The sequence below is a fragment of the Zingiber officinale genome, chromosome 8B, assembly GCF_018446385.1.
Source record: "Zingiber officinale cultivar Zhangliang chromosome 8B, Zo_v1.1, whole genome shotgun sequence".
NCBI classification, from domain to species: domain Eukaryota; kingdom Viridiplantae; phylum Streptophyta; class Magnoliopsida; order Zingiberales; family Zingiberaceae; genus Zingiber; species Zingiber officinale.
In genome coordinates, this window is record NC_056001.1 from 61,204,047 (window position 1) to 61,275,778 (window position 71,732).

Sequence of the window (71,732 nt, forward strand, 5' to 3'; positions counted from 1 at the left end):
TATAACTATATGGGCTCCTTCTTATCATGAGTGTGTTAGTCTTTCTATGTTTAAGATATTGAATGCCCACTAATTAAATGAGTTACTGGCAACTCACTTAATTAATATCTAGCTCCAAGAGTAGTACCACTCAACCTTATCGTCATGTCGGACTAAGTCCACCTGTAGGGTTTACATGACAATCCTTATGAGCTCCTCAAGCGGGCATCATCAACCTAGATTACTAGGACACAGTTTCATTCTATAATCAACAACACACCATATAAATAATATCATTTCCCAACTTATCGGCCCTATTGATTTAACGAGCTAAATCACACCCTTTGATAAATTAAAGAAATAAGTATTAAGTATATGTGCTTGTTATTATATCATGATTAAGAATACACACTTCCATAATAACAGAGATATTGTTCTTTTATATAGTCAGTATAAAAAGGAACTACCTCAAATGGTCCTTCTCAATATACTCAGAGTGTATTAGTGCAATTTTATAGTCAAAATAAAATAATACCAAATTACACTACGACTATTGAAATGGTTTGTTCCTTTCCATCTTAGTCGTTGGCTACTTTTTATAACTTATAAGGAACTGATAACATGATCTTCTGTGTGTGACACCACACACCATGTTATCTATAATATAAATTAATTGAACAACTACACTTAGCATATAAATGTAGACATTTGACTAATGTGATTTTTTATTTCAAAATAAATGTTTACAAAAGCTAGGCTTTTAGTATACACTCTAACAATCTCCCACTTATACTAAAAGACTATGCTGCCATAAATGTTGTCATACATCTGATTCTCATTCCTTCAACATGCTGATTAAAAGCTTTCGCCGGAAGAGCCTTAGTAAAAGGATCTGCCAGGTGGTCTGCTGATGTAATCTTGGTGACAACAACTTTTTCTCGTTTTACGATGTCTCGTATTAGGTGGTACTTGTGCTCTATGTGTTTACTCGCCTTATGGGCTCGTGGTTCCTTCGAGTTTGCTACTGCACCTCTATTATCACAATAAATTGTGATGATTTTGAGCAAACCAAGAATCATATCTAAGTCCATTAGGAAGTTCCTAAGTTATACAGCTTCTTTGGATGTCTCAGAGGCTGCCACATACTCAGCTTTCATGGTTGAGTCTGAAACGCATTTATGCTTAACACTCCTCCATGCAATGGCTCTACCTCCTAAAGTAAACACATAGCCTGATGTAGACTTACTATTATCCCTATCTGATTGGAAGTCAGAATCCGTGTATCCCACAGGAAGCAAATAATCTGCTTGGTAAATTAGCATATAATCTCTAGTCCTTCTCAGGTACTTCAATATATGCTTTAAAACAGTCCAATGTCCTTGTCCAGGGTTACTTTGATATCTGCTAATCATGCCCACGGTAAAATAGATATCAGGTCTCGTGCACAACATAGCATACATTAGGCTTCCGATAGCCGAAGCATAAGGAACTGTCTTCATGTCCTCTATCTCCTTTGATGTCTTCGGAGACATCTCTTTAGATAAAGCTACTCCATGCCTAAAAGGTAGAAAACCTTTCTTGGAGTCTTGCATGCTAAAACGAGCAAGGATTGTATCGATATATGAAGCTTGGGACAAGCACAACATCCTTTTCTTACGATCCCTTATTACTTTCCGAGAATATGTGCACATTCTCCCAAGTCCTTCATATCAAATTGCTTGGACAACCATACTCTTACTTCCGACAACACTTTGATATTGTTTCCAACTAACAAAATGTCATCTATGTATAGTACAAGAAATACCACCACGTTTCCATCACACTTCTTGTATACACAAGACTCATCCGAACACTGAAAAAATCCATACGACTGGATTACTTCATTAAATCGGATGTTCCAAGATCTTGAAGCTTGCTTCAGTCCATAAATAGACCGATTTAGCTTGCACACTAGATGCTCTTTGCCTTTTTCAATATGTAAGATATCACAAAATTTAAATAATAAATATTATTGGATGAAAAATCTTATGAGATTTTTCCAGAATTTTTAGAATTTTTTCGGGATTTAAATGGAGTTTGTGTGACCCGTTTTGAGGGGATGGATTCGGGGTACAATGGAGGCATGTTTGGGATACCCATTTAAATTGGAGTTGATTTAGGATTTAAGTTAAGGTTTAATTAACTTAAACCTAGGTTTTAATTCTTCTTTTTATTTTCTTTATTTTCTCTTCCGATTCTTTCTCCCCTCCCGACAACCTCCCTGCCCGAAACCCCTCCCTCTCCGGCGATTTCTCTCCCCGTGACGCCGAGCGCGCCACCGTCCGTCGGTGTAACCCCGACCGAGACTCCTCTCCCTCCTTAGGCGTGGGATCTTTCTTCCTCTCCTCTCATATTCCTCTCTTCTGCCTTCTCTCTCGCGCAGACGACCCGACGCCGACGGAGAGGCTTTTTCCATCGCGATCTCGCCTTCACGCGTCGTTGGAGAGGAAGTGGCGTTGGATCTCGACAGTACCCGTTATCTCTGGTTGTGCGATTTCATCTTCAATGGTTTCTTGCTCACGATCGGCCGTTGCTCCGCGGCTAGGGCACGGTGAGGGAGGCGAGATTCGAGCCCTAATTTCCTCTTGTGGATGTCCAGCACCTCCTCGTCGTCGAAGCTTGGATGGGGAGGTCCACTTCATTGGATTTCGGTTCCTCTTTCTCGTCGACATTGATCCGCTACTAATCCTTGGTGTGGACAGACTGTCGATGTAGAAATTGGAGCAAGGTAAGGCTCGTGTCAGTTTTCTAGCAATCTAATCTCCATTTCCGACTTGGGATGTAGAGATTTGATTCTTGGTTGTTCTTGTAGCTTCGGTCAATTTGGTGATCCACAGTTTTGGTGATTCAGTCTCGGTAGTGAACCTCTCTGATTGTGTTTCACCAACAATTATTGCTGATGCAATATCCCTCAGGTCAAGGTTGACCTGGTTGACCAAGCTTGAGTCTTGGTTTGGGTTTCGATGTTTGACAATACAAGACTTCGATGATATGTACAAGTGCAAGTGCAGTTGTTCATTTGGGGAGATTATTTGGTGCAATTCCCCTCTGATCAGGGTCTGATCAGGTTGGTTGAAGAAGAGTCAAGTAGGTCAAGGTTGACCAGATACTTGACTGGGAAGTCCTAACTGGGATGTTAAGCAGAAGGAAAATCCTGGTGAGTGAAGCCAGGTGAAAGACCTAATGAGTGAAGCTAGGTGAAAGACTTGGTGAGTGAAGCCAGGTAGAAGAGAAGTCCTAGTGAGTGAAGCTAGGCAGAAGGAAAGTTCTGGTGAGTGAAGCCAGGCACGGGAGAAATCCAGATGGATCAAGGCTGATCAGACATCTGGTGTTGGAAAGTCCAAGTAGGTCAAAGGGATTGACCGGATACTTGGCACGAGGAGAAAAGTCCAAGTAGGTCAAAAGGGATTGACCGGATACTTGGCAAAAGGAGAAAAGTCCAAGTGGGTCAAAGGGATTGACCAGACACTTAGTGAGGGAGTCCTAGCAGGTCAAGGGTGACCGAATGCTAGACATGATGAACCAACAGGTCATGGATAGACCGGATGTTGGTTTGGGGGCTTGGGACTTGGTGTTGGGCAAAAACCAACCTCTGGATCGATCAGCCGATCGATTGGCTGATGCCCAATCGATCAGCCAATCGATTGGGAAGGTCCCCGCGACAAGCCTCGAGTGGGCAAGTCGCAGAGCGCACAGAACGCCTCTGGATCGATCGACCGATTGATCCAGGCAATTCATGAGAGCATAGAGGCGCTCTGGATCGATTAGTGGATCAATCCAAAGCCTCCCCGATCGATTGGGAGGAATCCAATCGATCAGGATCCGACCGTTGGCGTCGTATTTAGTTGTAGGTGTTTCGATTCCTTCAGTAGTGCTTCACTGATTCATCTCAGATCCTCGACAGCAACTCCACAACTCTCTCTAAGTCCAAATCGCCAGTTCTTGAAGGTTCTTGGAGCCTCTTCCAAGTCAAGAGGCAGATCAAAACCGAGAAGAAGAAAGCTAGGGTTAAGGTTCTTTGTATTCATTGTAAGCTTTGCTTATACTTTTGTTCCCTTTCCTTTCTTTCTGTATTGAGAGTCTTGTAGGGCTTCTCCGCCTTCGGTAGTTACCGACAAGGAGTGATTTATTAGTGGAGGTGTGTGTGTGTGTGTGTGCGTGGATCCTTGGACTAGTCACCTCTTGTGAGGTGGATACCAAGTAAAATCCATTTGTTAGCGTTGTTGTAGTTGTTTCTTGTATTTCCGCTGCACATCTTTGAAGAAACAAGCAACGCCGATCACGAGCACGCGATGAGCTATTCACCCTCCCCCCCCTCTAGCTACATTTCAGTCCCAACAAGTGGTATCAGAGCGAGGTTGCTCTTCACCAGAATCATCGCCGGAAGAGGCAAACATAACAAGAAGAGCTAGAGGGTGAAGAAGTTGGAGCAAAATTATCAAAGTCAAAGAATTCAAGAAGCTCAATTTCAAGATGCAATTCCAAGATGGACTTGGATTTGACACAAGGGTGGCTCCACCGTACACATCTACAAGCTTTGATCTTTGGAAATCAAGGATCGAAAACTTCTTAATGGTGGAGATAGAGCAATGGTTTGCTCTTATGGAAGGCTTCGAAGCTCCAACGAATTCAAAGGGCAAAGTTCTCAAGAGAAGCAAATGGATCCCGGAGCAAGTCCAAAGGTGCGAAGCAAATGACAAGGTAATCAAATTATTGGTTAATTTATTGCCTAGCACAATTCTATGCAAAATTGGACAATATGAAGATGCCAAAGAGCTTTGGAACAAGTTGGCTAAGCTCCATGAAGAACCCTACACTGTACCGAATCAAGAGGAATCCAAAGAGGGTGACTCATTGGAGCAAGACCAAGAGGAGGAGAATTCCAAAGTTGAGAAATGCTCAACTTTCGAAGAAGAGGAAGTCCAAGAAACTTCATCTTCAAAAGAATGCAAAGAAAAAGGCAAGGAGGGAGCATACTCCTTGTTTCATGTACAAGACGAGGATGAGGAAGCCTCCACCTCTAGGATTGAGGGGGAGCAATTTTCGATGACACCGGATCAAGAAGAAGGAGAAGTCCTCACATCCGGGTCAAGAGAAGAAGAGGATGAAGAAGCCTCCACCTCCACAAGTCAAGACAAATCTATTGGAGGAGTATCAAGTTCGGATCAAGAGGAAGCTTCTACCTCCGGATCAAAAGGAGAAGATGTCACCCCTACAAGCAAAGGTATAACAATTTCAATAGAAAATAACAAAAATCATATCATTTTCTTTGAGTGTAGGGAAAAAGGGCATTACAAAAGTAAATGCCCTAAATTGGCCAAGAAGAAGGGCCAAGTGGCACAAAAGGACAAGGAGAAGCCCAAGGAGACCGCTCCCGGAACAAAAAGGAGCAAGGAGCACATTGTGTGTTTTTTGTGCAATCAAAATGGACATTACCGGAGTCAATATCCTAAGGGGAAGAAAGCGGTCAAGGCTCAAGGAGGAAGCTCAACTCAAGGGGGAGCCTCCAAGGTAAAAAGAAAGGTAACTTTTATTGAGCCTACCCCTTTAAATTATGGTAAAAAGCATGCTAGTTCAAGTTTATATCATTTTAATGCTATTTACCATGAAAATAGGAGGCATGATAAAGTTAAGGAAAATCATGTAGCTTATCATGCTAAAACCTCTCAACCTAGGTTTAGAAAGGTAAATAGGAATTTAGGCAAGAACCCTAAGGATTCTAGGTATTTGCCTAAGAAGAAGAAAAATCAAGGTTTTAGTGAAAAACCTAAGGTTGAAGAATTATGAAAGAAAAATCAAGTCTTGAGGTCAAGACTTGACAAATTAGAGAGGACTCTTCAAAAAATAACAAATATGACACAAGGGTCCAAGAGTCAAAACCTAGGTCTAGAAGTATCAAAGTCATCCAATGGTCATAAGGGTTTGGGATACAAACCTAAAACCAAGAAGGATGTAATTTCTTACCATAGGGTTCCATATAGTTATGGAACCAACCCTAGGTCTAGTGATCAAGTCAAGAATACTAGGAAGGTTATTCCTAAGAGTATTTTTGCAACAAACGTGACTAAGACTTCTAAGAAGTCTAAGAAAGTCACTAACAATGTCACAAGGGAAGCAATCCCTAGAGTTGACCTAGAAAAGGTGACCAAGGCTTCTAAGAAGCCAAACAAGGTCACTAGGAAGGTATCTAGGGAAGTTATCCCTAGTGAGTACCTAGAGCATCCAAGGAGCACCAATATGTTTTGGGTTCCTAGGAGCATCTTCTCTACCCCATAGATGGGTTAGAGAATGTCAACTCTAAGTGAAAGGGTAGTTAACCTACTCATGAAGAAGTTGACACTCAAGGAGCATTTTCAAGGTTATTATTAACCTTTGGAAATGAAATGGATTTATGATTTACTCTTTGAAAGAGTAAAATGTGCCAAAATTTGAGAAGTATTGATTCTATTTTAAAAATGGCACATATTGGGAAAACATAAGGAAATACCAAGTTGGGATTTTGGTATTTTCTTAGTGCTACTCTTGTGGAAAAATGAAATATGCCAACACTTGAGGAATAAGCTTAATTTCAATTGGCATAAGTTAATCAAGAGAACTAGAAATGTCAATTCAGGTTTTGGCATTTTCTTGGAGCGTTTAGAGGGCAATGTAGGTTGAATTTTTAACTTAGCTAAGGTTTAAGGACACTTAGATAGGTAATCTAGGTATTTTATTTATGCTAAACCTTGCCATGATTGTTTGCCTATTATATGCCATGACATCATGTTTATTTTTGCATTCATATTTTATTATGAAAAACACAAAAATACCATGTCATGACATACATACATCATGTAGTTATAGGAAATTTTCTTTCGAAAATTATTTCTTTTTGATGTATGCCATAAAATTATCATGCATTATGTTTATTTCTTTAAAATTAAGGACAAATGGCATTTATCAACAGGTGATATCAACAAATGACATCCTAGGTGGATGTTCAATATCCATAAAATGTCTCGATAGATATGCATGATCCCTAGATTAGGGCAAAACCAAATTTTTACATCTCACAAAGACCCATAAGGTGACTTGTATGTGTTTTAGTGCACATTAGATACAAGTGAGATGTTAGGATGATGAACAAAACTCAAGATGTTGATTTAGTACATTCTTTTGAATTTTAAGTTCATCAAAACACATAGTTATATGTTTTCCCATCATTGGGAAAACTAATGTACAAGTCATGTATATTAAGCCCAAGGAACATGGTGGGATATTGGTTTTGAAAATGATTTTAAACATACTTTGAAAAACCTTGATGAAGGCTATTTTTTGATAGTAATCATCATTGAATGGTTAAACACAAACTTAAAAAAAAACACTAAAGTTTTTACAAGTTTTCAAGTTTGTGTCAATCTTTGAAAATATGATGTATTTTCTTAGAAAACTATTTTTTATTGATAGTATATACCCTAAGAAATATCTACACAAATTTTTATGATTTTTAGAATTTTGTAGAATTTTCTAGGGGTTTCTGAAGTTGACTGAAATGAAATTTCAGCAACTATCAGACCTCACCCGATCGATTGAAGGGTCTCAATCGATCAGGAGATCGATTGAGAGTAAGCTTCTTGTGAACAGAAGCTTCTTGGATCGATCCACTGATCGATCCAGCCCTCCTGAATCGATCAGTGGATCGATTCAGCATGATCCGATCGATTGGGACCCAACTCCAATCGATCGAAGCTGCTGATTTTGGCTGGGAAAGTCTGATTTCAGCATTTTTGAATCATGGTTAGTCTAGGTAACCATTCCAAACTCATCAAAATACATTTGTATACAGTTTTCATGTTGAAAACAAGGATGGATTGGTTGAGGAAGACTAAATTGAAGTTTAGGTTGAGGTTTGGTTTCAATATTGAATTTTTGAACCTTAAAACTTCTAAATTTGGATTTCCTAAAGGTTTAGGGATTCCAAATCATTGTTGGTGCAATGAGAGAAGGTACGACCATGTCTTTAGGGGGAGTTACTCTTTAAGGACATAAAAATTATTTTTCATACACCATGGAAGGTAGTTAACCTTCTGTCGTAGAAATGCTCAGGGTTGAGCATTTGTTTACAATGGAGAGTGGATATCTCCATTGTTTAAGTTAAAAATGCTCAAGGTTGGGCATTTGCCTACATTGGGGGAACAATGTAGGGTTAAATGAAAATGAAAGGTATAGGACTTTCATTATCGAGTTGATCACAACGAGTGAAGTTGTGAACAACGGTGAGTAACTCTTCAGGGGGAGAGTTTGTTTTGATGTGTGCCCAAAGATGGGAATGTTTGTGATGTGTGCCAATAGGGGGAGAATGTAGGGTTTAAGTTAGGCCTTCATTATCTAAGAGGGAGTTTGCCTTCTTAGTGGGAGAATGTAGGGTTTAACTTACGCTTTCATTACCTAGTGGCATGAAGGAAGTTGAGGCTATGGAAATTAGCCTAACTTAAATGAGGTATTATCAAACATCAAAAAGGGGGAGATTGTTGGTGCAATATCCCTTAGTCCAAGGTTGACCTGGTTGACCAAGCTTGAGTCTTGGTTTGGGTTTCGATGTTTGACAATACAAGACTTCGATAATATGGATAAGTGCAGGTGCAGTTGTTCATTTGGGGAGATTGTTTGGTGCAATTGCCCTCTGATCAGGGTCTGATCAGGTTGGTTGAAGAAGAGTCAAGTAGGTCAAGGTTGACCAGATACTTGACTGGGAAGTCCTAATTGGGATGTTAGGCAGAAGGAAAATCCTGGTGAGTGAAGCCATGTGAAAGACCTAGTGAGTGAAGCTAGGTGGAAGACCTGGTGAGTGAAGCCAGGCAGAAGAGAAGTCCTAGTGAGTGAAGCTAGGCAGAAGGGAAGTCCTGGTGAGTGAAGTCAGGCACGGGAGAAATCCAGATGGATCAAGACTGATCAGACATCTGGTGTTGGAAAGTCCAAGTAGGTCAAAGGGATTGACCGGATACTTGGCACGAGGAGAAAAGTCCAAGTAGGTCAAAAGGGATTGACCGGATACTTGGCAAAAGGAGAAAAGTCCAAGTGGGTCAAAGGGATTGACCAGACACTTAGTGAGGGAGTCCTAGCAGGTCAAGGGTGACCGAATGCTAGACATGATGAACCAACAGGTCATGGATAGACCGGATGTTGGTTTGGGGGCTTGGGACTTGGTGTTGGGCAAAAACCAACCTCTGGATCGATCAGCCGATCGATTGGCTGATGCCCAATCGATCGGTCGATCGATTGGGAAGGTCCCCGCGACAAGCCTCGAGTGGGCAAGTAGCAGAGTGCACAGAACGCCTCTAGATCGATCGGCCATGTTGGGACCGAAAAGTAGCTAGAGGGGGGGTGAATAGCTCGTCGCGCGCTTTGTGGTTGGCGTTGCTTGTTTCTTCAAAGATGTGCAGCGGAAATGTACAAGAAACAAAATACAACGCTAACGAATAGATTTTACTTGGTATCCACCTCACAAGAGGTGACTAATCCAAGGATCCACACACTCACGTACCCTCCACTATGAAACACACTCCTCTACGGTAACTACCGAAGGCGGAGAAGCCTTTACAAACTCTCAATACAAGAAGAAAGGAAAGGATATTAAATACAAGCAAAAGCTTACAATAAACCCTAACCTTAACTTCTCTTCTTGCTTTTGATCCGCCTCTTGACTTGGAAGAACCTCCAAGAATCTTCAAGAACTGGCGATCTGAACTTGAGAGAGAGCTGTGGAGTCGATGGTGAAGATCGGAGATGAATCGTGTAAGCACTGTTGAAGGAAACGCTCGCCTGCAGCTAAATACGATGCCAACGGTCGGATCCCGATCGATTGGATTGCTCCCAATCGATCAGGGAGGCTTTGGATCGATCAACCGATCGATCCAGAGTGCCTTTGTGCTCTCTGGAATAGCCTGGATCAATCGGCTGATCGATCTAGGGCTTATCGCGCACAAACAGCAGCTCCCAATCGATCCACTGATCAATTGGGACCTCTGGATCGATCCACGGATCGATCCAAAGGGGTTCTGTTCGTGGGGACTCACCCGATCGATCAGCTGATCGATTGGGCATGATCCAATCGATTGGCTGATCGATCCAGATCTGTTGGTTCGGTCGGCTGATCGATCCAGATCTGCTGGATCAATCGGCTGATCAATCCAGATCTTGGTTTTTGCCCAAAAGTAAGTCCAAAGCCCCCTAAACCAACATCCAGTCAACCATGACTTGTTGGTACATAAAACCTACCATCCGGTCACCCTTGACCAGCTAGGACTCTCTCACCAAGTGTCTGGTCAATCCCTTTGACCCACTTGGACTTTTCTCCTGTTGCTAAGTATCCGGTCAATCCCTTTGACCTACTTGGACTTTCACCAAATGTCTAGTCAACCTTGACCCATCTGGATTTTCCCGTGCCTGGCTTCACTCACCAAGACTTCCCTTCTGCCTAGCTTCACTCACTAGGATTTCTCTTCTGCCTGGCTTCACTCACTAGGACTTTCACTTGGCTTCACTCACCAGGATTTCCCTTCTGCCTAGCTTCACTCACTAGGTCTTCTCATCTGCCTGGCTTCACTCATCAGGACTTTCACCTAGCTTCACTCACTAGGGTTTCCTTCTGCCTGGCTTCACTCACCAATACTTTCACCTAGCTTCACTCACCAGTACTTTCACCTAGCTTCACTCACTAGGATTTTCAGTTAAGTATTCAGTCAACCTTGACCTACTTGACTCTCCTTCACAATCTCCCCACATGAACAATTGCACCTGCAATGTTCATGTGTTGTCTACAAGTATTGTCAAACATCGAAACCAAATCATCAAGACTCGAGCTTGACTCACTTCAAGCCCAGTCAAACAGGTCAACCTTGACCTAGGAAATATTGCACCAACAATCTCCCCCTTTTTGATGTTTGACAATACCACATGTTAAGTTAGGAAATTAGGCTAATCTCATAGCCTCAACTCCCTTCATGTCAATATCTGAATGTTGGTTCCCTCCATTCTTCTCCTTTTCTAGAGGGCAAACTCCCCCTTTAGGTACTGAAGGCCTAACTTAACCATGCATTCTCCCCCTATTGGCACACATCATAAACATGCCCTCATCTTTAGGCACACATCATAAACATGCCCCCATCTTTGGGCACACATCAACCACAACCTCTCCCCCTGAAGAGTTGCTTATCGTTGTTCACAACTTCACTCATTGTGATCAACACGATAATAAAGATCTCATACCCTTCATTATCATCAATGCTCACCCTTGAGCATTAACCACTTGAATAACCCAAATGAAGGTCCCATACCCTTTATTTTTTTTTTATCAAATGTTCATCCATGAGCAAACTCCACTTAAACAATGAGGATATCCACTCCCCATTAATCTCAATGCCCAACCTTGAGCATTTTCTCTAAAAGAAGGTTAACCACCTCCCAAGGTGTATGAAAAATAATTTTCATGTCCTTAAAGAGTAACTCCCCCTAAAGACATGGTCGTACCTTCTGTCATTGCACCAACAATGACTTGGACTCCCTAAACCTTTAGGAAACCTAAATTTAGAAGTTTTGAGGTTCAAACATTCAATATTGAAACCAAACCTCAACCTAAACTTCAATTTAGTCTTCCCCAACCAATCCATCTTTGTTTTCAACATGAAAACACCCTTTTTATGTATACAAATGTATTTTGATGGGTTTGGAATGGCTACCTCGACTAAACCTGGTTTGGAATGCTGAAATCAGGCTTTCCCAGCCAAAATCAGCTTCCTCAATCGATTGGAATTGGGTCCCAATCGATTGAACTGCTTTGAATCGATCCACTGATCGATTCAGCCAGTCTGGATCGATCGACTAATCGATCCAGCGAGCTTCTGCTCGCGAGAATAGCCTTCTCAATCGATCAACCGATCGATTGAGACACTCCAATCAATTGGGCGATCGATTGGAGTTCTGATAGTTGCTGAAATTCCATTTCAGTCAACTTCAGAAACCCCTAGAAAAATCTACAAAAATCCAAAAATTGTGAAAATTTGTGTAGACATTATTTAGGGCATATATTATCATGGAAAAATAATTTATAAGAAAATACTTCATATTTTCCAAGATTGACACAAACTAGAGAACTTGCAAAAACTTTAGTGTTTTCTTCTAGTTTGTGCTAAACTATTAAATGATGATTACTATCAAAAGATAATCTTCATCAAGGTTTGCCAAAAACATTTTAAAATAATTTTCAAAACCAATATCCCACCATGTTCCTTGGGCTTAATGCACATGACTTGTACATTAGCTTTCCCAATGATGGGAAAACACATACCTATGTGTTTTGATGAACTTAGAACTCAAAAGAATGCACTAAATCAACATCTTGAGTTTTGTTCATCATCCTAACATCTCACTTGTATCTAATGTGCACTAAACCACATACAAGTTACCTTATGGGTCATTGTGAAATGTAAAGTTTGGTTTTGCCCTAATCTAGGGATCATGCATATCTATCTAGGCATTTTTGAATACTAAACATCCATCAAGGATGTTACTTGTTAATTAATACCATTATTCCTTAATAAACAAGGAATTCAAATGATGCATGATGATGTTATGACATACATCAAAAAGAAATAATTTTCAAAAGAAAATTTCTTATAGCTATATGAAGTATGGATGACATGACATGATATTTTTGTGTTTTTCATAATAAGGCATGAGTGCAAACACAAATAAATAAATATGATGTCATGGCATTTGATGGGCAAACAAAGCATGGCAAGTTAGCATAGATAAAATACCTAGATTATCTACCTAAGTATTCTTAACCCCATAGCTAATTTTAAATCTAACCTAGATTGCCCAAAGTGCTTCAAGACAATGCCAAAGTCTAAATTGGCATTTCTAATTCTCTTGATTAATTTATTCCAATTGAAATTAAACATATTCCTCAAGTGTTGGCATATTTCATTTTTCCACAAGAGTAGCACTTTAAATTAAGGCCCGGATTGCCTTTAATCTCTTAAGAACATACCAAACTCCCAACTTGGTAGTTCTTATGATTTTCCTAAATTGTGTCAATTAAGATTAAAATCACTATTTCCAAAATTTGGCACATTTTACTCTTCCAAGGAGTAAATGATATATCTATTTCATTTTCAAAGGTTAATAATAACCTTGAAAATGCTCCTTGAGTGTTAACTTCAACATGATTAGGTTAACTACCCTTTCACTTAGAGTTGACACTCTCTAACCCATCTATGGGGTAGAGAAGATGCTCCTAGGAACCCAAAACCTATTGGTGCTCTTTGGATGCTCTAGGTACTCACTAGGCATAACCTCCCTAGATACCTTCCTAGTGACCTTGTTTGGCTTCTTAGAAGCCTTTGTCACATTTTCTAGGTCAACCCTAGGAATTGCTTCCCTTGTGACCTTCTTTATGACTTTCTTGGACTTCTTAGAAGTCTTAGTCACATTTGTTACAAAAATACTCTTAGGGATGACCTCCCTAGTATTCTTTACTTGACCACTAGACCTAGGGTTTGTTCCATAACTATATGGAACTCTATGATAAGTAGGTACATCCTTTTTGGTTTTAGGTTTGTATCCCAAACCTCTATGACCCTTGGATGACCCTTGTTGTCCTAAACCTAGATTTTGACTCTTAAACCCTTGTGTCATATTTGTTATTTTTCGAAGAGTCCTCTCTAATTTGTCAAGTCTTGACCTCAAGACTTGATTTTCCTTCCATAATTCTTCACCCTTAGGTTTTTCACTAAAACTTTGATTTTTCTTCTTCTTAGGCAAATACCTAGAATCCTTAGGGTTTTTGCCTAAATTCCTATCTACCTTTCTAGGCCTAGGTTGAGAGGTTTTAGCATGATAAACTACATGATTTTCCTTAATCTTATCATGCCTTCTATTTTCATGGTAAATAGCATTAAAATGATATAGATTAGAACTATCATGCTTTTTACCATTATTAAAGGGGGTAGGTTCAATGAACGATACCTTCCTTTTTACCTTGGAGGCTCCCCCTTGAATTGTGCTTCCTCCTTGAGCCTTGACCACCTTCTTCCCCTTAGGGCATTGACTTCGGTAATGCCCCTTTTGATTGCAAGAGAAGCACACAATGTGCTCCTTGCTCTTCTTTGTTCTGGGAGTGGTCTCCTTAGGCTTCTCCTTGCCCTTTTGTGCCACTTGACCCTTCTTCTTGACCAATTTAGGGCATTTGCTCTTGTAATGCCCATGTTCCCTACATTCAAAGCATATGATATGATTTTTATTATTAAATGAACTATTTATACCTTCTTGTGTAGGGGTGGCTTCTTCTCCTTTGGATGCGGATATGGAGGCTTCCTCTTGATCCGATGATGATTCTCCTCCAATAGATATGTCTTGATTTGTAGAGGTGGAAGCTTCTTCATCCTCTTCTCTTCTTGACCCGGATGTGGAGACTTCTCCTTCTACTTGATCCGGTGTCACCAAAAGTTGCTCCCCCTCAATCCTAGAGGTGGAGATTTCTTCATCTTCATCTTGTACATGGAACAAGGAGTATGCTCCCTCCTTGCCCTCTTCATTGCATCCCTTTGAAGATGAAGTTTCTTCTTGGACTTCTTCTTCGGAAGTTGAGCATCTCTCAACTTCGGAGTCCTCCTCTTGGTCTTGATCTAATGAGTCACCCTCTTTGGATTCCTCTTGATTCGGTACAGTGGAGGGGATCTCATGGATTGATACCAATTTGCTCTAAAGCTCCTTGGCATCCTTGAACTCTCCAATTTTTCCAAGAATGTGGCTAGGCAATAGATTGACCAAAAGCTTGGTCGCTTTATCATTGACCTCACATCTTTGGATTTGCTCTTGGCTCCAATTACTTTTCTTGAGGACTTTGCCCTTTGAATTTCTTGGAGCCTCGAAGCCTTCCATTAGAGCAAACCATTGCTCTATCTCCACCATTAAGAAGTTTTCGATCCTTGATTTCCAAAGATCAAAGCTAGTAGATGTGTACGGTGGAGCCACCCTTGTGTCAAATCCAAGTCCATCTTGTAATTGCATCTTGAAGTTGAGCTTCTTGAATTCTTTGACTTTGATGAATTTGCTCCAACTTCTTCACCCTCTAGCTTTGCTTGTTTTGTTTGCCCCTTCCGGCGATGATTCTGGTGAAGAGCGGCCTCGCTCTGATACCACTTGTTGGGATCGAAAAGTAGCTAGAGGGGGGGGGTGAATAGCTCGTCGCGCGCTTCGTGGCTGGCGTTGCTTGTTTCTTCAAAGATGTGCAGCGGAAATGTACAAGAAACAAAATACAACGCTAACGAATAGATTTTACTTGGTATCCACTTCACACGAGGTGACTAATCCAAGGATCCACACACTCACGCACCCTCCACTATGAAACACACTCCTCTACGGTAACTACCGAAGGCGGAGAAGCCTTTACAAACTCTCAATACAAGAAGAAAGGAAAGGATATGAAATACAAGCAAAAGCTTACAATAAACCCTAACCCTAACTTCTCTTCTTGCTTTTGATCCGCCTCTTGACTTGGAAGAACCTCCAAGAATCTTCAAGAACTGGCGATCTGAACTTGAGAGAGAGCTGTGGAATCGCTGGTGAAGATCGGAGATGAATCGTGTAAGCACTGTTGAAGGAAACGCTCGCCTGCAGCTAAATACGACGCCAACGGTCGGATCCCGATCGATTGGATTGCTCCCAATCGATCGGGGAGGCTTTGGATCGATCAACCGATCGATCCAGAGTGCCTCTGTGCTCTTTGGAATAGCCTGGATCGATCGGCTGATCGATACAGGGCTTATCGCGCACAAACAGCAGCTCCCAATCGATCCACTGATCGATTGGGACCTATGGATCGATCCACGGATCGATCCAAAGGGGTTCTGTTCGTGGGGACTCACCCGATCGATCAGCTGATCGATCCAGATCTGCTGGATCGATCGGCTGATCGATCCAGATCTACTGGATCAATCGGCTGATCAATCCAGATCTTGGTTTTTGCCCAAAAGCAAGTCCAAAGCCCCCTAAACCAACATCCAGTCAACATAACTTGTTGGTACATAAAACCTAGCATCCGGTCACCCTTGACCAGCTAGGACTCTCTCACCAAGTGTCTGGTCAATCCTTTTGATCCACTTGGACTTTTCTCCTCTTGCCAAGTATCCGATCAATTCTTTTGACCTATTTAGACTTTCACCAGATGTCTGGTCAACCTTGACCCATCTGGATTCCCCCGTGCTTGGCTTCACTCACCAGGACTTCCCTTCTTCCTAGCTTCACTTACTAGGATTTCTCTTCTGCCTGGCTTCACTCACTAGGACTTTCACCTGGCTTCACTTACCAGGATTTCCCTTCTGCCTAGCTTCACTCACTAGGTCTTCTCATCTGCCTGGCTTCACTCATCAGGACTTTCACCTAGCTTCACTCACTAGGGTTTCCTTCTGCCTGGCTTCACTCACCAGTACTTTCACCTAGCTTCACTCACTAGGATTTTCAGTCAAGTATCCAGTCAACCTTGGCCTACTTGACTCTCCTTCACAATCTCCCCACATGAACAATTGCACCTGCAATATTCATGTGTTTTCTACAAGTATTGTCAAACATCAAAACTAAATCATCAAGACTCGAGCTTGACTCACTTCAAGCCCAGTCAAATAGGTCAATCTTGACCTAGGGAATATTGCACCAACAGGTCGATCGATCCAGAGCTCCCAATCGATCAGTGGATCGATTGGGAGACAGCAATGTTGCGCGATAAGCCCTGGATCGATCAGCCGATTGATCCAGGCAATTCATGAGAGCACAGAGGCGCTCTGGATCGATCAGTGGATAGATCCAAAGCCTCCCCGATCGATTGGGAGCAATCTAATTGATCGGGATCCGACCATTAGCGTCGTATTTAGCTGCAGGGGTTTCGATTCCTTCAGTAGTGCTTCACCGATTCATCTCAGATCCTCAATAGCAACTCCACAGCTCTCTCTAAGCTCCATATCGCCAGTTCTTGAAGGTTCTTGGAGGCTCTTCCAAGTCAAGAGGTAGATCAAAAGTAAGAAGAAGAAAGCTAGGGTTAGAGTTCCTTGTATTCATTGTAAGCTTTGCTTATACTTTTGTTCCCTTTCCTTTCTTTCTATATTGAGAATCTTGTAGGGCTTCTCCGCCTTCGTAGTTACCGACAAGGAGTGATTTATTAGTGGAGGTGTGTGTGTGCGTGGATCCTTGGACTAGTCACCTCTTGTGAGGTGGATACCAAGTAAAATCTATTTGTTAGCGTTGTTGTAGTTGTTTCTTGTATTTCCGCTGCACATCTTTGAAGAAACAAGCAACACCGATCACGAGCACGCGACGAGCTATTCCCCCCCCCCCCCCCCTCTAGCTACATTTCGGTCCCAACAATTATCAGAGATTTGGGTAAGTTGTTAATTAAAGGAATGCAGAGTATGATTTAGGGTTTAATTCTTGATTTTGGATGTATGGAAGGTGAATGGAGGTGTTTGAATTGAAGGGGGAGATCCATTTCTACGTAGCAGCTGCTGGTTCTTTCATTGAGGGGTTGCAGATTCGGTTTGGGTAAGTTGTGCTATGGATTTATTATATTAAGTTGATTCATGGTTAAGGAATTGGAATTTAGCTTTGATATATTGATTTGGATTGAATCTTGGACTGATTAGTGGATTTAGAAGGATTTAAGGAATTAAGTAAACTATTTTGATTAGGGTTTTCCCTAATTAGATTGGAGAGTTTATTTAGCTATTTGCTACCTATGTAACTAGCTAAATATATATCATGTGATCATAGGACTTGGATTTGGGACAAGCGTCTCGACGCGGATTACTTGACACGGTCGACAGATAAAGGCGGGTATTTCTTCCTTGACCTCTATGTAGATTTTCTTGTACTTAGTACATGGTTATTATTGGATGAATTAGGCTGCTTTATCTTATATCATGATCGGTTGCTGTTTTTCCTGCATGATACTTATGCTTGACCCTTGTGATGATCTATTTAATTCATATACAGTCTCCACTCCTGATATCTACTCTGTTGTGATTACACGTGTAGAGTATGTCTTGTAGGGATTGTCGGGTTGTTGGTATTCCCATGCTGATTGGGTATATGATGTGAACTGTACATAGGTGGGTATGTGTTATAGGAGTCATCTTGTTGACCGTACATTTACATGTGGTGTGTACATACGTATTTGTCATGTACTTTTGGAGGAGTTGTGTTGATTGTATGTTTGGGGTATATACACATGTCTGTTCTGTTTTTTACTGGAGGATGCATGTTGATTGTACTTATATTTTGTGTACATGTGTCTGGTGGGATTATTAGAGATTTTTGGTTGATTATGCATGTGTAATGTGTACATATGTTTGGTGGGATACGTGGAGGTATCATGACGATTATACTCATGTTGGAGGTATTTATGTGGTTTGGATTGTTGCATAGATGATGACAGCGTCCGTATCATGATTATATATATATATATATATATATATCATGTTCATCATTCATTGCATCTGATGACCATTATCTCCCTTGTGGTGAGAGAGTCGTCAATTGGTTTGGGAATAGCGCCTCACACTCGACCACTCATGGGTAGTGGTAGCTGGAGTAGTTGCCGCTAGTCCTGTCTTGTCACCCGGTCACGAGGCTTTGTGAGATCCGCCGTTGTGAGCAGTCAGGGACCCTGATGCTATGTAGCTAGATAGCTACTAGCGGACTGTCCGCCTCGACCACTATATAGTGGGCTAGAGGGTAGTACAGTCGTCACAGACCCAAGCCTCTCGGTCATACAGGGGTCGTGGTATCTGGAGAGGTGGTGGGGGTGACCATGGAGCATGCATGCACTTTTGCATATGATGCGCGGTGTATCTAGGGGGATATATTTGCATACATGCCTAGTAGATACTAGTCGCATGTGATTGTGATTTGTTGCACTTGTTTGAGATATGATTGTTGCATATGGTTGTCATGCTGCATACATGTCATTTATTTTACATGTATATGCAGTTGTATTTATATTGCACAGGTGTCACGGGTATGTCTGTTGCAGGGCCGATGAGTTTACTGATCATTGTACCATGTGTCGATTCTAGATTGGGTATGTATCCATCATTATGTTAGTTGTGGTTTGTACAGTTTATATGTCAGGATATTATGTCAGATATGTTTAGGTGCATTGATTATGATAGTATGATCATGTTCTTTATTCCCTACTGAGACTGTATACTTGTGATCTCCATGTTTGTTTATGGACCATGCACTATCTTATCCATTACCCGCTAAGTTACCTATACTCACCACCGCATGTATACATTTATATTTTCAGGTAGCTTGTAGATGGTTGGTGTCGCTCGGAGTATCCTGTCTGCCGGGTCCTACGTCACATCTGAAGACCGTTTTGAGTTTTGTATATGTTTTACTTGTATTTGGTAATTGCTGTATTTGATGTGTTGTTGTATTTGTTGTTGTGGTTGTTGTATAAAGTCTAGCCAGCTAGCAGTGTGTTGATTATGTTGTATTGGGCTTTCCGTTATCGTTTGAGGTTGTGTTGGTTTTTAATGCAGCCGAGTGGGTTATTCGTTGTATATATATAACTGCGTGGTTGTTGTTATATTTGTCCAGCTGTGTAGGCTGAGATTATTAACTGCGCGGTTGTTGTTATATTTCAGCCGCATGTGGCTGATGTATATTTTGTATGTATATATGTTTTGGATTTTCTTCAAAACTTCCGTTAAGAAAAGCTGTCTTGACATCTATTTGCTAAACCTCATAATCCATATGAGCGACAATGGATAAGAGTATCCGGATAGACTTAAGCATGGCTACTGGTGAAAAAGTTTCCTCATAATTGACACTACAAGAAAATTAGGATTCTACAACACTTAAACGACAACGCTTTTTATAAAAAGAGTCGTCTATTTTTTTTAACAACGCTTTTAGTGAAAAGCGTTGTCTATTTCATTATTATGTGAGTTCTTTATGTTTTAGAATTCATACGGCTTAGGTTTTACGAAAACTATCATATGCTTGTATGCGTGTTTATGCATTTATCCGATCGCGAACCTATCTACCCATTAAATAGATCGTTCATATTAGTACTCAATTTTATTGGTTACAAAACTCAATCTTTTGAAAAACAGGCATTGAGTACTAATTTAAGTTACAACATTATGCTGCAACAATTGATTAATGTTCAAGAGATTGTGAGCTAACTAGCCTTCAAGTTGATATGCTAAGAACTCGAGGTCTGATATATCATCATAGTCGACTATAATTTTCTCGATCCATATATCATCAAAATCAAGTATTATCTCCTCGACCAATTCTTCCAATATCCAATCTTCCATGTCAAGACCCACAAACTCAGTATCATGTTTAAGGTCCATCCATCCATCATTCTTCATGAAGTCCCTGGCCACAGTGCTCTCCACAGTCTGGTCCAGCAGTAGTTGATGGCTGAGATGCTGGCTAATAACTGCCCACACCTCTTCCAGGACTCGGTGGCCTACTGGCACCGGTCGAATCCGACAGTCAGGGCAATAAGCAAACGAAGTGTCATATATCTGCAGCAACACTTCATTGATTAGATCAAACAGAAGCATGTGCTTCAGTGTTGTGTTAATTAGTTCATTTCCATGGAGCATAAGAGCTTGAGAGGAGCACTCTTCTTCTTCTTCGAATAGGGACGGATCGACTGGTTGATCAGGCAAATACCATTCTCCAAGGGTCACTTCACTGCCAATTCTCGATTTCAGGAGTATGTTCCTCACATATTGGAACTCGGTCTCGTTCATTTCATCTACTTGTATGTGGAAGGAGCCATGCTTTTTCGCTCTCAAACTTGGTGCCTCATCGAAGAGATCGTCTACATTTTCATCTCTAGGAGTTGCTTCAATGTCAGAATCAATCTGTGGCTCAACCATATCGGTATGACTTTTCCAAGTGCTCAATTCTGAATCAAGAAATATAACACTTTGTATGAAGGAAATGGATTGAAATAATGTGAAAATTGCTAAAGGTAGTTTTTATGCTGAATCTAACTAGTTTACCTCTAAAAAAATTCCCTGTTTCTGAACTTTGACGAGAGTCTGCGACCAAGATCTCGGTTGGTGTCCTCAGAACATCATTGCTATAATCATCCTCAAAGCAATAGCTTCTATCTTTTATTATGGACAACTCTAATGCTTCATATGCTACTAACTTCTGCTCATTAATTGGCAACACTTGTTCTTTGGTTGCCGCGATTTTCAAACTTCCATCCTTTTTCATTGGCTGCTCTTCCAGTCTCTCCGGTTTCAATGGTAACTGAGAGTGATTTTTGCTTAGAGAATATGAATGCAAGTCTTGAAGAGAGAACATTCTTCCCAAAGCTCTTGGTGCCTTCTTTGTTGGTGCATCTTTACTCTCTTTGATCAGGTTTGAAGTTCTTTTAGCTTCGATGCTCGAAATGGACTCTACTGAATTCTCTACTACTCTCGATCTTTTCGCGTCTGTGCTCGAAACGGATTCCAGCAATTGTGAGTACCTTCCTAAAGATTCGGTTAGAGAAGTCGACTTCCTCATCCTTTTGAGTTTATTGTTGCTGCTAGAAGTAGAAGCAAGTCCAGTTTCTTTCATCTTAATTTTCGATGCCTTTTCTCCATAAGGAATTTTGTGAAAGATACTGTCCATAGATATCCTTGCTTGTTCCTTGTTGTTTTCCTTTATGATATCTTTTATCTTCTTCTTAAGAACCTTAAAATGTCTTGAAACAGTTGTAACATTCTTCTGATCTTTATTATCCTTGTCGGAATCTCGATCTTGGATGGACTTCTGTTTCTTGCCTATCGATCCATTTTCGGTTTCTTTATGATCAAAGGTTGAGAGACTATTTATGTGGAACCATCCTGGTCCAGGAAAAGAACCAGATTTCCTAAGTTCCTTTTCTGAAACCGAATGATCCTGCAGGAACATCAAGAACAAGTCCTTGTTCTTCATGAGCTTCTGCATTATGTCCATGAACATTGACTGATAGAGTTCAGTGCCAGCATTTGCATCATTTTCTGTCTGTCCCTCTGCTATTAGATTCAAGAGCTCATGCAGCTGGTCACGACTCAATCCATCTATGCTGCTCCTGCTCCTGCAAAATCGATACGACGAAACCGGTGTAGCCTTTTTCGGAGAACTGTTGTCTCTAAACTCCACATCACCTACACTAGTATCACTTGTGCATTGCAAAATTGGCAACACTCTGTGTGCAGAAGAAGAACCAGGACCAATTGCTTGTTCAGAATCCACCTCCACATTATCAGCTCTCTCAGTTGTTATTTGCTTTATTGATTCAGGATCTTGAGCAACATAATCGTTAGAATCCATATGATGAATCGAAAAGGTCCGCTTCATTTGCGACGCCGAGGGAGTGGTGCTCTGCTTCTTATCCTTGTCTCCTGATCTCCTCCTGGCTATTAGATTCTTCACTAGAACACGAGTGTAGCTTCTGCCATGCTTGGCCTGAGCATTCGGTCAATTAGCATGAGAAGAAAACAAAAAAATACACCACGTCCAAAATCTTAGCTCTACACTTACGGAGCGGACGGACGAGGTTGCATCCTTTTCCGTATCATTCCGGTCATCCTCGAAAGCAGCAGCATTTTGTTTCTTCTTTGGAGATCTGACCCCTGCAGAAAGAATGCACTTAGCCAAACAAGTTTATGAATTGATTGATGTGTTTGTTCATTGGAGGTAAAAGAACTACTTATTCGTGGGATCTGTCTTGGATAGGTAAGAGTTTTGGGCAAGCGAAGGCGCTGGTGAAGGTCGAGGAAATGAAGAAACCTCTGCATGCATCCTCGGGTTCTGTCATTCTCATGCAAGATTTTGGAGGAGCCATCGGCCATTAAATTCTTCCTCAATTCTCCGTCAAGGTTAACAGAATGGAATGGATCACAAGATCCACAGTGGGTGATCGATTGAAGAAGAACAAGAAGAAGAGAAATGGTTTGGAGATGAGATTGCAAATGTTTTGGTGTGTTGCCAATTAGGTAGATGAGATTGGAGGGAGGGAGAAGCATGCGCTCATCCTCTCTCTTTTCTTGTTCTTTTTGTTTGTTTTTTTTTTCTAATCTCAATTTATGATCAAAGCTAATAATAGTTATTAGGATTTTCATACTACTGTTCGTATTGGTTCTAAGTGGTAGGCTAGAAGAGAAGCTGTGGGCTATAATTAGAGCTAAGTGAATTATTGGGGCAAACGATTATGGGTATTCACCATCGGGAACTTGCCTAAATTGATTTGAGGTTCAAAAATTTATTCTATGAATCTTAGTGTTACTATCATATAATCTTAAGGTCAGATATTCGAGTTATGAAGATAAACATTTGTAACATATAAGATAAGACAGAGTACAATAAATTTTTATGTAAACAGGAGCTTCATACATCGAATTCTTCTTTTTTTTTATTGAGGGTATCGACATGTTAAAAATATGAACTTTATGTGTGGAATCATTAGATTTGTATAAATATCCACAATATACTATTAGCATGCCTAACTAAATAATTTGAGACTCCGGGCACAATGCAATAGTAGTAAGATATTTAATGGATTCACAAAGTAACACGATTCAAAATTCAGCTAGAACAAGAGGAGACTTTACATTAAATTATCATGGGCACTTACGAATTTATTCGATGGACAAATTCATAGAGGACCGTCTATTTTCAAAATTAGTCAGATTTGTATGACTAAATATCTAGATTAATAGAAATAATAAAAAATAAATGCATCACCTCCTCTAACTGAGGTGTCAGATTCTCTTCTTAAACAAACAATTGCTGATGATATGGACAACTTAGTTTATCAATTAGGTTACCTTCTACAAACAATAAAATTCAAACACAAACAAGAAAGATTGAAAGCTAAAAAAACAAAGGAAAACCCTCAACTAGAAGTCTGCATGAGAGGACATGTGTTGTTAGTCCCTACCCAAAATCTTTCTTCTAATTACATATTCAGTTAGTTGATCACGGATGAACAAAGAAGTGAAGGCAAAATCTTCTTCTTTTTGTTTGTGCTTTTTAATTTTTATCAAAGCTTCAGCTTCTGACCTTTGTCCTGACCTGACCTCCCTTGTGACTCCACACATGGACAAGAAGTGAAGTTGAGCAAATGGACACATAGGACCACTACTTCATAATTGGCTTAAATATAGAATGAAAGAAGAGAATGAATCATGTGGTGTGTCATGCCACCGTTATCCAACTTGAGAGGTGTACAGTGGATACAACATCAGAAGTTGAGATTGGGTGTTGGAAAAACTAAGCAAACATGGATGGCATCACTACTTGAGAACTTGAGAGGTGGACACTTTGCCCCCAACATCTAATGTAGATGATGGACGTATGATATCTTTAATATAATGATCAAGGGTCAAGTTTACCTTACAATATACCTAACATATGTATATCTATATTTACCTCTCTCTATATTAATGGGACAAATACTAGGGAATCGTTAATATAATGAATCTTTATTTTCTAAAAGAGGTGCACATTTTTACACGTGCAGGCTACGATTGAATCCTGTAGCATTGATGGTTTTGCACGAAGGGGGCTACCTATCAGACTTTTGAATTTGATACTAACTTCAAGTTATTACGATTCCTGAGAGCATTTCTTTCGTGTTGGCCCTTCCTCATGTCTTGGTTATTTATACTAATAGTTAGTAGTCATTCATAATTTACCTTATCCGTATTGATTTAAGGACAGATTGATGAAAATACTTGAGACAAGCGAATCATCTTTTATCATATAAAAGCATTTCTTTTAGTATTTAAAGTCGGGGAATTTTTAAAAAATTTTAAAACAAGCAACTAATTTTTAATTTTTTTAAAAGACTATTTTATTTTTCATCTTATCCCTTCCGTAACCATTATGGTGCATACAAAAAAAAAAATACAACTACTGTAGTATTGTATTCAAATAAAAATGTGAATTTCAAAATATAGCAACAGTCGATTTTAGAGTTTATGTAACACTAAAAATGATATTGTTATTTGAATGGAGCACCATGATAAAATAGGAAACAAGTATATCCTCTAAGAAATCTAAAGATTAAGTGCATCGTTTAGGAATTTTGTAACTTTAATGCTCTTTAGTCTAAAAATTGCCGCATTTCTTTTCCATTGTAAAGCAAGAGGAGATTATTCCAAATGAAGAGATAGTTCAACTAAATATTATCGTGTAAATATACGTGAGTATGAGTTAGTTTGGCCAACCGAGCGGACTCAACTTGAGCTAGGACGACTTGAACTCAAACACAAGCATTGGCCAGGGGACGATGTCCATAATATATGTATGTGATCATATATAAAATCGGGAAAGATAGTGCACTAGGCAAATGACTTTGATATTGACTAGGCACTTAGCTGAAAAAAATATCTCCAAGCGGTCTTGCATGTTAAAAGGAACGTCAACAACCAAGCCAAGGATAGATCCCCGACGTAGACACTCTGACGCTCAATTCAGTGATCTAGTTGAAGACAATGAACAGTAGAACGAATAATAATTATGGATGCGTAAAGTTGTGTAGCATCGCGTACCTACGCCTGTAGATGGAGACCCCTTTTTATAGTATTATGTTTGACTGTGCACAAATCTCAAAGTATTTCCAAAAAAGGATAAACCATAAAAATATTCTGACACTTTTTTCAAAATGAACCCACAATCTCGGTATAGAAGCTTCTACCGTATAGCTAGCACAGAGATTATTCCCTTAATTCTCTGACAACTATTACACAAGACGACAAAAAGGAATATGGGGTCATCGAATTGAGGGGCCTTAGTATACTTAGTTGACAAACCGACTAGGTTCCCTTCGATAGTTCGATCAGCTGTTGTATGTAAGAGCAGTTAGATCATATTTAAGGAAAGTCATCAAGGACTCAGTCTTCCCCCGACCTCCTAATTTGGTCAATGAATCTGGTAAGACGTGTCTAGTGTGTCCAATCGGGCATATGATCCTATTCGCTAAATCACCCAGCCAGAACAATAGCTCGCACTATCTTGAGTGACGAAGAGGACTGCTCTAAATGGCATGGCTTAGCTCGGAGTTTCTTCTATATTGAGGGATTCGGGCTATGACCGGACCAAGAGTCTGATCAGATGACCACTCAGCCAAGATGATAGACCATGTTGGCCCCGAGTGTTGACCCCTCCTTGACTTTGACTGTCATATCATCCGATTTCCTTGACTTCAACCCGCCCCAGGGGGCCCTACCTTATTCGTCATATCACAAGCATCCCTTTTCAAGTATACTCGAATGAGGCTGGAAGATCAACTAACTAGACCTTCATGTCTTTTTGCGCTATTCTGCCTGAGTGTATTCATGCAATGCTTGACTCGACAATCTCCGATTTGGGTAATATTGGTCAAGTGACCGTACAACTAGATGGTCAAAATGGACGTGGAAACTCGCTTATAACTCGACCAATCGGCATGAGAGTTTGGGACTTAGGCGCAAGAACATGCTCGCTTATAACTTGATCAGTCAGCACAACGGTCTAGAACTTGGACGCGAGAACATGCTCACTTATAACTCGACCGGTCGACACGAGAGTTTGGGACTTAGATGCGAGACCAAACTCACTTATAACTTGGTCGGTCAACACGAGAGTCTGGGACATAGGCGTGAGAGTAACCTCGCGTATAACTCAGCCAGACGACACGAGAGTCCGGACAGATGCAAGGGTAGGTCCGCTTATAACTCGATCAAATGGCACAAGAGTCTGGGACTTGGGTGTGAGGGTAGGTTTGCTTATAACTCGGTCGAGTGACACGAGAGTCTAGGATAAGTGAGAGGGCCGACTTGCTTATAACTCGGCCAAGCGGAACAAGAATCTAAGACAAGCGTGAGGGCAAGCTCACTTATAACTCAGTCGAATGACATGAGAGTTTGGGACAAGTTCGAGGGCAAGCTCGCTTATAACTCGGTCGAGTGGCATGAGAGTTTGGGACTTAGGTGCGAGGGCAGACTCGTTTATAACTCTGCCAAGTGGCACGAGAGTCTGAGACTTGGGCGCAAGGGCAGACTCACTTATAACTTGCCCGAAAAGTTTGAGAGTCTCGGACAAGCGTAAGGCCAAGCACGCTTATTACTTGGTCAAGTTGCACCATAGTCTAGGACTTAGGCGTAAGGGCAGGCTCACATACAACTCGGTTGAACGACATGAGAGTCTGGGACTTGGGCGCGAGGGAGGGCTTGCTTATAACTCTGTCGAGCGACACAAGATTCTAGGACTTGGGCACGAGAGTAAGCTCACTTATAACTTGACCGAGCGACACGGGAATCTGAGAAAGGCGCGAGGGCAAGCTCATTTATAACACGGTCGGGTAGCACGAGAGTTTATGATAACCATGATGGTAAGCTCGCTTATAATTTGGCCGAGTGGCACAAGAGTCTGGGACTTGGGCGCAAGGGTAGACTTGCTTATAACTCGGTCGAGCGGTATGAGAGTCTGGGACTTGGATACGAGGGCAGACTCACTTATAACTCGGTCAAGCAGCACGAGAGTCTGGGATAGGCACGAGGCTAAGCTCGCTTATAACTCGGCTGAGCGACACGAGAGTCTAGGACTTAGGCGCGAGGGCAGACTTGTTTATAACTCGGCCGAGCGATACAAAAGTCTGGGACTTGGGCACGAGGGCATGCTTGCTTATAACTCGGCTGGGCGACGCAAGAGTTTGGAACAGGTGTGAAGGCTGACTCACTTATAACTCGGTCAAGCAACACGAGATTCTGGGATAGGCGTAAGGGCAAGCTCGCTTATAACTCGGCCGAATAGCACGAGAGTCTAGGACAGGCACAAGGGCAAGCTCTCTTATAACTCGGTCGAGCGGCATGAGAGTTCGGGACATAGGCACGGTGTATGACTCGAATGTGTTAGAGAGTAGAGGCATAGTATATGACATGAATGTCTGGGAGCTTGGAGGCACGGTATATGACCCGAATGCCTTTGATAGATGGAGGCACAGTGTATGACCCGAATGCCTTGGAGTTTAGAGGCATGGTAGATGACCTGAATGCCTTAAAGAACTAGAGGCACAGTGTATGACCCGAATGCCTTGGAGTTCGGGGGCACAGTGTATGACCCGAATGCCTTGGAGAGCTGGAGATACAATGTATGACCCGAATGCCTTAGAGTTTAGAGGCGTGGTATATGACCTGAATGCCTAAAGAACTAGAGGCACAGTGTATGACCCGAATGCCTTGGAGTTCGGAGGCACGGTGTATGATCTGAATGCCTTGGAGTTCGGAGGCACGGTGTATGACCCGAATGCCTTGGAGAGCTGGAGGCACAATATATGACCCAAATGCCTTAGGACTTGGAGGCACGGTGTTTGACCAGAATGCCTTGGAGATTGGAGGCGCGGTGTATGACCCGAATGCCTTGGCTTTTGGACTTTCTACATTGCTAAAAATAGAGATATATTTTGAATTTTAAATTATAAAATTTAAATTTTAGACTTATGTGTTGAGTTGTTCTGAGAGGATAATCTCATGATGTTAAATAGGGATGGAAGAACCGCTTGGTATGGCTGAGCTGCCGATTGGGGTTGCCAAGTGGATGACAGATTGAAATTTATCTCGAATGGAGATGTCAGTCAGATATTTGGTCTGAACATCAACCAAGATTTTCCCACTATGTTCTTAAGAGTGATCCTTGAGAAGGGAGCGAGGATGATCCCTTAATTGCTTCTCTTAACTCCGTCATTCGACGGAACCTCTTGCCATGTTGATGGTATTCAATGGTAGCATGGTGAGCGGATTGATGGTAATCACAAAAATACCTACGCCTTCAAGTGGTGATTGATCTGCTTCCCCCACTACTCTCTCTTCCCGGACTAGCGGGAGATTCGAGCGAGGGTCTCTGGCGCATTTCGAAGATGATGGTGGTCTCCGATCGATTTGGTCGATTGGAGCTAAGACTCACGTCCTTTTTCTGGGTGGCTTGAGCTTCCTCTACATTAATGTATTTGACAACTTTCTCCAGTAGGTCGTCAAAGTCCTTTACGAGCTTTCTGATAAGGGCTTGAAAGAACTCTCCTTCTAAAAGGTCTTGGGAGAAGGTGCTTATTAATATCTCAGAAGTGGTAGACGGAACATCTAGCGTCACTTGGTTGAATCGCTTGATGTATGCTCATAGGGATTCCTTGGCCCCTTACTTAAGCGTGAACAGACTTAGGCTGATCTTTTGATGCCTCATGCAGCTGGCAAAATGGTGCAGGAAGGCTTTGTGAAAAATCTTTGAAGCATCAAATGGACTCGGCTAGAAGTCGATTGAACTATCTTTGTGTCGAGCCGGAAATAGTGGTGAAAAAGACTTGGCACTTAACGTCATCTGTGTATTGATGAAGGTCTGAAGTATTTTCAAATTTAAGCAGATGTTCCTCTCGGTTGATCGCTCCTCCGTATTCTTCGATCATCAAAGGTCAAAAGTGGCTCAGCAGTCTGTCGTCCAAAATTTCTTGAGAGAATGACATGTTTATCCTCTCGAAAGAACCACTAGGGACATGAGCCTTTCCCTTTTGCGGCTCTCGAATGGGTGCATCCCTAGAAGATGATTCTGAGGGCCTTTCTGCTCGACCCATATCGTCAAATGGTGTGCAAGATAATGTCCGATGATATGCGACCAGGGATGGGGGCACGAGCGACTAACTAATTGGCTGTGCACAAAGCTAGCCGAAAGAGGATGAACTGGTTGGCACCCGATCGGTCCCCCCACTTTGGTCTCTTGCTTAGTGTGAGGGTCCGCTATTGACACAGTTGAGTTGCTCTACGAAGGGAACCCAGCTACTGCTTGTTGCCGTTGTACCAATCTTTGAGCTCGGGCAGCTATTAGTAGCTCCAAGTTTTCTTGTGATAAGGTAATGATAGTGAGTCATCCAACCTCTTCCATCTCCGGATTTTAGATTTAGGCGAAGTTCCCACGGAGACAGTGTCAAATTTGATCATGTCTAAAATCAGGGAAGATTGCGCACTGGGCAAATGACTCTGATATTGACTTGGAGAAGACTCCTAGCTGGAAAAAATGACTCTAAGTGGTCCTACGTGACAAAAGGAACGTTTGTAACTAGCATAGGGATGGGTCCTCGGTGCAAGCACTCTGACGCTCAAGTCAGTGACAGTGATCTAGTTGAAGATGATGAACGGTAGAATGAACAGTGATTATGGATGTGTAAAGTTGTGTAGCATTGTGCAATTACGCCTGTAGATGGAGATCCCTTTTTATAGTGTTGCTATTTGTCCATGTACATATCTCAAAACATTTTTAAAAAAGGATAGACCATAAAGATGTTCTGACACCTTTCCCAAAATTGACCTGCATTCTCTGCATAGAAACTTCTACCATACAACTGTCACAAAGAATATTTCTTTGATTCTCTGATAGTTGTTACACAAAACGACAAGAAAGAATATGGGATTGTTGGATTGAGGGGTCCTTAGTATGCTTAGTTGACAAACCGACCGGGTTCCCTTCGACAATCTAATTGATTGTCGTATGTAAGAGCATTCAGATCATATCTAAGGAAAGTCATCAAAGACTCGGTCTTTGCTCGGTCTCCCAGTTTGGTCAATGAATCTCGTAAGATTAAGTATCCAGTGTGTCCGATCGGCCGTATGATCCGATCGGCTAAATCATCCATTCGGAATAGTAGCTCATGCTATCTGGAGTGACGAAGAGGACTCTGCTCTGAATGATACTGACTTAGCTCGAGGGTTTCATTTATATTGAGGGACTTGAGCTCCGATCAAACCAAGAATCCGATTGGATGACCACTCGACCAAGTCGACCAACCTTATTGGTCCTGAATATTAACCCCTTCTTTACTTCGATTATCATATCAGCTGATTTTTTTAATTTCGACCCGTCGATCTCATCTTATTCACCGTATCAGTATGCATGAACTCCGAATACTTATTTTTGTAATTTTTTTTATTCTAGTTTCAATCAAATAATTAATGAGTTTCTAACTCTCTTAATTTTTTCATAAAAAACACTTCTGTTAAATCTTTTAACCAAACTGTTCTTAATTAGCATTCTTTCTCTTCAACGTTTGAACACTTTTTTCTTCACCTTTATTATCGAACCAGAGCAATTTCCAGCCAATTGAGAATCGTCAACGTTGATGTCCCTTCTCAACTTTCACAACCCTTCAATCATTAGATTCCATGAAGATACCTAATTCGCCATTTTTTTATAGCTTAGGAACTAAGAAAAAACTCCGAGATTTTAAGCTGAGGAAAGAAGGAACGCAAATGAGATGAAGTTGCATTGATTAAACTGGCCTTAATTGTGCTGAAAAGAAGCAGCAAATATGCATCTTTTCCAGTGCTTTGTACAATGTTAGACCAGATCTATCTGATCGAAAAGCATTACAGAAAACGAAAAAGAATTGTGTTTTTTCAGCAATTGCACGTACCAGATTCGCCACCTGAAGCGGAGAAGACCCGAACAATCGAACTGCAAGAGACATGCAAAGGAAAAACAGCTTAATTTATGTTCATCTTCACCTGTGAACTCTGTTGCCCTCTGTCTCTGTTCTCCATCTGCCTGCAGCTTATTTGGACCTTCAGTGCTTCTTCCACCAGAGTTTTCCTGTACAGCTTCTCCTCCGCGTCCCTGAGGAACTTGAAGGTTGGCGGTGGAGATGAAGAAGCCTCAGGCTGCGAGTGGAGCATGGTTTTCTTTTGACAAGCCATTGGAGTCAGAGCAGGGGAGGAAAGAGGAGTCGCGGTGGGAGTTTCATTAGACTGGAGCAAGTCCCTCAAGCTCTTCCTGATGGGACCTTTCTTGCTCCCACAAGACTCCAAGTCATCCTGCGTCTCCTCTTCGATGGTGAAGAGAGACCTCTGGTAACCTGCAAGGCACATCAGCTCTGCGTCGTCTTCTAATGGCTTCGGCTGGCCATGGCCGTCGTCGGAATGGTCTGCTCCAGTGCAGATTCCGTCAGAATTGAGAGCTGCGGGGATTAGAAAACTAGGCTTCTTCCAGCAGAAGAGGTAGGGGAGCTCCTTCCCAGGGATGGAGAAGCTCCGCTCGATGTCTACGTTACTTCTTCTCTTCTTCCACCAGAAGAAATAGTACAACTCCGCAACAAGGGCCAACAAAAGGCAACCCGAGACGATGCTCAGGCCAATCCCCAAACATCCCAATGGTTTCATCTCTCCGCAAGCATCGCCCGGTGAAACTGAGCGAGATTACAACTTTACCATCGAGATGGCATTTTGGAATCAGGAAACCGAGAATCCTACATCAAGCTGGAAGCTTTGCCAGCAAGATCGCATTTTGAGGACTCCGAGCTCGCCCGTGAGAGGAGAACATGCGGCTCTTTGGCAGCTTTTTGGGAGGAGAAAAGTGGCAAAAAAGGTGAAACCCTCGCCCTCAGGGCCCCCGACGCACCCTGCCCAGGGTCATCATGAGGGAGGTAAATCACGGTAGCTCGGTGGCAAGTACGCAGTGGGCCGAGACTTTTTTGCACAGGGATAGGGAATAAATCCCCGTTACCCTGCGGACTCGAACCTATGTTCTCAGTGGTAAACTTCCATGCCTTTACCAGCCGAGATAACCCCGTGGGGCAGCTTTTTAGGAGGAGAAAAGTGGAGAGAGAGAGAGAGAGAGAGAGAGAGAGAGAGAGAGAGAGTATTAGCGAGGGCGGTCAAGGTTTAGAGATGGCGAGTGGCGATGGCGTGGTGGTGGTGGTGGCTGGACGGTGGATTTGGATGGTGGGTGAGGGTGCGTTGTTTCCGAGAGCGGGTCACATGGGAGAGGAGAAGTGGGCGTGGTGTCGTTTATGTAAAGCTGTCACTGTGTGCGGCCATGAATGAATACGATGATATGGGTTCGGAGAGCGTTCCTCCAATTACAAGATTAGCAGCGTCTGTGTTTCGCTATTTATATCTAGTTATGACAACAATGTTATTACAATATCATTTGAGTACCTCATGATCGTCTTTGCAGATGTAACCCAGTTGATACTCAAATAAAATTTATCATCAGTAATTTATCGCTTTGTGTAATTTGAATGACACTTTTGCCTTTATGTTTTCAGCTCGAACTTCGAGTCCACCAAACTTTTCATTGAGCTGCAGAAGAACAACTAGATCTAAGCAACACTTTGATTCGAACTGAAAGTTTTCAGCTCTTTGTGTCTTTCCTTAATTCATTTATTAAGTAAAATAAAGTATAATTTATATACATTTAAAAATTAATTTTTAAAATATTTAACTCAACTAAGATTTAATGAGGGAAAAGATGGAGTCCTTCCCTGCAACTGAGCGTTTTCTCACCTTATCTTCATCCTCGTTTCCTATCCTTTCCTTGGGCGATTTCTTGGAAATCGCCTTGCCATTACACAGCAACGCCCCCAATCAGCCAAGTCCATGATGTGAACGCGATGATCAATCTACTTCATATATTTTGCCATTTGAGGAGCAAACCGAGGAAGTGCCGATCCTCGTCCGCGACGCCGAATGTCTAAGCCGCAGGCGGTCGAGATCGGGATACCGATGAATGGGATCGGCAACGGCGCACCGGCGCCGGAACCTCCCAACGAGCCACCACAACGACGGCAACACGCGGGCTGGGAGCGAAACGATCGCAACGTCGTCCTCCTCGTCGCCACGCTCATCACCACGCTCACCTACCAGCTAGGCACCAACCTTCCCAGCGGCTACTACCAAGAAGACGGCGCCGGGTACCAGGCCGGCGACTCCATTCTCCGCCACAAGCACCACCACCGCTATTGGCTTTTCATGACCGGCAGCTGGACCGGGTTCGGTAGCTCCATGCTCATGACGCTCGCGCTGCTCACCGGCGCCTCCACCGGCTCGCGCCTCATCCGGTGGCCCTTCGCCGTCGCCTACTCCTCCCTCGTCCTTACCTTCATCTCGTCGCAGCCCAAGACGAAGCTCTCATTAGACATCCTCCTCTGGATTTTCGTCCTCTTCATCCTTTGGGCCGCGGTCAGTTTCAAACAGCGGGAGATGAGCATTCCGGAGGCGCTTGGCGCCCTCAAAGGCTTCGTCCGCCGGCGTTTCTGCCGTTAATTTGTTCGATTTTCCATTCATCGATCGCAAGCTTGCTCTGTACTGTGAGAAAATAGCGTGTTTTTACTTTTTATTACATTATTATCTTTGTCCGTTCTATGCGTACAAAGTAAGCGTCAATTAGCAAGGAGACAAATTCCGAAATTCGACACGGTCATGAGTCGACGGAATCTTCCTCGTACTCCCACAGCCCCACGGCCCGGACGAAGCAGGTGGAGCCGCCGACGACCAAGGCGGCGAAGAGAGGCGGCACCACCATGTCCATCGCCGACCGCCGGAAGAGCCCCGCCGGGACGCACACCACCTCTCGAGGCCCCTCCGTAGGGACCCGCACCATCGGGGCGGACCCCCCGGCGCACGCGCGGGAGAAGGAGGAGCTCGGCATGGCGGCCCACACGAAGGCCAGCTCCGGGGAGAAGGACGCGACGGCGACAGTGGCGGTGAGGAGGGCCGACCACGCGACCGCGTAGAGGAGAAGCGGGCGACGACGGAGGAGAAGCACCGCCCGTAGAGCCGCCGGGAGGAAGGCGAGCGCCATGTCGATCGAGTTGGGAAAGAAGAAGCGGAAATGGAATTTGTATAAAGGAAGAGAGTAGAATGGAGATGCGTGTGAGTGCCCGAGAGGGTAGGTTAGTTTGGAGTAGGTAAGCGGGCGAAAAGGAGATGGTGGTGATTCAGAGAGAGTGGGGTCCAACCTACTTCGCCCGCTTCTTTCCAATTCTTTGACGCACAGAAAAATATAATAAATAAATAAAACTTAACCAGGAAGGAATACTTCTAAACCAAAAATATATAAAATTAAGAAAGAAGCCGGAAATAACTTATTTATTAAATAGTATAAAATTTAATTCTAGAAATTTATAAATTAAATATCAAATAAATAATTACCTTACAAGTATAATAATATTATTAGTTGAACTTAATATATTGATCTGTTTAGTATTATAAGATTTTTTTATTAATAAAATTATTAAAAAAAATATAATACAATTAACAAAGAGCTAAATTTATCCAAAAGAAAAAATTTTAGAATGATATATTTTGAAATTATCATGATAAATAAAATTTATTATTATAATTAGTTTAAATAAAAAAATAATTCTTAAAAATAAATAAATAATATCATATTTGTAGTTATTGACAAAAAAAAAAAAACTTTAATCCTTTATATAAAAAAATTTTTAGTTCTTTTTATTAATAAATTTATCAAAAATATATAATAAAGGGATATTAAGTTTATAAAAATTCATGGAAGATAAAATAAAAATTTATAAAATTACATAAGAATATTTTTAAAAAAACTTAATAAAATAAAATTTCTTAAAAAAAAAGTAGGGTCTTCTACTTCCATATTTTTAAAAAAATAATTTATAAACTTAAAAATAATTTATTTTGATAACTTATAATGAAAAAAATTTTACCAACTAAATTTGAAAAACTTATAATTCAACCAAACACCCTCTATCAAGAGAGCACATTACTATTCTCATAATTAATATTAATTTTTTATTTATTCATAAAAATTATATTATTTTAAACATATTATAAATATTAAATTTGAAAAAAAAAAATATATATATATATATAACATTAATAAAAAAACATGCTATTTTTTATAATTAAATTTCATATAAATAAATTTATTCATGACCACGAACCTTAACAAATTGAGCTAAGCAATGTTTAAACTTATTTATTTTATATATCAAAACATCTTCATAGAAAACCTGCATACATCTTCTATGAAAGTAAACCTGAAAAAATCTTCATAGAGATAAATTATAAATTTGCTAACAAAATTAACAGCAATCACAAGTTCAACTTGCAGACACCAACATGAAAAAAAGATGTAATTGAGTTCATCATTCCTTCAGCAAAAGTATCACAAAGATCTTAAACACTTAATACAACTATCAAGATGGAAAAGTTCAGATGTTTTTAGCAAAAATAGTCCAAAGGCATCGAAGGAAATCAATCAAACCTATCTTAAACGTATGAGTAGGGGAGCTGAAAAGGATCTAGTAGAAAAAGCCAAGAACTTTGCCACCGGCGTTCTTTCGTCTTGCCTCTTCATGATCCATGATTCCGGCAGATGTTGTCAGCACAATGTAACCAAACTGTATGATAGTATAGTTAGATGTAATCTACCATTAACAGGGAGAAATGAAATGGAATAACTATTCAGGAACTGGAGACGAAAACAAAGGAATCAAGCAAATTTACCTGGCGAGATGGAAGCAGCCTGGCTGTCCAAGATTCGATCTCTTTGACACCCACGTCGAAGCGGGGACTAATAACACCACATTTGTTCAACCTGCCATTCAACTCGACAACAATTTTACCAGAGCGGTGGTCATCCACATATTCAAACTCACCAATGTAGCCTGCAAAACCATTAACATAAAAAATTTACCAAACTGAAATGGTTGAAGCATCAGAACAATGATGTTGGCCAAGCACAAACCATGTTTCTGCATAACAAGAAGAAACTTGATTATCACTTTCGAGGAAGGTCTAATCATGACCTGCCTCTTTCCGCGCTTCTCGGCATTGTACATGCTCTTGAGAGCATCATTCAGGACACTGACTCTCACCATCCTGATTAATTCTGCAGAGATGAGAATAATCATCTTTATATGCAGATTTAGTCTAAAAAATTTCACCACTAATCAATACCTCAAAAAAAAAAAAAAAAAAGGATTCCTCATGCTATAACCTAATAACATCTTAACAGTTAGCTAAGCAATGTACTCAGTAATCTAAGTTTAACTCAACAAGCTAGATTAAAAGGAAGCATAAAGCATATAAACGGTAAGTTCTTCCTAATGTAAAAGGCAACATAGCAGATCCTACATATATTGATAATCAAAATAACTTCACGAAAAGAGGCTGTCATGGTTGGATCTTCACCCATGAAGGCTTGGAGAAGTAACCATATAGGTTATAATCAACTAAATTTAGGTTATTTTTATGATTTTCATCAATTAAATGAAAAAAAAACTTTCATCCAAGAGAGTGTTTTAAAGGGACAAAATACTTGCAATTTGTAGATTGAAAGAATTGTGACAATAATTACAACCATAAAATTCTTAATCGCCGGTAAATAATAGCGCAGGAAATATTGAAGAGATCAAAGACACGTCAAACGATTTAGTTATCAACATACAAAAGAAATTGAAGGCCTTCATTATACAGATCGAAAAATTATTCTCAGCAAGACAAAAGAAAACCTTTGTTAATATTCAAAGGAAAATATAAAGAATACGCACACGTATGAAGAAGAAACACCAACAACCCATACCACAAATGCTGAAAAACCAGAACGATCTATGAGAAGAAGATCCTTCACCTAGACAGAAAAGAGATTCCGGAATAAAAAGTAGATAAAGAACACACCTTGCTAAATGAACTGCGATGTCTGCAACGAGAACACCACGCAAAACCCTAACCGGAAAGAGAATCAAAGGAAAGCGGCGTTTTCTCCCTGTTAGACTATAAAAAAGAGTTGGATCCGTTGTGTCCTCATCCATGCCCTAAATTTCTGGCCCAATCTTGTTCAAGTTCTCAAAACGGACCGGCCCAAAGTAGCTATATGGTACACCGTCTTTAGTTGCAGGTGTGATGCACGTGACCATCAAACCTTAAAATACATGGGGTTCTTGCCCATGAAATGATTTTTTAACATTTGCAGAGATCGACTTTTTGAATATGTATAAATTATATTTTAAATTTATCTAATAAATGAACTAAAATAATTTAGCTATCGAATATTAAAAAAAAATTACTCTAATAACATTGTATTTGTTCGGGCTGTTTTTACTAAGGTGCTCCTGTAGTGTCCAAAGATACCCTCATATAATGGAAATAAAGAGATGTTCCTATCAAATTAGAGTGTCTATAAATATTACAGTTTGATGATAACGACGACGAAAGATTTATAGTATCTCGATAAAAAAAATATATATACAGAATCATAATTTCACTTAACCTTATTAACTATCCCGAGATGACCAATCCGACTCTATAGAAATTTTTTACCGGTCACAAGGATAAATCGAGAAGCGCAAGCGGTGGCCAGCCCAGAAGCTCGGCATCCTTTAGTTACGCTCCTCATTTGGAGGAAAAATTCTTACAAATACAGCATAGTTGAGATTCGAACTGCGGGTGCCAGGGTGACAACCTAGATGTCCTACCGCGACACCATGACCCCGGGGACACCGACTGTCGTCTGCTCGTCGGCCTTCCGCTGGACACCCGACCGCCGCCCACCCACCGTCGGCGACCGCCCACTGACGATGGCCTCCGGCTGTCGACCCAAACCAAAACTACAACCTATGGGAAATCTGAGCCCCGAGGGTTCCGGTGCGATTCTGACTGCGATCCAGCCGGAATCCGATCGCGACCGGATTCCAGCTGATCCCATCCAGATTCCGACTGGATTGTTGCCAGAATCCGACCGGATCATGGCCAGAATCAGCAGTGCTGCGTCTGCTAGCGTCGCAACTAATTCTGGCCACGAAACAACTGAATTCTAATCGGATCGCGGCCAAAATCAACCGCGCAACTAATTCTAGCCATGAAATGGCCTGATTCTGGTCACCATCTAGCCAGAATCCGACCGCGATCCGACCTAGACATGATTCTAGCATCTAGCCGTGCCATTTGGCATGGCCAGAGCCAATCAATCTCAACCACAAGTGGTTGGTTGTGCCAAATGGCACGGCCCCTTCTCTGCTGCTAGCTTCTTGGCCATATCATAAGGCACGACCAGAGTTAGTTTGGCTCTGTCCACATGGCCAAGTCGTGTGGTTTGACATGGCTAAAGCAGAGCAACTCTGCTTTGCCTCTTCTTGGCTATGCCAATTGGCACGGCCCCTCCTTCAAAACTACACTTTGAAGTTTACGATTGTGCCTCAAGGCACGACCAAGTCTAATTTGGCTCTGGAAAATGGCATGGAAAGCTTTTGGCTGTGCTCTGGGTCTCTGGTCGTGCTACATGGCCACCATCTAAATCTTCTTCTCGTCATGCCTCAAGGCATGACCATGCCCAGTTTGGTTATGAAATAATATGGGACTCCAATCCTTACTTCATTTGATCTTCATTTGCGTCTTTAACGTTCTTTTCCGTTATAAACTATTCCTAGATTTAAAATAAGCAACCGAGCATATCTCTGGATGCAAAGTAGTAATTATGCTGAAATATGATAAAAAATGGTGCAAAAGCATAGATTATAACCAAATGAATACAAAAAGATGTGCGTTAAATGATATAAAATAATATATATAATCTACGTACATCAAAGCATCAGCTAAACGATGGCTATAAACACAAATATCGATGAAAACATCAGCTGAGCGACGGCTATAAACCTGAGCATAAGGTAATTTGGGAGTCGAACGGTGACTATAAATCCTTGAGCCTCGATAATCAACTAGTCAAGCGATGACTATAAACTCTGGATAGTCAATACTCAACAGTCGAGCGACGACTATAAACCCCGTTCAACAGTCGAACGGTGGCTATAAAATCTAGCTGGTGTCATCGAGACTTTTGAATAAAAACGTAAGTGTCAAACACTCCTAATCTGACTGGGAGAATCATAAGTAGGCGGAGAGGAATCTTATCATGAAAGAAAGAGGGATACTCGCCCTGATCGAGCCAAGCACTCGTTCTTATTTTATATAACGGAGTGTCGCTCGACTATGGCTCATGGGATCCAAATTACTACATGTGGTAACTAAGTTAAATGGAATTCTCTGAATCGTCAAGCGAGGACACATGAATTAGTGCTTGATAGATTCGAGGATGAAACACTATACGTAACCGAACAGGAGGACATTGACTCACACGTGGAAGACTTCGAGAGTGAGGCACTCTATGTGCAGGACGGAGAAGCATTGATTCATATTTGGAAATTTTTACAAAATGCTTAAGGAAATAAAAGTAGCTGACAAGAAACTTAAATGGAAATCTACTCCAAATCGACAACAGCTTCCTCGGGGAGCGAGGCCACGAGCTCATCCTTCCAAACGAAATCAACTAAGAAATCAATAGGCAAATTTTCGCCATCCTTCAGTTGTTGGACGGTGTCAACTATGCCAAGATCGAAAAGTCATAGAATCCGATAGGAGAAGAGCTGGTTGAAGCCCTCCGAGAGGAGATACTTAACTCAGAAGTCCTTGAGCCAAGCGGGCTCGTCTTCTTGAAGCTTAGCCATCTAGGGCTTGGACGCTTCCAGCTCGACCTTCAGAGACTTCATCTTGGCATCTTGATCAAGGATTTTCTATTGCTCTACTGATCGGCTCGATTGCTCTTACGCCAGAGTTGTCTTTGTTTCTTAAGTTTCTTTTCCAAGGCCCGAGCCTCTAGATTTTTCTTCTCCAGGTCCTCTATTGCGCGGAGTTTCCGGGTGTTTGCTAATTTGACCTTGGAGTCAAAGTCCTTGGCTTGCTTGTTGAGCCGCTCGAGCTGCTGAGCCTACTCTTAGCTCTTTATTCTCTCTATTAATAACGCTCGCTCGGAGTGTTAGAGTGTATACTAAAAGCCTAGCTTTTTGTAAACATTTATATTTGAAATAAAAAGAATCACATTGGTCAATATCTATATTTATATGTTAAGTGTAGTTGTTCAATTGATTTATATTGTAGATAACATGGTGTGTGGTGTCACACACAGAAGATCGTGTTATCAGTTCTTTATAAATTATAAATAGTTGCTCACGACTACGATGGAAAGCAACAAACCATTGGAATAGTCGTAGTGTAATTAGGTATTAGTTTATCTTGACTGATAAATTGCACTAATACACTCTAAGTGTATTGAGTATGACCATTTAAGGTAAGTTCTTTTTATACTGACTTAATAAAATAACAAGACCTTAGTTATTATGAAAGTGTGTGCTCTTAATCCTAATATAATAGCAAGCACATATATTTAGTATTTATTTCTTTGACTTATCAAAGGGTGAGATTTAGCTCGATAAATCAATAGGCCCGATAAGTTGTGAAATGATATTACTTATAGTGTGTGTTGTTGATTATAGAAGGAAACTGTGTCCTAGCCATCTAGGTTGAGAATGTCCCCAAGAGGAGCTCATAAAGATTGTCATGTTAAACCCTACATGTGGACTTAGTCCGACATGACAATGAGGTTGAGTGGTACAACTCTTGGACTAAGACATTAATTAAAATGAGTTGTCAGTAACTCAATTAATTAGTGGGCATTCGATATCTTAAACACAGAGAGACTAACATACTCATGATAAGAAGGAGCCCATAATGTAATTTGGGATTGATGCGGTTGTGCAATAATAACTCTCTAGTGAAATGAGTTATTATTGATGAACTTGAGTTGTGTGTTCGGGGCGAACACGGGATACTTAAGCTCGTCGGAAGGTCAAAGCCAATTTCTCCTCTAGGTCTCTGTCGTAGCCTCATTAAAACCTCAAGTCCATCCAAATAAAAGTGCATCTTCGTGTCCAAGAAGGGGTCCGGCCCAAGGCTTGGTGACCAAGCCAAGGGTCGGCCACCACATCCTCCTCAAAGAGGGCCGGCTCTTTTGGTTGGTGACCAAGCAAGAGGGGGTCGGCCATAATAAATTCAAATAGGAGGGTTGTTTTGAATTTTTAAAATCTTCTCTTTGTAGACATCTACAAGTTTTAAAAGAGATATTTTAAAATATAAAACTTTCCTTATTTGAATTAGGCCACATGGTTTAAAAGAAAGTTTAAAAGTTCTAAAACTTTCCTTTTTTAACCATCCTCATGGTTTTAAAAAAAAAAAGAGAAGTTTTAAATTTAAAACTTTCTATTTTTGTAACCATGTTAAAAAAAGAAAATTTTAGAAGAGAAGTTTTAAATTTTAAAACTTGGTTTTAATTTTTAAAACTTTCCTTTTTAACATCCACATTAGGAAATTAAAAGAGAGCTTGTAAAATTTTATAAGAGTATTCCTTCTTTACTTATAAATTTTTTACAAAAGTATTTCATTCCTTTTAAGAGGTCGGTCACCCTTGCTTGGTGCCCAAGCAAGGGGTCGCCCAATCAAACAATCAATCATTGATTGGATGATTGAATCAATCAAGAGAAAGGAAAAGGAAAAATAAAAGGGGAAAAGGAAAAATAATAGGAAGATTTTATTTTTTGTAAAAAGTCTTTTCTTATTTACCTTGGACAAGTAATATAAAAGAAGGGGAGAGGAGACCTCATGTATTATCAATTCCTATTCTCTTGTTGGAGCTCTTTATTGTGGCTGGCCCCTCTCTTCTTTCTTTTCCCCTTGCTCTCTTTTCCTTGGTGGTGGTGGTGGCCGGATTTTATAGAAGGAGGAAGAAGGCTTTGGGTGGTGTTCATCTTGGAGGATCGTCACCCACACGATGTCCAAGGCGAGGCGAGGAATACGGCAGAAGATCAAGAGATTATTTGCTTACAAACAAAGGTATAACCAGTAATTGTTTTCCACATCATACTAGTTTTTCTTTGTATGAATTCCAAACACAAGAAGCATATGATTCTAGAGTTTTGGATTTGTTTCAAAGTTGTGTTTCTTTTGTTTTATTTTTCAGATTTGTGATTCGATTGTTCTTTTCGGTTAAACATAATGTTATTTTAGGAAATTAAATATTGAATTTCTATTAAAGGCTTTGTCGAGGCAGTGGTGGATGATCTTATACCCAAGAAGGCCTAGTGCCTCGTCATGTTTGACCTGGGAGTCGATTTTAGAAATAAATATTTAATCAACTTTATAACATAGGTGGATTTTGATCAATAGTGTTAAGTTTCGCTTGCGATCCAAGTCTAAACCATTAAGAACAGATAAGTTAAATTTGGAATCAATAATGTTAAGTTCCATTTGCGATTCCTAATTTAATTTCTAAAGAACACAATAGGTTGTTTAGGAAAGGTTCGACACTTGTACAAAATTTTGTACAGTGGAACCGGTACAATCTTCCTAGGACCAACCAACAATTGGTATCAGAGCTTGGGTTTGCCTCTGTGTGTTTGGTTTTCAATTTAGTTATGCACATATTATACATAATTTAGGCAGGATAATAGTAGGATGCGCTAACTTTGTGGTTGCAGGTTCCAACTATTATGGCTTATAGATTTTGTGTATGATTGGACCCTTGGACATGTCAAGGGCATTATTTTGTGTGTGCATGATAGTATGTATCAAATACAGCAGGAGCTGTATTAGTTTTAGAATTTTATTTTTTGTTCGATCTAGAATACATGTACATTCCTTTGTGGAATATAGGATCGATATATGTAAAATTTTATTTTTGTCACGGATCGTATCCTTGCGAAGTGTGGTGCTATTGGAGGACCAGAGGCGCAGCAGAAAAGGAAGCTCGTTGGACCTGATGACATGGACCCGATGGTGGTGGCTAAAGATGGCAGCAGCCAGGGTTGGAGTACATGAAGAACAGTGATGGAAGAAGCCATAATAGTTGGAAAATTAATTTCCATATTTATTTCTCTTATATACTGTGATGTGTGTGTGCATGTGATATATGCTTGATAGGTTAAAATTCCTCACCTTAAATAACTAAGTGGGAGAGGGATTTTTAAAAAAATTCCACGGTCTCCATTACTGGTTTGTAAGTGATGCAACAAGCTTGCGTGTTAGCTCTGAGTGCCTCCCTCCACAACGGATGGGTTTGTTGCGGATCACTAGATCAAACTTCCATTTTGGATGGTTATAGGAAAATAATTAAGAGCGTGTGATCTTTCCCATCGGAAGGGACATAATCTTATTTAATGGACTAAGTATCAAGTAATGGTATACACTTAGGCACATTTAATAGTATCATTCCCATCGGAATCACTGCTAATATTTGTGTGATTGAAGGAAAAACTAACTATTAATTTGTCACAAAGATAGGTTTACAAGATAATAAAATTAAAACCCCCTCTTACAAATGTTGAGATTTTGTATACGTCCACACTATCGTGACATACAAAATTCACGGTGTTTGAGGTAATTTTATTTGTCAGGTTGACAAGATAATAAAATTAATGGGTAAAACCCCTCTTACAAATGTTTGAATTTGTATACGTCCACACTATCGTGGCATACAATATTCACGGTGTTTGAGATAATTTTATTTGTCATAAAGATAGGTTGACAAGGCTATTAATGGGTATAACCCTCCTCTTACAAATGTTCAATTTTGTATACGTCCACACTATCGTGGCATGCAAAATTCACGGTGTTTGAGGTGTTGGTGAATTTAAATGATATTATTTTGAGGAATCAATATTATTTTAAATTCAAAGTTTTGACCAAATATTTAATCAAAGATAGACCAACTATTAATTTTATTTGTCATAAAGTTAGGTTGACAAGATAATAAAATTAATGGATAAAATCTTTGAATTTGTATACGTCCACACTATCGTGGCATACAAAATTCACAGGGATTTTAAGGTGTTGGTCTTGACCAAATATTTTTTGTGATTTTTAGGATTTCAAATGTTTGTCAATCCCCTAGTTGTTATACTATAGAATAGACTTAGTAGTCTCAATTAGGATTGGAAACAAAACTTGAACTCTAAGGTGGACTGTTCTCTCAGAAATGAGAACAATAAAAGTGTATTTTATTCATTAGTTGTTGAAACATGTTTAGTGGTATAATCTACCGGTACCTGATGTGTAGATACGAGAGCCACTAATCATGTCTGTAATTTATTGCAGGGGTTCTAGGAAACCTGACAACTATATGAAAGGGAAAATACCGTCTACATGGGCACCGCTGCAAAAGTAGCAGCTATTGCATTGAGAGATGTTTATCCTTTGAAAGGAATAAAACATTGATTGTCTTGACGTACTAAGTTTTAGAAAGAATTTAATTTCAGTTTCTAAAACTATTTAAGGATTGATATACTATCTCTTTTGATAACAAAGTTGTTATCAAGAAAAAGAGAAAAGTTATTTATTCTGGTACGTTGGTTGTGTAACGACCCGCCTCCTACTGACTAGGCTGCGAGGCCGGTCGCTACAGTTATGCTGTGCTGGACTATTAATGCGGAATGAAAACTGGCTAATTTAAAATTTTACTGAACTAAATGCTGTAAAGTTTAACTTAGTGTTCTGGGTGTACCTAGGAGTTGTACACATGCTAGGGGAGGTGTTTACAACTGGTAATAAACTTCGGATCGATCCACAGGCCAATCTACTGATACTGGCACGGTAGGAAACTCCGGATCGTTCAACCGACCGATCCATAAACTACACCGCAATCCTGTACGCTTTGGATCGGTCTGCCGACCAGTGACGATCGCTCGACCCCGAATGGGGGAGATCGGAGATCTAATATGATGGTTTGTGACCAGTGACAATCTCTTGACCCCGAATCGGGGAGATAGGAGATCTGATATGCTGGTTCGCGACCAGTCACGATCGGTCTCGACCTCGATCGGGGACGATCAGAGATCTGATTTGCTTTCGTATCAGGCCCCTGATATCAGCACTGATGTGTGCCAAAGTCATTACACAACACTATAAAAGCTAAGAGAAACATTCTGCTAGGTAATGGCTAACATACTAAACATGATTAAGGCATAGAATACTAATTCATGGCATGTAAACATATGGAAACCAAAACTAACAAGGTTTTAAACTGTTTTCTTGCTAACTAACAGAAACATAAGGTAACGCTTGCTATAAGTACTAATGCATACTGAACACGTTCTAATGCATAATAAAATAAAACTAGATCCCTAAGATCTTTATTCCAGTTCCTTCCACACACATCTTGATCTGCATTGACCTCCAGCCTCCACTGCTAGTCCATTTTCCTTTTACCTCTATCTGCAGTATAAGGAAAATAGTATCTGTAAGCTAAAAAGTTTAGTAAGAAACCATCTACCTCACTAAAACATGCATACGATGCAAATATGAATTTAAATCATGCTGTTTGAAAGGATATGCTAAGTATACTGAATAAACTAAACATGGAATGACATATAAGCATACAATCATGGCATATCTAAAACTGAACATGATATCAATCACATGGTATCAATGAAGAACTAAGCTGATACTAAAAACTGAGCTACTGCTAGGACTGTATTGAATTCACGAACTAATTTGTGAAAGGTTGAAAACCATATATATATAGTAAGTGAAAATACTAAACATGCTGCTGATGGGCCCTGGCAACTGTACTTGCTGTGCGCGCATCCCTAACTAGACCCGGGATTGCAAGTTCCGAATCTAGTAGGGTTTACTAGGTTAGCTAAACCTAGGGATGACTATGGGAGCCCAACCCAATGGATATCTAATCCAGTACAGTGCCACTAAAAAGTAAAATACTGAAATAGCTAATACTATTTTGCTGAATCTAGGTTATCTGAACCTAGAACTAGGTTGTCTGAACCTAGAGGCGACTATGGGAGCCCACCCATTTGGACATCTAGTCTCGTAAAAGCTGAAATAAAAACTGATCATGCTAACTAACATGTTCTATGGCATTTAACTAAATGTCCACTGTATCATAAGGCTGTGCTAGGCATTTTGTCGAGCATTTGGCGCTTTCTAACTCTCCTCTCGATCAGGGAGACCACCTCTAGGCACCCAGCAGCGTCTAAACCCCTATCTACAGAGGATACACGTGCTCGGCCCATCTAGAGATGCTCACTAATCCCTAAATCTGTGAGAAGAGTTAAAATACACCCTATATGCTGACAAAATTCAATAAACTAATCTACTGCATAAAAGAAAACACGCGAGAGCTACTTATACTGCAGGTGAGGGGTTTCTTACCTTGTGTGCTAGATTTCTTACAAATCTAATCGCTAGAAATTCCGGTGGAGATGACTTCTCGACGATTCGCTCGCGTCCACGTGCTCTACTCGCGGAGGGGAACGTCCTTGTGCTGAAATCATCGCCGGAAAGTGACCTTGGGACCCTAGGGATGGAACCTAGTTCTTCCCTTGTTGTGGCGCCGAGAGAAGGAGAGGAGAAGAGGGGGTCGGCGTGAGTTAGGGTGAGGAGAAGAAAGTTGCCGAACCAAACTCTAAAATATACCAAACCCAACCTAACTCTTCTATTTATATTAAGTGGATAATTGAACCCAACTCTAATATAAATATAATTGATTCCTCTTTCTTTCAGCACGGCCCTGCTGGGTTCACTGGTTACTAAGGCTAACTAAAGGTTTAGCGGACCCGAGAGGTCCCGGGTTCGATTCCCGCTTAAGCCATTTTACTTTTCTAATAATTTTTGCTACTTCCGCTACTCAGAAAATTCCGGAAAAATATCTAATAATTCCATAAAAATTATAGAATATTCCTAAAATAGTTTTGAGAATTTTCGGGCGTTACAATCTCCCATACCTTATAAAAAGTTTATCCTCGAACTTAGAATAATTCTGGGTACTTCTCTAGCTTCCGTCTCCCAAGTTGCCTCTTCTGTGGTATGCCAAATGACTTTGACTAATGGTACTTCCTTGTTCATAATTTCTTAACCGCTCGGTCTATTATCCGAATAGGCCGACTATCATAGCCGAGGTCTTCGCGGACTGGGCTCAATCACCTGGGAGGCATCTGGGGTATGCTTCTTCAGCATAGAGACATGAAATACGTTGTGGACAGCTGACATTTCCTGGGGTAGCTCTAGCTCATATGCTACCTTGCCCACTCTTCTGCTGATAAGGTATGGTCCCACATATTTGGGACTAAGTTTGCCCTTCTTCCCAAAACGCATCACTCCCTTCATGGGAGCTACTCTGAGGAACACTGTATCCCCAACTGAAAACTCTAAGGGTCTGCGCCGTGTATCAGCATAGCTTTTCTGGCGGCTCTGAGCTGACTCTATCCTCTGGCGGATCTGCTGTATAGCTGCTGTGGTATCTGCCACTAGATCTGTCTGAAGTTCTAGCTCTTTCTGTTCACCACTGTTATACTAGCAGATTGGGGATCTACATCTCCGCCCATAGAGAGCCTCGTAAGGTGCCATGCCGATAGTGGCCTGATAGCTGTTGTTGTATGCAAATTCTGCTAAGCTCAAATATTTGCACCAACTTCCCTTGAAGTCTAGGGCACACGCTCGGAGCATATCTTCGAGTACCTGATTTACTCGCTCCGTCTGACCATCTGTCTGAGGATGGAATGCTGTGCTGAACTTTAACTTAGTGCCCAACGATGACTGTACACACTCCCAGAAGTGTGATGTGAATCTGCTGTCTCTGTCTGAAATGATGGTTCGTGGGACTCCATGTAGTCTGACGATCTCCTGGAGATACAACTGAGCTAGCTTCTCCATGGAGTAGGATATCTTGATAGCTAAGAAGTGGGTTGATTTAGTCAACCTGTCGACTATTACCCAGATGGCGTCAAAACCATTCGTGGTTCTGGGCAGTCCCACTATGAAATCCATAGAGATATCCTCCCACTTCCATTTTGGAATCTGTATAGGCTCCTCCTAGTCGCTGATGTTCGCCTTGACCCTCTGCCGGTGAGGCAGATGCTAACATATCTGGCGATGTCTCGCTTCATCCCGCCACCAAAGCTGGTTCTTGGTCTTGATACATTTGGTGGAACACGGATGCATCGCATAAAGTCTTGTGAGCCTCATCTAAAATCATCTCGTAGCTCCTCCTTCTGGAACACGAGTCCATCACCAAAATACAACACCCCACTATCGGACACTCTGAATTCTCTACTTTACGATTCGCTAGCCCTTGCTTGATTTTTCGAATTTCGGGTCCTGAGTTGACTGAATATCACCAAGCAAGGTAGACTCTAAGGTCATAGTAGAGAGCTGTCCAACGATGAGTTCGAGACCGAAATCTACGATCTCCTTCTGTAAGGGCGGTGACATGGCTATAAGAGATAATAAGGTAGCACTGGATTTTCTGCTAAGTGCGTCGGCTACCTTATTGGCTTTCCCTGGATGGTAGAGGATGTCTATATCGTAGTCTTTGACCAGCTCAAGCCATCTGCGCTGTCGCATGTTCAGATCCTTCTGAGTGAAGAAGTACTTCAGACTCTGATGATCTGTATACACTCTGCATTGAGCTCCATATAAGTAATGTCTCCAAATTTTGAGAGCGAACACTACTGCTGCAAGCTCAAGGTCATGAGTAGGGTAATTCTTCTCATAATCCTTGAGTTGTCTGGAGGCATAGGCGATCACCTTGCCGTTTTGCATCAGTACTGCTCCTAGTCCCAACTTAGAGGCATCACTATAGATGTCAAAGCTGCTGGTGTTGTCTGGTAGAGCCAAAATGGGAGCACTGGTCAATCTCCTTTTTAGCTCACTGAAGCTGTTCTCACAGTCCTCTGTCCACTGAAATTTCCTGTTCTTTCTGGTAAGAGCTGTCAGTGGGGAGGCTATCCTGGAGAAGTCCTCTACAAACTTTCTGTAATATCCTGCTAAGCTCCTGATTTCGTTGGCGTTCTTAGGTCTCTTCCAGTTACTGCTTCTATCTTGCTGGAATCTACCATAATACCATCCTTTGAGATGATGTGACCCAGGAAGGACACCTGATCTAGCCAAAATTCACATTTCGTGAACTTGGCGTATAGCTGGTTCCGCTGAAGGGTCTGCAATACTAGTTTCAGGTGCTCTGAGTGTTCTTCCTGAGTTCCTGAGTAGATAAGAATGTCATCGATAAACACAATAACAAACTTATCTAAATACTCCCTGAATACTCTGTTCAAGAGATCCATGAATGGAGCATTGGTCACGCCAAAGGGCATGACTACGAACTCGTAGTGTCCGTATCTGGTTCTGAATGCTGTCTTGGGTATATCCCCTTCTTTAACCTTCACCTGATGATAACCTGATCTGAGATCTATCTTAGAGAACACTGCTGCTCCCTTCAGCTGGTCGAACAGGTCATCGATTCTAGGAAGGGGATACCTGTTCTTGATCGTGACTTGGTTCAGTGATCTGTAGTCTATGCACAGTCGCATGCTTCCATCCTTCTTCTTCACGAACAATACAGGCGCTCCCCATGGTGAATGACTCGGGCGTATGAAACCCTTGTCAAGCAGCTCCTGTAGTTGCTCCTGAAGTTCCTTCAGTTCCGTTGGAGCCATGCGATAAGGCGCTTTGGAGATAGGGTTTGTACCGGGAATGAGCTCTATCTCAAAGTCAATCTCCCTGTCTGGTGCTAAGCCTGGTAACTCTTTAGGAAAAACTGCTGGGTAGTCACATACGACTCGAACCTCTGCTAGCTGCTGGTTCTTGTCCTGGCTGGCGTTGACTACGTGTGCTAGGAATCCTGTACATCCTGAATCCAGTAGCTTTTGTGCTTTCATAGCTGAGAGAAACTTCTTGGCCTTTCTCTTTGGTTCCCCGCTGTATTCAAATTGCACTGCCGCTTCTGGTTGGAAGATGACTTTCTGTTTACGGCACTCTATGGTAGCACCGTATCTGATCAGAAAGTCCATTCCAAAGATAACGTCATAGTCGGTCATCTCTAGCACTATCATATCACAAAAGAGCTCTCTGTCTGCTATAATGACTGGCACTGCTCTGAGCCAGTGCGTGGATGTCATGATCTCTCCTGAAGGTAGTGCCGTCAAAAACTGACCACTGAGTACCTCTTAGGGTATTTCTAATTTTTCGGAGAACATCCTGGCTATATATGAATGGGTTGCCCCAGTATCAAATAGAACAGTAGCACTATACTGTAAAATGCTAATCTGACCTGTGACAACTGTCGAGGCATTGGCTACGTCCTCTCTGGTGAGTGAGTAGATCCTCGCATTCGCCGTAGCTGGAGGGGCTTCTAATCTGCCCTGGCTGATAAGTGGACCTTCTAGAGCGGCCTGCATCTGATATAACTGAGCTGGCTGGCCTGCATACTGAATCTGCTGTGGCTGAGGAAGACCGGTCTTGTTCGGGCACTGCTTGGCCATGTGCCCTTCTTGTCCACATTCAAAGCATCCTCGTGTGCCCTTGCGACAAACCCCTGGGTGGAATTTCCCACAAGTAGCACACTTTGGATAACTGGGTCGCTTGCTAGATGGTCCTCCTTTTGGGTCACTCCCTGATTTGCGCTTGCTGTTGGAGTTCCCTTTCCAGTTAGAGCTGTGGCCTTGCTGTTTTTGAGTGTGAGAGTTTCCTTGGCCTTTGGACTCTGAGGAGACTTGCTGCTTTATGCTGTTTTGGTAATGCTCTGTGGTCAAGGCACTGCTCACTAACTCCTCTGTGGTTTGTGGCCTATGTATGCCACCAGCCACGTTCACTGCTATCTCTGGCCTCAGCATCTTGAGCATCAACCGGATTCGTTCCTTCTCTGTGCTAACTAGCTCCGGGCATAGACGAGCCAACCTGTTGAATTTCTTCACGGCTTCCTCAACTGAAAGGTTGCCCTGACGAAACTCAGTGAACTCGTCGTAGTGGCGGTTTGTAACCCGTATGTGAAAGAACTCCTCGAAGAATTCCTTCTCGAAGTCAGCCCATGACATCTGGTTCACTGGGCGCTTCGTTCTGATTCTTTCCCACCACATGCGTGCGTCTCCTGTCAGGCAGAAGGAGGCACACTTCACCTTCTCGTGTTCTGGCCAGTCCAGAAGCTCCATCGTGCTCTCCAGTGTTTTGAACCAGGCTTGTGCATCCCATGGTTCACTAGTGCCTGAGAAGTTCTCTGGCTTGACTCGCCACTGGATCGGATATGCTTCCTTTCTTGGCTCAGCTGCTCTGCTGGGGCTATTGGTGCTGTAGGCTGGTGGTGGAACCTCTAAGACTTATGGAGTCGTTGGGAGTGTTCTACTGATTAGCCTTTAAGGTGGCTATTTCTGTTGCTGTTCAGCTAGAATGAGCCACTAATGCTGTAAAGTCGGGAGGAGGCACTGAACTGCTCAGTAGCTAGTGCCCTTCTAACTGGGCGTCCTCGTGCCATTGCTAAAGACATAGAGGACATAACATGAATAACTATTACAATCATAATTGTATAACTATCGTTATCATGTTATATACTATCACATACTATCATGCAGCAGTTTATCTAGAAACATGATCTATAACAAGGAAACAGAAAGCATAAATAAAGTAGAGGTATTCTTACTGGGAAGCTGTAGCTTCAATGCTGATGTGTGTGTAGGAAGTATGGAACACTACTCTGATACCACTCTGTAACGACCCGCCTCCTACTGACTAGGCTGCGAGGCCGGTCGCTACAGTTATGCTGTGCTGGACTATTAATGCGGAATGAAAACTGGCTAATTTAAAATTTTACTGAACTAAATGCTGTAAAGTTTAACTTAGTGTTCTGGGTGTACCTAGGAGTTGTACACATGCTAGGGGAGGTGTTTACAACTGGTAATAAACTTCGGATCGATCCACAAACCAATCTATTGATACTGGCAAGGTAGGAAACTCCGGATCGTTCAACCGACCGATCCATAAACTACACCGCAATCCTGTATGCTGCTGGATCGGTCTGCCGACCGATCCAGCTGGTCCCTGATCGGTCAATGAGACCGATCAGTGAGCCATTTTTTTTTCTCGCGACCCAGCTCCTGATGGATCCATGGATCGATCAGGGAACGAACAGAAAGCTTCTGTTCGCAGAAACTAGGTCCCTGATCAATCCACGGATCGATCAGGGAACGAATAGAAAGCTCTGTTCGCAGAAACCAGGTCCCTGATCGGTCTACCGACCGATCAGAGACTCCCTGATCGATCTACTGACCGATCAGGGGTTTCTGATTTCGTATCAGACCCCTGATATCAGCACTGATGTGTGCCAAAGTCATTACACAACACTATAAAAGCTAAGAGAAACATTCTGCTAGGTAATGGCTAACATACTAAACATGATTAAGGCATAGAATACTAATTCATGGCATGTAAACATATGGAAACCAAAACTAACAAGGTTTTAAACTGTTTTCTTGCTAACTAACAGAAACATAAGGTAACGCTTGCTATAAGTACTAATGCATACTGAACACGTTCTAATGCATAATAAAATAAAACTTGATCCCTAGGATCTTTATTCCAGTTCCTTCCACACACATCTTGATCTGCATTGACCTCCAGCCTCCACTGCTAGTCCATTTTCCTTTTACCTCTATCTGCAGTATAAAGAAAATAGTATCTGTAAGTTAAAAAGCTTAGTAAGAAACCATCTACCTCACTAAAACATGCATACGATGCAAATATGAATTTAAATCATGCTGTTTGAAAGGATATGCTAAGTATACTGAATAAACTAAACATGGCATGACATATAAGCATACAATCATGGCATATCTAAAACTGAACATGATATCAATCACATGGTATCAATGAAGAACTAAGCTGATACTAAAAACTGAGCTACTGCTAGGACTGTATTGAATTCACGAACTAATTTGTGAAAGGTTGAAAACCATATGCATATAGTAAGTGAAAATACTAAACATGCTGCTGATGGGCCCTGGCAACTGTACTTGCTGTGCGCGCATCCCTAACTAGACCCGGGATTGCAAGTTCCGAATCTAGTAGGGTTTACTAGGTTAGCTAAACCTAGGGACGACTATGGGAGCCCAACCCAATGGATATCTAATCCAGTACAGTGCCACTGAAGAGTAAAATACTGAAATAGCTAATACTATTTTGCTGAATCTAGGTTATCTGAACCTAGAACTAGGTTGTCTGAACCTAGAGGCGACTATGGGAGCCCACTCATTTGGACATCTAGTCTCGTAAAAGCTGAAATAAAAACTGATCATGCTAACTAACATGTTCTATGGCATTTAACTAAATGCCCACTGTATCATAAGGCTGTGCTAGGCATTTTGTCGAGCATTTGGCGCTCTCTAACTCTCCTCTCGATCAGGGAGACCACCTCTAGGCACCCAGCAGCGTCTAAACCCCTATCTACAGAGGATACACGTGCTCGGCCCATCTAGAGATGCTCACTAATCCCTAAATCTGTGAGAAGAGTTAAAATACACCCTATATGCTGACAAAATTTAATAAACTAATCTACTGCATAAAAGAAAACACGCGAGAGCTACTTATACTGCAGGTGAGGGGTTTCTTACCTTGTGTGCTAGATTTCTTACAAATCTAATCGCTAGAAATTCTGATGGAGACGACTTCTCGACGATTCGCTCGCGTCCACGTGCTCTACTCGCGGAGGGGAACGTCCTTGTGCTGAAATCATCGCCGGAAAGTGACCTTGGGACCCTAGGGATGGAACCTAGTTCTTCCCTTGTTGTGGCGCCGAGAGAAGGAGAGGAGAAGAGGGGGTCGGCGTGAGTTAGGGTGAGGAGAAGAAAGTTGCCGAACCAAACTCTAAAATAAACCAAACCCAACCTAACTCTTCTATTTATATTAAGTGGATAATTGAACCCAACTCTAATATAAATATAATTGATTCCTCTTTCTTTCAGCACGGCCCTGCTGGGTTCACCGGTTACTAAGGCTAACTAAAGGTTTAGCGGGCCCGAGAGGTCCCGGGTTTGATTCCCGCTTAAGCCATTTTACTTTTCTAATAATTTTTGCTACTTCCGCTACTCGGAAAATTCTGGAAAAATATCTAATAATTCCATAAAAATTATAGAATATTCCTAAAATAGTTTTGAGAATTTTCGGGCGTTACAGGTTGGCAATTTATAACTTCCACGATGCAACAAATTGGAAATTAATAACACATCTTCTAACTCTAATAAGAGAAAGCAACCTTCGAAAATGAACCAATCATATCTTTGGCATCTAAGGCTAGGTTATATTAACTTAAGTAGGATTTAAAGGATAATAACCGATGAACTTTTGGGCTCATTGGTAGTGGAAACCTTTCCAACCTACGAGTCTTACTTGGAAGGAAGAATAACCAAGAAGTTTTTAAATATAAGGGGTATAGAGCCAAAGATGTGTTGGAACTGGTTCATTCTGATTTGTGTGGATCTATGCCTATCTAGGAAAGAGGTGGTTTTGAATATTTCGTCTATTTTATAGACAACTATTCAAAATTCGGGTACATTTACTTGATGCGCCGCAAGTCTAAGTGCTTTGATAAGTTCAAAGAGTATTAGGATGATATGGAGTAACGTCAAAGTAAAAGTATCAAGACACTATGCTGAGATCATAGTGGCAAGTACCTCTTGGGAGAGTTTATGAGTCACTTATTAGAAGTCGGGATTCAATCCCAACTAACTGCACCTGGTACACCCCAACAGAATGGTGTAGTAAGAAGGTATATGACTCTTATGGAAATAATTAGATCGATGAGTCATTCAGAAAATTACCAAATTCATTTTAAGGATATATTCTGGAAATGGAAGTGAACATAGTACCTCCTAAGTCAGAATTCTCTACTCACATAGAATTGCATAATAGGCATAAGCCTAATTTGAAGCATATTCGGATTCAGGGTAGTCCAGCACATGTGCTGAAGGGAGACACTGATAAGATGGAAATGAGTTCACTTGTTTGAGGGGTATCCTAGAGAAACGAAAGGAGGTTTATAGTCCTAAAAATCAGAAGGTCATGGTTAGCACCAATGTTCGATTTTTCAGAAGAGGACTATGTAATGAACCATAAGCCCATAAGTAAATTTGCTCTTAAAGAAATAATAAAGGACACGTCTAATCTAGTACCAACTGTACAAGATGAAATATCACAAGAAACTGTAACACGTATCACAAATGATACACAATTACAGACAGTGCCTCATAATGTAGGGATGGTTGTTAGACAACTTGAAAGATTCATGTTTTGGGAAAGTCTTTGGACTTAATCCCTAGCGAATATGAGCCTGATCCCCGGACATATGATGAAGCGCTCCAAGATAAGGATGCAACATCTTGGCAAAGAGCAATGAATACAGAATTAGAATATATGTATTCTAATAAAGTCTGAGAGCTTGTAGAGCCACCAGATGGTGTAAAAGCCATTGAGTCTACAATAGGAAAAGAGGGATAGACGGGAAGGTAGAAACTTTCAAAGCAAGGCTTGTTGAAAAAGGAAACTTTCTCACCGGTAGTCATGCTCAAGTCTATCCAGATTCTTTTATCTATTGGACTATAAGATTTGGTAAGTGGATGTCAAGACAGCTTTCCTTAATGGAAGTCTTGAAGGAAACATCCATATAAAGCAACCAGAAGGGTTCATTGCAAAGGGAAAAGAGCATCTTGTGTGCAAGCTCAATCAGTCTATGGACTGAAGCAAAGCTTCAAGGTCTTGGAACATCCAGTTTAATGAAGTAATCTAGTTGCATGGATTTATTCAGTGACCCGATGAGTTTTGTATACAAAAAGTGTGATGAAAACGTGGTGGTATTTCTTGTACTATACGTAGATGACATTTTTGGTAGTTGGAAACAATATCAAAGTGTTGTCAGAAGTAAAGGTATGGTTGTCCAAACAATTCGACATGAAAGATTTGGGAGAATGCACACATATTCTCGGGATCAAAGTGATCACAAGAAAAGAATATTGTGCTTATCCCGAGCTTCATACAATTCTAGCTCATTTTAGCATGCAAAACTCCAAGAAAGGTTTCTTACCTTTTCAGCATGGAGTAGCTTTATCTAAAGAGATGTCTCCAAAGACATCAAAGGAGATAAAAGGACATGAAGGCAGTTCCTTATGCTTCGGTTGTCGGAAGCCTAATGTATGCTATGTTGTGCACGAGACCGGATATCTGTTTTGCCAGGGCATAGCTAGCAGATATCGAAGTAACCCAGGGCCGGGACACTAGACTGTCGTAAAGCATATATTAAAGTACCTTAGAGAGACTAGAGATTATATGCTAGTTTACTAGGCAAATGATTTGATCCCTGTGAGTTACACGGATTTTAACTTCCAATCAGATAGGGACAATAGTAAGACGACCTCGGGGTTTTGTATTTACTTTAGGAGGTGAAGTCATATCTATAGAGGAGTGTTAAGCATAGGTGTTTTTCCAGACTCCACCATAGAAGCTGAATATGTGACAGCCTCTGAGGCAGCCACAGAAGTTATATGGTTCAGAAACTTCATGATGGACTTAGACATGATTTCTGGTTTGCCCAAAATTATTATAATTTTTTTAATAATAGTGGTGCAGTAGCAAACTCGAAGGAACCATAAGTCCATAAGGCAAGTAAAACACAATAGAGCGCAAGTACCACCCAATACGAGACATCGTATAACGAGAAGAAGTTGTTGCCGCCTAGATTGCATCAGATGATAGCCTAAGAGATCCTTTTACTAAGGTCCTTAAGGCAAGAGCTTTTGATGGGCATGTTGAAGGGTTGGGAATTAGATGTATGGCAGTAGATATGACAGCTTAGTCTTTTAGTATAAGTGGGAGATTGTTAGAGTGTATACTAAAAACCTAGCTTTTCGTAAACATTTATATTTGAAATAAAAAGAATCACATTGGTCAATATCTACATTTATATGCTAAGTGTAGTTGTTCAATTGATTTATATTGTAAATAACATGGTGTGTGGTGTCACACACAAAAGATCGTGTTATAAGTTCTTTATAAATTATAAATAGTTGCTCACGACTAAGATGGAAAGGAACAAACTATTGGAATAGTCGTAGTGTAATTAGGTATTAGTTTATCTTGACTGATAAATTACACTAATACACTCTAAGTGTATTGAGTAGGATCATTTAAGGTAAGTTCTTTTTATACTGACTTAATAAAATAACAAGACCTTAGTTATTATGAAAGTGTGTGCTCTTAATTATAATATAATAACAAGCACATATATTTAGTATTTATTTCTTTGACTTATCAAAGGGTGAGATTTAGCTCGATAAATCAATAGGCCCGATAAGTTGTGAAATGATATTACTTATAGTGTGTGTTGTTGATTATAGAAGAAAACTGTGTCCTAACCATCTAGGTTGAGAATGCTCTCAAGAGGAGCTCATAAGGATTGTCATGTTAAACCCTTGAGGTGGACTTAGTCCGACATGACAATGAGGTTGAGTGATACTACTCTTGGACTAAGACATTAATTAAAATGAGTTGTCAGTAACTCAATTAATTAGTGAGCATTCGATATCTTAAGCACAGGGAGACTAACACACTCATGATAAGAAGGAGCTCATAATGTAATTTGGGATTGATGCGGTAGTGCAATAATAACTCTCTAGTGAAATGAGTTATTATTGATGAACTTGAGTTGTGTGTTTGGGGCGAACACGGGATACTCAAGCTCGTCGGAAGGCCAAAACCAATTTCTCCTCTAGGTCCCTGTCGTAGCCTCATTAAAGCCTCAAGTCCATCCAAATAAAAGCTCATCTTGGTGTCCAAGAAGGGGTCCGGCCCAAGGCTTGGTGACCAAGCCAAGGGTCGGCCACCACATCCTCCTCAAAGAGGGTCGGCCCTTTTGCTTGGTGACCAAGCAAGAGGGGGCCGACCATAATAAATTCAAATAGGAGGGTTGTTTTGAATTTTTAAAATCTATTTTTTGTAGACATCTACAAGTTTTAAAAGAGATATTTTAAAATATAAAATTTTCCTTATTTGAATTAGGCCACATGGTTTAAAAGAAAGTTTAAAAGTTTTAAAACTTTTCTTTTTTAACCATCCTTATGGTTTAAAAAAAAAAAAAAAGAGAAGTTTTAAATTTAAAATTTTCTATTTTTGTAACCATGTTAAAAAATAAAATTTTAGAAGAGAAGTTTTAAATTTTAAAACTTGGTTTTAATTGTTAAAACTTTCGTTTTTTAACATCCATATTAGGAAATTAAAAGAGAGCTTGCAAAATTTTATAAGAGCATTCCTTCTTTACTTATAAAATTTTTACAAAAGTATTTCCTTCCTTTTAGGGGTCGGCCACCCTTGCTTGGTGCCCAAGCAATGGGCTGACCAATCAAACAATCAATCATTGATTGGATGATTGAATCAATCAAGAGAAAGGAAAAGGAAAAATAAAAGGGGAAAAGGAAAAACAAGAGGAAGATTTTATTTTTTGTAAAAAGTCTTTCCTTATTTACCTTGGGCAAGTAATATAAAAGAAGGGGAGAGGAGACCTCATGTATTATCAATTCCTATTCTCTTGTTGGAGCTCTTCATTGTGGCTGGCCCCTCTCTTCTTTCTTTTCCCCTTGCTCTCTTTTCCTTGGTGGTGGTGGTGGCCGGATTTTAGAGAAGGAGGAAGAAGGCTTTGGGTGGTGTTCATCTTGGAGGATCGTCGCCCACACGACGTCCAAGGCGAGGCGAGGCGAGGAATACGGCAGAAGATCAAGAGATTATTTGCTTACAAAGAAAGGTATAACCAGTAATTATTTTCCGCATCATACTAGTTTTTCTTTGTATGAATTCCAGACACAAGAGGTATATGATTCTAGAGTTTTGGATTTGTTTCGAAGTTGTGTTTCTTTTGTTTTATTTTTCGGATTTGTGATTCGATTGTTCTTTTCGGTTAAACATAATGTTATTTTAGGAAATTAAATATTGAATTTCTATTAAAGGCTTTGTCGAGGCAGTGGTGGATGATCTCATACCCAAGAAGGCCTAGTGCCTCGTCATGTTTGACCTGGGAGCCGATTTTAGAAATAAATATTTAATCAACTTTATAACATAGGTGGATTTTGATCAATAGTGTTAAGTTCCGCTTGCGATCCAAGTCTAAACCATTAAGAACAGATAAGTTAAATTTGGAATCAATAATGTTAAGTTCCGTTTGCGATTCCTAATTTAATTTCTAAAGAACACAATAGGTTGTTTAGGAAAGGTTCGACACTTGTACAAAATTTTGTACAGTGGAACCAGTACGATCTTCCTAGGGCCAACCAACACGGAGCCCACTAGCTGCTTGGATGGTTTTTCTAAATCCTCCTTTAGCTGAGCAACCTCAACGGTGAGCGTTTCAATAGCAGCTCGGGACACGCTTGCTCCATCGGTTGAGGCCCCTACAACTGCTTATTGTTGTGCTTGAGGAAGGCTAGCCTCTGACACAGCATCAGACTCTCCACCCATTATTACAAAAGGTGTGAGTCAACATATCAGCGCAGCAAAGGCAATTGGGAAACGTACCATGGCGGATTTCTCAATGAAATCATTAGCCAGCTCCTCGGGCAGAATGGTCATCGCCTTGCTCTGGGCGTCCGTCCAGGTCTGAACTAAAAGACCCTGAATGTGAATCGTATGCTCGGATGATCGGGGTTTGTCATCGTCGGGGGAGCGCCAGGTATCAATGGGTAAGCGGATCAGAGCTGTGATGTGTCTATGGCCGACCGGGTCAGAGGGCTCTGAAGTCACCTATGTTGGTGCAATTTCCAGTAGGTCAAGGTTGACCTTGACCAAGCGTAAACCTTGGTCATGGTTTTGATATTTGACAATACAGAAAGACATGTAGACATGGACAATGCAGGTGCAGTTGTCCATGCGGAGAGATACTGATCAGGGTCTGATCAGGTTGAATGAAGAAGAGTCAAGTAGGTCAAGGTTGACCGGATACTTGACTGGGAAGTCCTAACTGGGATGTTAGGCAGTTCGGAAAGTCTTAGTGAGTGAAGCCAGGCAGTCAGGAAATCCTGGTGAGTGAAGCCAGGTGAAAATCCTAGTGAGTGAAGCTAGGTGAAAGTGGAAGTCCTGGTGAGTGAAGCCAGGCAGAGGGAAAGTCCTGGTGAGTGAAGCCAGGCAGTTGGAAAAGTCCTGGTGAGTGAAGCCAGGCAGTTCAGAAAGTCCTAGTGAGTGAAGCTAGGCAGTTTGGAAGTCCTGGTGAGTGAAGCCAGGCAAGGGAAATCCAGATGGGTCAAGGTTGACCAGACATCTGGTGAAAAGTCCAAGCAGGAAGCTTGGCACGGGAAAAGTCCAAGTATGGAGACTTGGCACGGAGAAGACCAAGTTGGAGACTTGGCACGGAAAGTCGGAGAGGGCTCGGTAGCTCGTTCTGCGGACTGTGGTCGGAGAGGGCTCGGTAGCTCGTTCTCTGGACCGGACGAAGTCGGAGAGGGCTCGGTAGCTCGTTCTCAGGACCAAGTAGGGTTTAGGGCTGGGAGCTCTAAACCTGGATCGGTCTGGTGACCGATCCAGTGATACGCTGGGTTATCTGATCGGTCTGGTGACCGATCAGTAACCAAACAGAAGCATTCTGTTGCTTATCTGATCGGTCAGCAGACCGATCAGTGATCGATCAGTAGCATACAGTGAAGTTCCTGATCGGTCTGCAGACCGATCAGGAGACGATCAGAAGGAGATCACCTTCGGGAGGGAAAGGTCCTGATCGGTCATGGGACCGATCAGGGAAGGACCTGATCGGTCTCCATGACCGATCAGGGAAGGGCCTGATCGGTCTTGTGACCGATCAGGACCCTTGTGGACCGATCAGGATGAAGCCTGATCGGTCCACGTCCTAGCCGTTGCGTAGCAACGGCTAGTTTCTTCTGTGTCTTCTTCGCAGGTTATAAAAGGGGTTGAGGAGCTACTGTTCTAAATGTTACTTCTTCCTTGTTGCTTCTGCATCTTGCTGCACTTGAGCTTTGCTGAGCTCTCTGCTTCGTGAAGCTTCGTGTGAGCTTCCCCGGCTGGTCAGCTTCTGCTTCTTCAACAGAAACCAGTCAACGGAAACCAGTCGAAGGCAAGCAAGGTGTTTTACATTCATATTGTTTGTATTTCTTGCTGTATTTCTATCTTGTTGTTGCAAGTTATTGTGGCGAGGTTTCTCCACCCAGAAGGAGTTGTTATTAGCCGGTTTTCCGGGGTCTCATCCACCGACGGATTGATAGGCTTCGTCCACCTTACGGACACGCCGAGGAGTAGGAGTATCATCTCCGAACCTCGTTACATCGACGAATTTGAGGTTTGCTATTCTCCGTTGTCGTTTCTTTTGTTTATTTCCGCTGCGCTAACCCTAATCGTAGGAAGAAACGCGAAGATTTGGGGTCGGCTATTCACACCCCCCTCTCTAGCCGCGATCATCGATCCTAACAACCTAGCCCTTGGACTTGGACTTCGAGGGACGGATGGTGGAGACAGGGGTCTCCAAACTGGCCGATGGAGGAAAGAAGGAAATCGACTATGCCAAAAGTACGCTGGTCGACAGTTCGAGTAAGGAGGAAGTCCGATTGGAAGGAGCGTTGATAAAACAACTGTCCTCTCGGGAACTGAGGAAGACGAGCTCTTGCCCCGCTCGGATGGAGGTCGAGAAGTAGGCACTTCCCTAGGCGCAGGCGCCAAGGTTCCAGAGCGGGAGGTCCTCTCTGGGCGAAGTCTCTTTCTCCGCTATCGCTAAATTATTCACTCGCCAGAACTCGCTGATTCGGTTGGCAGCGACTCAGATGGTACAACCATCAAGACCATGGTGGGCCACTCAAAAAGAAGCTCTCTTGTGGTAGCGGATGCACTACTCCCTGCCGCTCGGCTCGCCTCACCAGTCTTATCAGCTGAACTTCCGACCGGCATAAGCCCATGATTCTCCAGCTCAGCAGCTCCATGAGTGTTGATCTCGGCGATGAAGAGCTTGCTTTTGCCTCTCAGCATGGACTTCAACATGACTTTAGTTGCAAAAATGAAAGAGAAATTAGTTAGATTTTAAGGCGACATAAGAAGAAATAGTTTACCTAATGAGCTGGACAGCCGTGAGCGAAGGGGACTCAGTCCGAAAACGCATAGAATGCCTTGGTGCAGTAGCTTATGTATGTGATACTTTTGACTAGCAAGATAAGCGGGCATCTCGGGGTAGGTTGGCTCCCAGCGATACTAGCGCAGAGCGGGAGGCTTCATCAACTCCATCTGCCAGTCGGTCGGGAATGATGACCGCTCAGGAAGTCGAACAAAAAAGTAGTGATCCTTCCAGTGTTTGTTGGAAAAAGACATTTTATCAAAGAATACACAGCTCACTCGGGCCTGTAACAGAAAGGTTCTTGTCTCAGAGAGCTTAGGATAGTAAAAATAATGGAAAATGCAAGGGACGAGCGGGATGCCGTACAGGTGGAATAAAATTACCACTATACATAGAAACCTAAAGGAGTTCGACACCAACTGAGGTAGAGGAATATGAAATATCTACAAGCTACAGAGAAGAAAGGGTGAATCGAAAAGCATAGTCTGGCCAAAAATTGGTCTTTAAAGAAAGTTAGGCAGTCGTCCGACGGCGTATGTGGGCAAGCATACGCAGTAGGAATGATTATTTGGTAATCACCGGGAATATTGTAATACATTTACATCTACATTATTTTGTCGCTGTTAAAATCAGACTTAGTGGATGTATACCACAAGTCGGTGATAGGCGGAGGAGGAGGAGAAGAGACGGCCATGGAGAAACAACAAAAAGCAAATGCAAGACTGTCGACAAAAATCAAAGAACGGACGAACAAAGGGAGAAAAAAGCTTACTAGGAAATATCACCAACAAGGAGTGATGGAGAAGAAAAGCAGCAGAGGGCGTGTGCGAGGAAAAAGACACAGTGACATAGAAGAAAGACAACGAATATGGGTTTATAAACCCTAGAGATGGCTATTATGAGCTGTCTGATCGAGGGTTACGCAAAACAAGGTCAAGATCTGGCTGTTGAATTCAAAATGATACTTGTCACATCAACTGCGGATATCTGCATGTCATATCAAACGTGAGGCAGCATAAAGGGGGGCACGTGGTGCCTTGTGACAGGGAGACATTAATGAGGTTTAATTAAAGGGCATGAGCGGTGTGCTTGACAATAATGACGAGAGATTTGCGCAGTCTTCGAAAAATTGGGAGGATGTCAACAACCATTAAAGGACACTCGCTCACCAGAGGAAGCTGTGGGAAGTTGAAAAAATGCTAAGTACTGCCCGAGTACCCTGAATGGACAGAGCAGATTGAGATATAGCTGAGCGGCAACATTAAACCTAGACCATTGAGATATAGCCGAGTGACGGCTCTAAACCCAGGCCATTAAGATATAGTCGAGCGGCGGCTCTAAATCTAGGTCATGGAGATAAAGCCAAGTGGGGGCTCTAAACCCAGGTCATCGAGATATAGCCGAGTGACAGCTCTAAACCCAGGTCATGGAGATATAGTCGAGCGACGACTCTAAACTCAGGTTATGGAGATAAAGTCAAGCTGTGGCTCTAAACCTAGGTCATTGAGAGATAGCCGAGTGGTGGCTTTAAACCCAGGCCATTGAGATATAGTCGAGCGATGGCTCTAAACCTAGGTCATGGAGATATAGCTGAATGACGACTCTAAACCTAGGTCATTGAGATATAGCCGAGCGACGACTCTAAAGCTAGGTCAGTAAAAAATAGTCTAACGACAACTTTAACTTAGGGCAGAAATTACCTTTGGTTCTCACCATAATTGAGCAGCAACTCTGCAACCGAGAATGTACGATCGACCAAGGAGGTCACTGGAGACACTGCCTATCCAGTCAGTCGGATTTATAACTTCCTTCGACTAGACTTGAGAAAAAGACTTGTGATGCAGTAAAGGGAGCCCACCAAATATGAGTCAAAGGCATAAACAGCAGCCGATATGGAGGTCAAAGTCAAGGTGGTCAAAAGTCGGCAACCCTCGGGTCAGCAAAGTTGGTCGAGCGGGTGGTAACAAGCCAAGCGGACTTGAAGGGTCCGATTGACTCGAAGGTTCATTTGAGCATATCGCTCGTCCAGCTGGGACGACTGTCGAGAGGACGTTAGAGTCTCAACCATGACGACTCTACAAGGGCTAGGCCGATTTGATTGCTTGTCCAGCCGCACAAGGAACAACCAACCGAGCCGAGAGACCATGGAGAAGTATAGCTGAGATTGATCGAGTGGGGAATTCCGGCCGAGCGGGTCCCCCGCTCAGCCAAACAGTAGAATCCCCTTGCCTAGCTCATTGTATCCTTCTGGGAAATAGTGTCGTTGATAGTATGACATAGTGAATAAGGAAATCGTACGACAGAAACTTCCACTATCGTGTTAGAGATTTATACGCTCTGTTAAGGAATGATGTCAGAGATACTTTTTTGACATGTCTTTTGATAGGACAGTTGGAAAAATATGCACATGCCTTGAGAAACGTGCATGTATGCTACTCGAGCATTATATAAGGGTTCATGCACCGACGGAAGTATGTATTATTTGTGCTTAAGCTCCTTTTGTTGCTATAATTCTTTGTCGTCTTTCTATTATTCCGATGACTGACTTGAGCGTTGGAGGATCAATGCTGGGACCCCTTCCTAGTCCGATACTGGTATTCTTAATTTTGTAAAGCGGAACGGAGTCTTCATAAGGTCAACTGCTGAGTCATCTTTTTAACCAACTGATCTTTATCATTTTCAGACAAGATCAATGGATAAGATTATTCCAAAATAGATTTTGACTACTATAAAATATGAACATTTGAATTATTAAAAAGAAATTCGGATATGTTCTTTAAAATGGATACCTAACTAGTTTTTTTTTATATATGAAATTTATTTTACAAGAAGATACTTTTTTTTTCTAGCAATAGTGATTTTTTAAAATGGACATATTTTAGTTAAAGAAAAAAAAAACTCTGATGGAAATTAAATTACTTGGTCCAAATAACATCAATCCGCCCAAAGGCCCAGCAGTTATAGCAGTTAACAGCAGTCCGCATGATTTGCCGCCCGTTTCCCGATTGCCATAACCATAATAATCCATGCCAGGCTGCCGCAGGGGAATTGTGGAAGCGGTAAGTATCCTCAACGGATAAATTTTCCACAACCCGACAAGCCCTCGCATCGATCCATCGAGCACCTTCCCCGATCGCTTTCCCCAGTTTTCGTCGCTCCAACAAAGATGGAAATGGAAAGGACGAGGCTTCGAGATCGAAAGCAAGACTATGGAATCGTCGACCTCTGATCGTCTCATCCTTCCTCTTCCTTGCGATCCGAATCGTCGTCGTCCGATTCAATAGACTGCGTTCTCACCTCCGATCGCGATCTCGATGGCGTGGTTTCGCGCAGCGTCGGGGGTGGCCCGCATCGCCCTCCGTCGAAACCTAGCTCGAGGGCCTCTCCACCGCGGCGCTAGGGCTGGATGGGGTTACCCGCTCCAGCCAGCGCGCTGCTTCCACTCGACCCACCTCCGGCGGCAGGCGCCCCACCCCCGCCCCGTGCCGCTCTCGCGCCTCTCCGACAGCTTCCTAGATGGAACCAGTAGCGTTTACCTGGAGGAGCTGCAGAGGGCCTGGGAAGCTGACCCAAGCAGCGTGGACGAGTCATGGGATAATTTCTTCCGTAACTTCGTCGGTCAGGCCGCAACTTCCCCGGGGATCTCAGGCCAGACCATCCAAGAGAGCATGAGGCTGCTTCTCCTCGTCAGGGCTTACCAGGTTAATGGCCACATGAAGGCCAAGCTCGATCCACTAGGTTTGGAGGAGCGCGGGACCGTCGATGACTTGGATCTGGCCCTCTATGGCTTCAGTGAAGCGGATTTGGACAGAGAGTTCTTCCTCGGAGTGTGGAAGATGTCGGGGTTCCTGTCGGAGAATCGCCCTGTCCAGACTCTTCGCTCCATCCTGGAAAGGCTCGAGCAGGCTTATTGTGGTACTGTCGGCTACGAGTACATGCACATTCCAGACCGCGAGAAGTGCAATTGGCTGAGGGAAAGGATTGAGACCGTTAATCCTAGGGAGTACACCCGGGAGCGTCGCGCCGTCATCCTTGATCGGCTTACTTGGAGTACACTGTTTGAGAATTTCTTGGCCACAAAGTGGAAGGCTGCAAAAAGGTTTGGACTTGAAGGTGGAGAGACTCTGATTCCAGGTATGAAAGAGATGTTTGACAGAGCTGCCGACTTGGGGGTGGAGAGCATTGTGATTGGGATGCCTCACAGAGGAAGATTGAATGTTCTCGGAAATGTAGTTAGAAAGCCTCTGCGGCAGATTTTCAGTGAATTCAGTGGTGGTACTAAACCTGTGGAAGAGGGAGAAGGGCTGTATACAGGTACTGGGGATGTGAAGTATCATTTAGGTACTTCGTATGATAGGCCCACAAGAGGTGGAAAAAGGATCCACTTATCGTTGGTTGCGAATCCAAGTCATCTTGAAGCAGTTGATCCTCTTGTGGTCGGGAAGACGAGGGCAAAACAATATTATTCTCACGATATTGAAAGGACCAAAAATATGGGAATTTTGATCCACGGTGATGGAAGCTTTGCAGGTCAAGGTGTGGTGTATGAGACATTGCATTTAAGTGCTCTCCCCAACTACACAACGGGCGGGACAATTCATTTGGTTGTCAACAATCAAGTTGCATTCACAACTGATCCAAAATCTGGGAGGTCTTCACAGTACTGCACTGATGTTGCTAAAGCTTTAGACGCCCCAATATTCCATGTGAATGGTGATGATGTTGAGGCAGTCGTGCATGTGTGTGAGCTTGCAGCTGAATGGCGCCAGACATTCCATTCAGATGTGGTTGTTGATTTAGTCTGCTATCGCAGGTTTGGCCATAATGAGATTGATGAGCCCTCTTTCACACAGCCAAAAATGTATCAGGTAGACTTTTTTCAGTATATCATGAAAAATCATTGTGTTAATCTTTGCTTGTTCTATGTCGGCAATGTTCTGGGAAGAGATTTTATGAATGTTGTCTTTTTCCTGTTTTATTTTTTTTTCTATCCTATTGTTGGCTACAAGTTTCTACTGTGTTTTTTAATATAATTTATCGCATTTTTTAAAAACTGACACAAAATATGTCGAATCAACAGAATAATCTTACCTGTTTTCTATGCCAGAATGAAACTACCTTTATCGGTTGTATGTTATTCGCATGTATTTCTAGTGGAATCTTTTTGGACCATACTGACTTGTATAATGTTCAAGTAGGTTATTCAAAATCATCCAAGTTCGCTTTCACTATATCAAAAGCAACTCCTGGAATCAGGACAGATCTCTAAAGAGGATATTGAAAGGACACAAAGCAAAGTTACTAATATCCTGGAAGAAGAATTCGTTAACAGCAAAGATTATGTCCCCAAAAGAAGGGATTGGCTTTCTGCTTATTGGGCCGGTTTTAAATCACCAGAACAAATTTCACGTATACGGAATACTGGGTATGATTAGCACTCACTGTTTGCTTAAAATTGTTTTCTAGCATGGACATTCAACTATTAAATTGCAATATCCTTGTGCAGTGTCAAGCCAGAAATCCTCAAACGTGTTGGACAAGCCATTACTACTCTTCCTGAGAACTTCAAGCCTCACAAAGCAATCAAGAGAATTTTTCAGCAGCGAGCTGAGATGATTGAAACTGGGGAAGGTATTGATTGGGCACTTGCTGAAGCTCTCGCTTTTGCAACCCTTATAGTGGAAGGTAACCATGTCAGATTGAGTGGACAAGATGTAGAAAGAGGGACCTTTAGTCATAGGCATTCTGTGGTTCATGATCAAGAGACTGGAGAGCAGTACTGCCCTCTGGATCATATCATCATGAACCAAGATGAGGAAATGTTCACAGTTAGCAACAGGTACATTCTAATAACCATTGCTTCCACTTATCCTGATTATTCATATTCTTATTTTCTTAATTCATCCATTTCTACTTTGCTTATTAACTGATAATCATGTGCGACTATTTTTTGAGATTGTTTGATTAGCTATTCAAATTAGAAATACAAAAAAAAAAGCATTAGTGTACCTTACTGCCATTGGATATTCTCAAGCATACGCATGCCTCTGATAACTGATGTTTGGCTACAGATGTTCATCAGTCTTGGTGTGTATATGATAATATAAGTAATGTGTTGGGCATTGATATTGGTGTTTGGAACCAATTATGTGACAACATTGTGGCTCTGCTGTTTCCTTAATTAGATGAATGTGGATTTTGTTTAGTAACTAAATTACTTTATGCTTAGTATAATGGGGAAGTTATCATTTAACATGTAAACGCTCCTTTTTTCACTCCCATGTGTGCATGAGATGTTGGTAAAGTCTGCAATGTTGTTTGTTACCTGAAGCAGGATGGATTCATGCTCTTTAGGTGTCAAATTTTCATGTATCTTAATGGTTAAGTGTAATGGGGCAGCTTTTATTGTCAGTGTTGCTCACTGATTGAAGCATATCGATTAGATATGTAATAACTATTCCTATGGAGTTGAACTAATAAGGAACAAAATTACCTATTCCTAAGTTTGATTCATTGAATGAAATAAACACTTCATGTGAATAATAAACAACAAATAATTATTCACAATGATAAAATATTCCTATGTAAAGTGATTTGTCTATCTTTTATTTTTTTGGATTTCTATGCTTGGTCTCTAGAAAAGATATAATAAATAAACAAAAAAAAATCACAATGATAAAATATTCTTATGTTAACTTATCTATCTTGTGTAGCTTGAATAACCTGTATGCCCTGTGCCCTGACCCAAGTAGATTGTCACCTAGTTTGTTAGTGTTCTATCTACCTATTCTAATTATTTATTCTGGTATAACTCTTTATATTCCTAAGTTTGATTCATTGAATGAAATAAACACTTCATATGAATAATAAACAACAAATAAGTATTCACAATGATAAAATATTCCTATGTAAAGTGATTTGTCTATCTTTTGTTTTTTTGGATTTCTATGCTTGGTCTCTAGAAAAGATATAATAAATTAACAAAAAAAAATTCACAATGATAAAATATTCTTATGTTAATTTATCTATCTTGTGTAGCTTGAATAACCTGTATGCCCTACGCCTTGACCCAAGTAGATTGTCACCTAGTTTGTTAGTCTTCTATCTACCTATTCTAATTATTTATTCTGGTATAACTCTTTATATATAACCCATCTAACCCATTTCAAATTAAGCATTCCTTTTGGTATAACTTTTTAGTATACCAAAAGTTATACTAATTTTTAGTTAAATCGTGGAATAGAAATGATTTAACTAATTGAAAATTATGAGTCATAGTTTTGTATAAGGCTCAGTGGAGGATAAATTCAAGTAGACAAACCTGAGTAGCTTTTTCCTTATTGGCATGTATGAGCTATGTGATTAATCATTGATAGGCTAATTATTCCTATTATGGATTAGTTTCTCCCTTGTGGCTGAAGTCTAAACTTCATAAGTTTCTATAACAATATGTTTAGTGCCCTTTGGGGTATGTAATTGTAATCGTATACCATATCATGCAAATTTCCCTTGTTGCACACGAAGCCAAGGTGACCTCTATACTTGCACCTTTCAGCTCACTTTCAGAGTTTGGTGTCCTTGGCTTTGAATTGGGCTACTCTATGGAGAATCCTAATTCATTGGTTCTTTGGGAAGCACAGTTTGGTGATTTTGCAAATGGAGCTCAAGTAATTTTTGATCAGTTTTTGAGTAGTGGAGAAGCAAAGTGGCTGCGCCAAACAGGGCTTGTTTGTTTGCTTCCACATGGTTACGATGGTCAAGGTCCAGAGCATTCAAGTGGGAGAGTAGAACGCTTTCTCCAGGTATATTCCTAAAGCTTTTTGTTCAATTTATATATTAGAGATGTGTTAGTAGCCACAATGCCATTAATGTACACTATTTTGTGAAGAAATTAAAGTTCACCAATCCACTCAAGAAGTAATTTATTCGTTTTCAGGTCAGTAAGAGTGGTCTCACTATCACTGTGTCTCCAAGAAGTATGCACAACCAAATGGGATTTGTATTATGGTTTCATATCTGGAAGTAAATTACTGTCCTACATGTGTAGTCTCTAGGTCTAACTAGTGAGTTGAAAAATTAGTGACATCAATTCCATTTCTATGGTAACACTATCCATCAAGCTCAAGTATAGATATCAATTGTCCCTAATTTAATAGATGCATAAATCTAGTTCCATTAAGTGAAAATATTGGCTTTCAGTTCTCTATTGCCAACCTTGTTCAACATAATTGTGTGTCAAATGAAGTGTCAGTCAATTACAATATGATTAGTGCATTCATGAAACAGTGGATTAAGTGCAAAATAGGTACGAGCATATTATCATAATTTATATTCAGCAAAAAATCAAGGTCATCAACTAAAAACAAATAAAAGCATTCAAACCATCTCACAAGTTCTTTGTGATAGCTTTGTGTTCTACCTCATCAACTAAAAACAAGTAAAAACAATTCACATTGTCTCACAATTTCTTGGTGTTTGCTTTGTGTTCTACCTCTATCCTAGATCACGCTACAACAGTCAGGTAACATATTCCAACATGTATACATAATTTGGAAGTGGATAACAGGTCATTCTATCAGTTGATAATCCTGCTAAATATTGTGTTTCAATGTTTTGATGTTTATTCTTACAAAGTAAATCATTCCCAGAACCTCCTTTAATATACTACAGGATTCTTGACGCTACTATGTCTATTTGTATTTGAGTCTTGATGCTACACCATCTTAGTTGAAGACATTCTAAAGGATATGTTTTTCCATACATATATTTATTTATTATAATCGTGCACATAAACTTAGATAAGCCATGTTGTGAAGTTGACAAACTTGACTGAAGCACACAATGCTTTCCTCTTTCTTTTTGCCTTCTCCCTTCCTCTCTTTTTTCTTCTGATTCCTTCCTTCCTGGACTTGTTGGTGTAGGTGGTACTGCTCATGGAGAGATAAATGAGGGAGGATTGAAGATAAAAGGGTAAGGTGTCGTACTATCAAGGAAAAGAGAGAAGAGGATGGGAAAGAAGTGAGGTAGAGTAGAGAAGGAAAAATAGGAAGACTGGAACAGAAGAAAGGGAAAGGGGTCAATGGCAAAAGGCGAAACCCTCGCCCTCAGGGCCCCCGCCGCACCCTGCCCAGGGTCATCACGAGGGAGGTAAATCA

The 71,732-nt window shown here is 41.4% G+C and overlaps 6 protein-coding genes across 6 annotated transcripts in view; 2 read left to right on the forward strand and 4 right to left on the reverse strand.

The window, feature by feature from the left end:
- Positions 1–20,243: 20,243 nt before the first annotated feature.
- LOC122013883 lies at positions 20,244–22,713 on the reverse strand. The gene is made up of 3 exons (XM_042570095.1): positions 22,597–22,713; positions 21,081–22,521; positions 20,244–20,983 (listed from the first exon to the last, which is right to left on the reverse strand). Exons 2-3 carry the CDS (start codon positions 22,411–22,413, stop codon positions 20,244–20,246), a joined length of 2,073 nt encoding a protein of 690 aa, XP_042426029.1. The 5' UTR covers positions 22,414–22,521; positions 22,597–22,713.
- An 8,616-nt stretch (positions 22,714–31,329) lies between these two features.
- Positions 31,330–32,401, reverse strand: LOC122015984. The gene has a single exon (XM_042573106.1). The coding sequence runs from the start codon at positions 32,232–32,234 to the stop codon at positions 31,563–31,565; it is 672 nt and encodes a 223-aa protein (XP_042429040.1). The 5' UTR covers positions 32,235–32,401; the 3' UTR covers positions 31,330–31,562.
- Positions 32,402–33,347: 946 nt separating this feature from the next.
- Positions 33,348–34,210, forward strand: LOC122017816. The gene has a single exon (XM_042575519.1). It carries the CDS (start codon positions 33,543–33,545, stop codon positions 34,116–34,118), a length of 576 nt encoding a protein of 191 aa, XP_042431453.1. The 5' UTR covers positions 33,348–33,542; the 3' UTR covers positions 34,119–34,210.
- LOC122017817 lies at positions 34,162–34,773 on the reverse strand. The gene has a single exon (XM_042575520.1). The coding sequence runs from the start codon at positions 34,654–34,656 to the stop codon at positions 34,273–34,275; it is 384 nt and encodes a 127-aa protein (XP_042431454.1). The 5' UTR covers positions 34,657–34,773; the 3' UTR covers positions 34,162–34,272.
- Positions 34,774–35,955: 1,182 nt separating this feature from the next.
- Positions 35,956–37,660, reverse strand: LOC122015653 (40S ribosomal protein S15a-1). Its single transcript, XM_042572653.1, has 4 exons — positions 37,515–37,660; positions 36,583–36,726; positions 36,342–36,502; positions 35,956–36,235 (listed from the first exon to the last, which is right to left on the reverse strand). The coding sequence occupies exons 2-4, from the start codon at positions 36,713–36,715 to the stop codon at positions 36,137–36,139; spliced, it is 393 nt and encodes a 130-aa protein (XP_042428587.1). The 5' UTR covers positions 36,716–36,726; positions 37,515–37,660; the 3' UTR covers positions 35,956–36,136.
- Positions 37,661–65,625: 27,965 nt separating this feature from the next.
- Positions 65,626–71,732, forward strand: part of LOC122017623 (2-oxoglutarate dehydrogenase, mitochondrial-like) — an 8,067-nt gene continuing 1,960 nt past the window's right edge. Inside the window, exons 1-4 of the mRNA XM_042575279.1 lie at positions 65,626–67,445; positions 67,776–68,002; positions 68,084–68,416; positions 70,133–70,379. Coding sequence (XP_042431213.1) covers positions 65,892–67,445; positions 67,776–68,002; positions 68,084–68,416; positions 70,133–70,379 — 2,361 coding nt within the window. The 5' untranslated portion in view covers positions 65,626–65,891. The remainder of the gene's footprint in view (positions 67,446–67,775; positions 68,003–68,083; positions 68,417–70,132; positions 70,380–71,732) is intronic.

Coding starts and splice junctions, on each gene's coding strand:
- LOC122013883 (XM_042570095.1), bottom strand. CDS start 22,413: ATGAAGCGGACCTTTTCGATTCATCATATGGATTCTAACGATTATGTT. Junction 20,984..21,080: donor AACAGGGAATTTTTTTAGAG/GTAAACTAGTTA, acceptor TTCTTGATTCAG/AATTGAGCACTTGGAAAAGT.
- LOC122015653 (XM_042572653.1), bottom strand. CDS start 36,715: ATGGTGAGAGTCAGTGTCCTGAATGATGCTCTCAAGAGCATGTACAAT. Junction 36,503..36,582: donor TCTTGTTATGCAGAAACATG/GTTTGTGCTTGG, acceptor ATGGTTTTGCAG/GCTACATTGGTGAGTTTGAA. Junction 36,236..36,341: donor GGCTGCTTCCATCTCGCCAG/GTAAATTTGCTT, acceptor ACTATCATACAG/TTTGGTTACATTGTGCTGAC.
- LOC122017817 (XM_042575520.1), bottom strand. CDS start 34,656: ATGGCGCTCGCCTTCCTCCCGGCGGCTCTACGGGCGGTGCTTCTCCTC.
- LOC122017816 (XM_042575519.1), top strand. CDS start 33,543: ATGTCTAAGCCGCAGGCGGTCGAGATCGGGATACCGATGAATGGGATC.
- LOC122015984 (XM_042573106.1), bottom strand. CDS start 32,234: ATGAAACCATTGGGATGTTTGGGGATTGGCCTGAGCATCGTCTCGGGT.